Source organism: Numenius arquata, chromosome 7 (assembly GCF_964106895.1).
Source record: "Numenius arquata chromosome 7, bNumArq3.hap1.1, whole genome shotgun sequence".
In the NCBI taxonomy this organism is placed as follows: domain Eukaryota; kingdom Metazoa; phylum Chordata; class Aves; order Charadriiformes; family Scolopacidae; genus Numenius; species Numenius arquata.
In genome coordinates this window covers 9,999,999-10,072,087 of record NC_133582.1, presented here as the reverse complement: position 1 = coordinate 10,072,087, position 72,089 = coordinate 9,999,999, and positions in this window count along the sequence as shown.

Here is a 72,089-nt window from a genome sequence, read left to right as displayed (position 1 = left end):
AAAATTAAGAGAAATAAAGTCTAGGAAAAAAAAGGCATTTTTTAATGTTCATCTTATATCTTCTATATCTTACGCAGCTGACAGGCTCCGCCTTTCTTCATCTCTCCTTTCATTGGCATGGAAAAGAATTCGTCAGGACTCCACTGCCTGGGAGACTGGCAGTTTTGGGGGACATTGGTCAGTGGTTAATGGCCTGTTCAAGCCTGATATTCATTAGAAATCTCCCTAGATTATTTGTGCTCTGCCATTTCAGGGTATTGCTTTGGTTAAGAAAAAAATGTAATAGTGCTGTGGCCTCTGCTTTTAATCATATTATCAACTCATTGTTTCTGGGTACAAAACAATTTCTTTTAATTCTAAAAGAATGATTTATAAGATGATATGCATGTTAGCACATATTAACAATTACAACAAAGCATGAACTGAAATTGCTTGCCACAGAATCATTTATCTTTTTCTCACAGAGGAGTGTTTGTACATGGTTGTGTTGGATGGGGCCACTTTACATCCATATTTTCATTTTTAAGGAATGTGAAGCTGACATCTCTACAACTTGTGAGAAAGCAGTGTATAACTGAGCACTTAAAAATAGAACTACTGAAAAATTAGCTACTGCTTCTGAAAGTATTTGCCTTAATGATTCATATGAGAAAAAAACATATAGTCAAAACCCCTTTGACAAAAAAATCCCTAGTCAGATCTGCCTCTGTCTTGGCTTTTGCACTGCTGATACTCAGAGCATTAAACATCCTTACAGAGAATATCACTGTTCAAAAGGACTGTCAAGACTGTTAATTACTCAGGTGGAGTTAGCATACAGCTCATTAAACCATGTCAAAACTTTCAGTCCTTCTCCACCGTATCAGTCCCTTTAGGGGCTCTCACATCAGGATAATTTGATTCTTAAAAATACATTAATTCAGATCATACATTACACCAACAAATTATTCCACTTTCTTTGTAAAACAGGTCTGATCCAACCAGAAACATTATTGCAGCAAAGACAGTTTCTGTAATTAATATGTAGTGGGTGTGTCTGGTGCAGGCAAAGAGCGTTTGCAAGCTGTACTCTCCAGCTAGCACTTAAAGAATGGTTATTGGCAGACCTTTAGAAGAAATGTGTTTCTTGCAGTAGACATATTAAAATGTTCTCTTATTTGTATGGAAGGCTTATTACAATTGTACGAAGTACTCACAAATCTGCAGCCTGAACCTTGGTTGTGTAGGTTAAAGGTTTGCCTCAATTTTGCTCAGTAAGAGTAGAAGTTTTGTGAAAATGACCAAAGATCAGGTTCCCCCCATCCCAGTGCATGAGTTACCAAAACTTCTTCCTTCAGCAAAAAGAAGCCTCCAGAGCCATTTTGAAAAAAAAAGAGTTAAGTTAAATTTTCAGAATTTGCTTTGTGGTTTAGAATCCTACATCTCATTATCAGAGATGTTCCTGGTATTTACAAACCTAAACCACATTTAATCAGAACAGACTTTTCAAGAAGACCAGAAGGAGCTCCAGGTATTTGGTTGGAGTTTGCAGCCTGTGCAGATGTTTGGCACTCAGGATGCCAGCGTCCAAGTGACACAGAACCTCAGGGTTCAAGTTATTTCGGGAAAGATCTTCAAGAGCACTGGAAAAAACTACCCAGAAGAAAAGCTGCAAAGGTGTCCATGTGAGAAATGTTTGTCAGGGTTAGTTACAGGTTGGTTTTTTTTTAGTTCAAGCAAAGAATATTAGAACTGGTGAGTAAACTGGCTGAGACTGGTTTTCTTCTAATCTCTGCAAACCAAAGTACAAAATTTTGGTTTGAACCCAAGCCTCTTGGGTTCACAGTACTTTATAATTACATACATCCTCATCCAAAACAATCAGGACTTTTTTACAGGAATATGAGATTTTCCTTAGGAATATAATTGTATTTGGATACAGTTTGTGAAAACTTTGTTTTTAATTAGGTAACAAAAAATAAGTGTGCTTTTTTTTACTCCAATGTACTGAATAGAAACTAAGGAACCTGACAGTGGAAATATATTTTGCAGGGGTAGCTGGGCTACTTAGTATAAGAACAAGGACATGATTTTGCTCATTATGTTCAGTTACTCCAGCTGGTTTTCGCAGAAAATCTTTGCGTGGAACGTCTCGCTAGATCAGCCCAAAGTTTACAAGATATATGACTGAGGACTAATCATCTACTACTGAGGAAGACCTGACTCTGTTAAACACATTTCTAAAATGACAATTCTAAAGTGATTTTCAGCTCTTGATGAATGAAAGCCATCATCATAGTATTAAAGTCTAGTTTGTTGTTTTTAAAATGTGCGCTCCACAGGAGCCAAATGCTCATTCTTACCTTGCTTTGCTGGAGAAAAAAAAAAAATCTGAACAAAATGTAGCGGACAATTAAACATGCAGAACACTTTCTCCTCCAAAATCTTCACACTGGTAGAACGACAATAATCTTCAAATTTATCACACCAGACCTCCAAGTGTGATAATGCATCTTTAAAGTATGAACTTCAAGCTAAAATATTAAACATGTGCTTCCTCCTCCTATAGGATAAGTGCTGAAATGTCACACACTATTGGGGAAAATGACCCGTAAGTGTTTTTTTCCTCCTACTGGAGCAGTTAGTGTGGCGTGCAGTGAACCAAATCAACAATGTGATTCAAGCTGTCTCTGCAGCGTCATGGTGAAAGAAAGGATAAACTATAAAAACTACCCTCCTACAGCTCTTAGTTCTTGCTTCCCACACTTTAACATCTTCTGTCACCCCTGGCGCTGTTACTGACCCATGCTAAGCTAAACTAAAGGATGATAAGTTTGCTGCCTTTGCCCTTGTCCTAAGGGGCTGCACATTATCCTATCAAGCATCAGAAGCCATTTCTGTGGGATATTTGTCAACCTACGAAGTCCTTTTAGAACAAATGAAATGGGCAGCGAATTACAAAAATGTCATTCTCTAAAGGAAATGGATGAAGGCTTTTGTTCTCCTGTAATAAATAGATGCCATAGGCTTATAACACTATTTTTGTATTACATTTGACAGGGTTACTATTTCCAGTTCATTAAGGAAACAGCTTGAAAACTATTTTTTCACATGCTTTTAAAAATAATGTTTTCCCAGTAATAAATATAAGCAATAGCTCGCATAACGTTAACTTCAACAACAGGATTCATTTCAAGGTACTTGTATTAGTGATTGCTACATATAAAATGACAAGTTTTAAATATATATATTTTCAGCCTATATAGGTGCTTACTAAGCTGGCAGGTGATGAGGATATAAGCAATAATGTCTGTCACCAATTTTTAAAATATTTTAAGATTGTTTTTAACTTTATTTTTTGGTAGACCAATTTTCTTGTGCATGATGGTCTTATGGAACCCCATGATATATATACAATAGGCTAAGGTCAAGCAAAGGAATAATAACTCACTTCCTTAAATGAATGCTTCAAAGTAAATCTTCTATGTTTAATAGCAGTAAACAGAGGTCAGGACGACACTCTCCCAGGCTTGAGAATAAAGCCTGTGTGTTAATATTTTCCAAGAATTACAGCTGCATCTCTGGGTGACAAAATGTCTGCTAAAGTGTGTCCCCAACAAAATATTTTACAGTGCTATGAATGTCATACATTTGAATTTTTACAAAAAGCTAAACTGAGACAGACATGTGGAAATACAAATAATGGTACTTTGTTACTTTCCTTTGCCATTAAATATTGTGTTAAAAAGATTCATAGAGGATCGTTAACTTTTTTTACATACAGGAAGTTCTTTCTGAAGATGCTAACTGAATAAAAAATTAAGTGATATATGATATATTTGCATCAGTGAACTTATCTGCTATGTCAGTCATAGCATTTAATATGTAAGGTGTATTTCTCTCATCATCCACTAATCAATTATTAAGGGAATACTTTATTTACATCAAAGTGCTATAATATTTCTTATGTTTACAGCTTATTTTTGCCTGCAACAGTCTTTCAACTACTGTATTGCTGGCACTAGTTATTGTTCATTACAAGTGAACATTTTGTTAATAAGAAGAGCTCAAAATTGATTTTACAGGAAGATAAATCAGTAAACCAGACCATTAACTGGTCCCCTGCTTTGTAACTATTTCACTAATTCCAGACTAATTATATTCAGATCTTTATTAGTTAGATCTTTTCACAAAGTAAGCTGGACCTGGACCAAATGTAGGGTGAACAGTGAAGAATATATTGATAAATGCACTCCTTCCTTGTAGTGTATTTTTCAAGACACACACCAGTGCACATTTCAGATTAGACTCTGTCCCTTAGTTATCATTAGTCAGGCAGAGACAACTAAACTTTAGGATGAATAGCTCCCGGCAGCCCAGTACATTCCCTTGCTCCCCCTACACACCAGAGCCGTGTTCTTTCATGCGTGTCCTCCCACCCTCAGGTGAGCTCAGGCTCTTTGAGACCTGGAGTAGCAGGAACCTGCCAAGGTGTACTTCTGGGGGAGTTCAGCTCTCTCCTTTTTTTTTTTTTTTTTTTTGAGGCAACTGGAATCACTCCTGGTTTTAGGCTGAACTGCTGAATTTCTTCTGTTGAAACAGAAATGACAGAAGGCTTTTTAAAAATGATGAAATAATTAACTAGAAAAAAATGCTTCAAGTGGAAAGAAAAGTTTGATGTGACACTTCTAAACTGCCTAGCTTTTAGGCACTTTTAATGACAGTCCTGGAAATGAAGGTTAAACTTACAGAATGTTGTAATGGAAGGCGATGCTGTGGTGGAAGACCTTCACCTAGACAGAGAAGCTCCAGTATTAAATTTCTCCCTCTGCCTGATTGATAAAGTCAACAACTTCTCTCTCTCGGTGATTCAAAGCAGGACGTCATCAGTAGAGAGAAAATAACCTATCCCTATGGCTATGACATTTTGCTGGGACACTGGAGATTGCCTGTTCAAAATTGCTCAGGAATACCAGAGAACAAACCCATTCCTTCTGTGAGCTGAAAGCACGGTGTGACCGCGGGGCTTAACAGGTAACAGAGGAACCACCGGCTCTGGTGGGGACAGGTAGCAAACATGGATTTTTATTTCCTCATGGCGTATTGCATAACAATTTCAAACCAAATTAAATGCTGTTATTAGTCCCTAATGGGACTTCATCTGGGGAGAAAAATATTTTTTTCTTCCTCATCATCATTCTTCCCTTAAAGTGGGAGCCCTGTGAAACCATATTCCAAGGGGATTTTTGTTGCTCCTGTATTTTCTGAGGCAAATCTGCTTTCACTGTTAATAAGAGGCATGAAAGACCATGTTAACTTCACACAAAGGTTAAAACTTTCAGAATGTGTTATCTGAATTATCTTATGAAGAATATTATGTCATGTTAAAGGTTATTAGCAGTGTTGAGATCAGAATTTCAGGATGACCAGATTCTGTTTTTTTCTGAAATACGGAAGTTCCTGCAGCTCTTATGGATTTCGGGGTAGAAGCCAGCCCTCTTCACCTGTGAAAGCCAGGCCCACCTACTGGGATTTAGCTGCCAAAAAGGTATTTTAGCAGCTAACTTTAATACACCCAGTTTTGAAAAAAATCTGTCTTTGATTTTTTAGCATTCATCACTGCCTGCTCTAAAGAGTTTGGGGATATTACTGTACGCTGTCGAACAGCTGCTGCATTTCACTCCAGGCGTGTATGAAGTGATCACCGTACAGTTTTTCATACCAATTTGCGAGGTTTGCACAGCACTCTGGGATCCCCTAGATGAAAGGGACTCTATCGCGGTTAGATTACTGTTACAGCCAAACCCGCGTTAATAGGCACAAGCTAACCTTAATCACCTGTCCTAACACCCAGTAAAATTTCAGTCTCTGTGAAAGTTCCTTGATATTAGTTACGCTATATTATGTGACTACCTGTTATAACGGCCAAAATAATACCTTTGGTGGCTGATAAGAGGGTTTTACTTTTGATAGTGCGTAAACCCATGAAAAGATTCAGGAACAGGAAAAGACCATCTGGTGCAACAAGCTCGCCTTTGCAAGCACTCACAGCACAGCTTTGCCGAAAGTGGAGCTGCTATAATATTAGGCAAGGCTGAATTCTTTACAGGCAAAATTTAATGCGAACTCTCTAAGGAAAACACCCTGAATAGTAAACATGAAAAGGCCTTTAAAGAGATATACTTATTTTACTCTGCCGATCTTACAGTTTCTATCACAATGGGCCTTAAAAAGCTAGCTGTAATCTCGGAGTCAGCTTCAGCTCTAGGAAAGCTCTTCCATAAATAGGGAGGGTTCTGCCCGTGTTGCAGCACACCGTGTGCGTCTCGCAACCGGTGGCTCGTGTGGCGCTTTGATGGACAGGCTGTTGCACAGCACACAGGCACTCTCACAGCTGGTAAAAATCAACGATTTGGTGAGTTTAAATTAAAGAGGGCATTCACACCTACCCACGCACAGTGGTCACACTTACAAGTGTGGGAGATATTACAGGGTCCTGTGGTTTTTCCTTCTTTACCCGTAAACCCACAGTGCAGGGTAGTTTCTCCACATCACTAAAAAAAAAAAGTCCAGTTGCTGCGAATGCACACGTACACACACTCACACACTGTGTTTTTATACATAATAGACAGGGGCAAATAAAACCGGACATACACAGTAACTGTTGAGATGAATAAGTTCATCAGTTATTTTTCTAAAGGTCATAGCTAATTCAGAATAGCTGGTATCATTTGTAACAAGAGTGAAACAGAAATCAAAAGTGTCATCACATTTTAAAGCAAGAATTTACTTACAAAACCATGATCCATAAAACCACTAAAAACCTCCCAAATTAAGTCACAGTTAACTTTGTGAAACCATAATAATAGTAATAAGAATAATAATGAATTTGCAGTCATACTTTGCCTTCAAGTTTAAGGATTTCAATATGCTTGACAAACACTAAATATCTGAGACATGCAAGTCCTGCTGATAAATAAATTAAGGCCTGGACCACAAACCAGACCAAGGGCTAGGACTTAAAAACCCCGCTTGAGTCCCATGCAGTGATTATTGCACATTTTTCCCCAAACTGGGGTAACCCATTCATCTGCAAGCAAGGGCTCAAAAAGGCAAAGGATTAGATTATGGTAGTAGTTCATTTGAACAACAAAACATCTGCATATACACAAGAGCATCTGAAACCAATTGGTCCTCATCATGGCTGAGAGTTTTGAGTCTTTGTGACTTGTTTGGCAAAAGGGCTAAAGCCAATTAATTTATGTTAGGTATCACTTCAGCAGGCAAGTAGAAAAATGTTTTTCTTGGCTACAGATTCATGCATGCTGCAGCCGTGTAACATGTATAAAAGTGGGAAATATTTCCTTCCTCCCAAATCCTTTCACATCTCCAGATTACCAGAGGCTAATGACTATGCCATGAAATCAAGATCAGTTCTCATCAATTTCAATGAACACTTTTACAAAGAGTGAGCCTGGTTCAAGAACTGCAGTTTTCATTTACCAAGACACCTAAAAAGAGCTAATACTTTGAGGAACCTGTGAATTCCCTCTCTTATTTTCAGTATAAAATGAAACTTGACTGAAAGTGAGCATTTCACAGCATTTGTCATATGAGCCCAAAAGTGCAATTTTAATGCTACCAGACAAGAGGGAAACATCTACCACCTCACAGAAAGTGTAACTTAAAGAAATGGACATTATTCCAAGGATGACATAAATGACATTTCACTTACAGACTCAGTAGGTGAAAATATACTATTGGCATTTGATTATTCAAATATGTTATTGTATATGGGACAATCATCAGCAGCAAAATTAGCAAAAAACCCAAAGAAAAAAATAATAAGGGAAAACCCAACACACTAGAGGAAGTATTTATGTTCATCTGTGTTCTCCTAACGTTGTCACACGTTGTTTTTCTCACAGTAACTCAATGCCACAGGGCTGTTGGCATAGAAAGGTCTCAGTTTAATCAGCACAAAACATCCAAACAAGTCTTAATCATATACATTACATGAGATAAACATTTACAAAATTAATATTGATGTTGCCTATGCTAGTAAGCAAACCTGTCAATGTGGGAGGAACGTACCATTTTAATAACAGTAACAAATGCTCTAGAGCCGGTGCGTGACTGAACCACTGACCTTGCTACTACAACCGAGCGCTTCCGTGCCCTGTTTTTCCCCAGTGGCGTGCTCCTTATCTGTGCTGAACAAAGTTGCTTTCTCTTCAGTGGAGGAAATCAGGACTAATTTCTTAAAAAACTTGATTTTCCCATGTTCAGTGTTACTGAGTTGCCTTAAATATATATACTGACACAGACAATTCTTATTTATGCAGCTTTCATTGCTTTATCCTTATTTTGCATATTAGGACACCAAGGTGAAACCAAGACAGAAACTCATCTGTTCAGGACTGTGAATGGTTTTAATTCCTCCCCCAAAGTTTGTGCAGGGGTTCACCTACCCTTACGAGGGCAACCAAGCACAAACTGTTGACAAAGAAATCATACTCATGGACACAGAGGCCAGAGAGCATGACTTTTGCTGAAGGACAGTGAACATACTAAGGCCAACGGGGAACAGAGATCTTCATGTGTGGAGTACATCTGTACCGATGATTTAGTTCAGAGCAGGAATGTGCTTCTGAAGTGAATCTCCAAACTTCTCCCCTTCAGTTTGCATCATAGCGCGGTCTAAGAGTGCCTGTGCTCCTTTCCTTTCCAATGAAAGTAAATTGGCCGCACACAGCTATCTGCTCCAACTCTTGCTGGATGTTCAGTTCACAAGAGCAGGTCTAAAGCGGCACATAATAAAACCTTTGCAGGACACAGACTGTGGAAAGTCAGGTCTTCAGCAGCAACAGTTTTACTCTACAGATCTATTCCTACGTAGGGCTAGTAGCACTTGCTGGTGGCAGCACAGCTTCTCTGAGCCGCAGCCCCTCCTGCTGCTCATTCACTCCTCTGGTGTGCTTTATCCTGTTGTCTTAAATGAAAAAATTAATCATAAGTTTTAATTCATTATCATCTTTATTTTTTAGATACAATACGTCTAAAACACCTAGAGCCGACAACACAGAAATAGTATAAAAAAGCAGAAAATGAAAGGTGAATGGTGAGGAAATCTACAATCACATAGCCACTTTTTCTTGCATTGTTTTGCCCATCCACCCACTTTTCTATTACTGCTTTTTCACCAAATGGCATATCTCCAAACTCAATGGTCTTTGGGTCAACGCTATTGTAACCTTCACATCTACGAGGTTGCTGCAATTCTTCAGGAAAACACTCATGGTCTGCAAGATCCCAATGTCTTCCACCTCCAGTCCCTGCTCTGATTTTAGTTTCCTCCTGGCCCAGGTAATTAATCAGCTTTCATTCTGTACAAACTGGATTTAACCAACCACAGCTACTTCGCACCTCTAATTTAACCACTTCCGATCTCCCCTACGATGCAGAATGCGAGCGATGCATTGCAATGCGTACCCCTGCTATTCCTCAAAGACCACAAAGGTCCCACGGGACACATTCCTACAAAGGTAAAAATGGAGAAATATTACTTTTTCTGTCACAGTTCACACACTGCGAAAGAAATGCCATGTATGCTAGCATTCATTTTTCATACTAGACTAGTGTGATAGGTAACAACTCACATTAACTTTCATGGGCCTAAACTAATTTACACAGGACTAAATTTGGCCCATAGGAGCTATATTAACTGTGATCTTAAACTAATTTGTCCAGAATACATAAGTTAATATGTTTATATTTCAAACTGGTATTATAGCACTCAGCCCATTAAAAAGGTCACCGAAACATTAGAACCTGTTTATTAATATCAAACAACAGCACGTAAGTTTTTAAATTGATGAAAAAAACAGTGAGCATTGAAATTACTTCCAGCTACAGATGACCTATCAGGTCATTTTCTGTAGCAAAGAATGAGCAATGACCCTGTCACCCTGTAATGAACTACTTCTAATCTGCCTAAAACCATTTCAGGACCCCCTTGTGCATATTTGCTTGCAGAAGCCTAGTTCTGCCCATCTCCAAACACCTCTCCTTCCACACCCAGTCTTCAGACCACCCTCCTGATCTGTCTGCAATACTGTAATTTGTTCAGGCTTGCCAACAACATGCACTTTACTTATGTAATTTGAAGGGAAAGAGGGAAGAGGGAAAAGAGATGGCTGTTCCTGATGCAGAACAGCATTTTTTCGCCCTTTCTAGCGGATGGGCAATAAAAGACTTCTGAAGGCAGTCCAGGGGGCTCAGCAAAGTATCTGACCCTGGAAAAATACATCCAAGCAATACACTGTGATAAATAATAGGAGTGATGTTGGGCGAGGGGGGAGGAGGGAAGAGGACTGGAAAGGATTGTTTGGTTTGTGTTTTTTAGGAAACATTAACTCAGCACATAAATTAAAAATGTCCCTTTTACATAAGTGTATATGTTTATGTTATATGTATACATTATACATATATGAATATATGTTTACATGCAGACTGAGTGGCAGGTTTTTCTGATCCATCACGTTATCAAAGAAATCTATTACTATTAAAGATTCATAATCACATGCAGATATATACACATATCCAAATTAGTGCCTACACACACGCACTTACACATGCACATACAAACACTGCAATGTCATCTGTATATGGATATAGCCCTGAAAATACGCTGCAGGACTCACACAGACCATACAGTGCTAGCATCATGAAAAGCAGCAGAGGCCGGTCCAGCTCTTCTTCACGGATGTCTGAGGTAACAACCTCACTGAGCTTCATGGGAGCAGAGGGGTACCAGGGCATCTAATGAGGCATCCTGACCACATATAAAGGGCTTACCCGTAAAGCATATACATGCATAAACTATGTACTTATTGCATGCCAGAGGAATGCACATCTGCATATAGCTACATAAATCTTAAGCACAGAAAATATATGCTAAGGTTATAAAAATTGGCATGGTAGAACTCCATGGGATGCTCACATTAGAGGAGATGAGGTGGGTATTGTCTGAGCTTTTGTCTGCTTTTGGCTGTAACGCAGCCACAAGACTGACTGATCTTCCCTCTCAAGTTTTGTTTTTTATCTAAACAGGGTGGTGGGATGAGTGCTGAACCTCCAGCAAAGTGTGGAAAAAAACCCACTTCAATCAACAAGTTCAGTGTTTTCACAATTTTCACGTCATTGTGGGTGATAAAATATACACAGTGTTCGCTTTGGATCTGTAAAAGGCTTTTCCCCCTGCTACAGCTCTAAAGCTTATTTTACATTTTAATACTTCAGACAGTAGCTTGTCCGGCTTCTTTTCATCTCTACCTTTCCCCCCTCTTCTTTCTTTCTCTCTTTTTTAAGCATTGTATTACATGAAATTCAGCCCTTATTTGGCAGGATTTTATGCAGTCTGTGGTGAGAGCTGAATTCTGAAAATGTTCAGGAAACACTGGCTAAGTGGGGAAATTTATTTGCCTGAGCCAGAGATAACATCTTTCTTAGACTTCTTTTTAAAACACTGGCACTTGTCAAGCAGAATTCTCCTGTTCCCCCTTTCCCCTCTCTCTCGTAAACACACACGTGCACACTTATTAAGGATGCAGCAGAACTTAGCTGACACTGTAAGCTGGAGTTTTTATTCATTCTGTTTCTACACCCAGTAGAAAGAAAAAAAAAAAGAAGAAATCAGAGATGTTGCAAAAACCCAATTTCCCCCCCCCCCCCCCTTCCTTTTCCAGAACGTTCAGCCCTTCTCATCCTCTTGTTTTTAAAAAATGATCTATGCCTCCGGTGCCAGCCAGGCTTCTACATTTTTCTTCATTAGAAAATACATCTGTAAAGCAAAGTCAAAATTTTGGCATTTATTTTTATGGTCACAGGGTAATGTTTTTCGCGTAACATAATCTAAAACATAAACAGTGAGGGTGAAGCCATCATTTCTCATCCAGGGCACAAGACAAAATTGAAGAGCAGCAGCGTGCGTGCTGATTCAGAGTGCTCTGCCCGCCCAGCACAGCTGCCTGTTACGCATTCGGGGGTGGGGGGGGGTGGGGGGGACGGGGACAGCTGGGGGCAGAGCAGGTGATTTGGCAAAATCATTTGGGGGTAGCGAGGAGGGAGGCCGAGGCTGAAATTAAAGGCGCGAGTCTGTAAGGAGAGAAGTTTAATGCCTGAGCGCTCGTTTTGAACTGTGACCTGAGGTTTGGCTGGGCACTAACCACAGCATGCCTCATCAGCTCCTGTCACCGGGACCCCGGGGTGTTCCTCCAGCAGGGAGCCAGCTCCACAGCCGCAGCCTCCACCACCAGCTCGCTCACACACCACCGAGACCCTGCCGAGAAATCAGCATGCAACCCAAGAAAGCATCCTTTCCTCTGGAATAAAAATTAATATTACTTGTCATATTTCATGTCTGAGCTCTTTTCATGCTTTATCCTCTGGTAATGAGGGCTAAATTACCAATATTAGTAGATTTTCATGGCTAGCACAGAAAGAGCTGTTACCAGAATAAATGTTTGCATTGCTTCTGTTGGACACAGGCTTTGCTAATGCAGCTTTGCTAATTATTTCTAAATAGGCAATAATCTGCATCCCCTAGTGCTGGGTAGTGGATTGGCCACGTACCTGCTATTTCCCTTATTTACATGTTTTACAACTTTATCAACTACACTAATTACACTCTGAACACTGTTTAAAATTTTCTGTTAATAGAGATACAATGATGCACCAGAGGATGTGTATTTATGCCATAATTACGCCTCTGTTCCTGCGATGCAGTCTCCAATTAGCTGTCGACGGTGGCACAAGCAGCTGCCTGATATTCTAAAGCAGTGAAACATCTGCACGGCGGATGATACGCTCACATGGATTTTTTTTTTTTTAAGCCTAGAAATTTACACCCAAGGGAGTGCAGACAAATAGGAGCCTGTCATGTGTAGGGATGATTAGAAATCCTCACCATGGCAACATTGGAGCAGCCATGTCACAGAGTGAGGGGACACATGTCTAGATGAAGGCGCTAAAAACATTTGCCTTTTTTTTTTTTTTAAGCTCCAGCATTCCCAACTTCCCTCCCTCCCCCTCTCCTTTTCATATTCTTCTCTTTGCATCTAAAGCCAACCAAAACAGCAGGTGAAAAGGCCAAAATCTGCAGCCCATGCAAGGAATATGACACAGTAGATTTAGTGTCAGGAAAACAGCGAGCAATCAGAGGATGCTGCCAGGCATCCACTGGATATTTTCTTGCAGGTGGGGGAGGGAGAAGGTGCAAAAATAAAGGAGAGAAAAAATATGGGCATCATTCAAAATAAAGCTCCGAAGTCTTGATCCTAGAATGACATTTAATAGATAACTTCCATTTAACCCTCATTAACAATTTTTCTCTGACTAGTTGACCAGGCAGCATATACTGATGAGGGGAGGAGGGGAGGGAAAGGAAGGTGGCAGCCTGGTGTAAGCCTCTGCTCCCAGCATACCGTTTCAGCACCGAGCCATTGTATGTATAGAAAGTGTAACAGCCGACAGACTCGCTGTATTCTCATCTTTATACCAAAAATCTTAATTGTACAGACGAGGACATTAATTTTATCAGGCTCCTTCTAGGCCATTGCCATTTCCAAAGTAATATCAATTCGATATAATAAAATCATTATAATTAGTCAAGGATACCATTCAAGAGTACAGGTTTGCCTGAATTGCAGGGAGATGGCATTGGTTTGGATACAAACCTCTGGTTCTTACGCCATCTACCTACCCTTTCTGTGACTGGCCAAATAGATATTTCTACCAACATGTTCAGAAAAAGCTCCAGGGTGGTCCAGAAACCTTGCAAAGCCAGCTCATCTGGTAAGATTTCCTTCATTCTGTCGGATGGAGAATTTGAGAGACCGGCTGCACTTGCCTGAAAAGAGCTCACAGCATTTTGCTCTTACTGGATCTTGAGCCACAAACACCAACTCTAAGCTGCTGCTTCTACCTGTTTTTTAATAATGGTGTTTTAGTAAACATTTTACTTCTAAACCACTGGCTAACCTCTATGGTACCTAAAATATTTAGTGAGGCCTTTATTTTAAACACAAAATTCATGATTCTGAAAAGGATATATTTATGGTTTTAGCGCCTGGGGGTCTAATTGATCTCCTGAAAAAAAAAAATCAGCATAGGGCAGATAGCTTGTAAAAATTGAGTTATGGAGCTGTGGAGGAATACTTTGGTAACACAGAATCTCAAAAATGAAAGTGCCGTCTACACCCTCAGAGGCTGTCACACCTACAGACACCCCCCAGACCCCAGCGCCAGGCTTTGCTCCCGGTCCCTCTGCCTGTGCCGAGCAAGTCAGGCCCCTCGTGCTACTCCTAATTACATTCCAAGCAAAATAAGTAAATTAATTAACTGACTTCAGAGCATGTGCTCTAAATATCTTGAGAATGAGTAACTAAAACATTTTCGGGAGGTAAGTAGGAAGTTTCCCATTGTAATTAGTGAGCGGATGCGGAGAACCTCTGCCTGGCGTTATAGGGTACCTATGTCACCATGCCCTGTGCATAAATTTCACTTGTTATTCATTGCGCATACCCTGTTTTGCTCAGTTCTCATACAGGAGAGCATGATATTGAAGAGCCACTATGTGTCAGTGCAAGGACAGAGTTTATCTGATAAACAAGTCATTTTTGGAAACTGCAGATGCTCCTACTGTGAAGCATTAAACGTGGCCCCTCTTAGATACACAGAATGGGGTTCTGGTCGACTGAGCACAGGCTGATAAGCTCTGCACAGCTCTGAATGCTGTTTGCCCACATACTAATGTTAAACAAAAGAACTGCAGACTGCAGAGAAAGGATGCGGGTCAGACAACTAAATTGCTTAAACCCTTAGGCAGCCTTCTGAAAAGAAAAGGCATGAAAGAAGCTGATATGAGCTTTTATGCAGAATTGTTCTGTTTATTATCCCTGTTAAGAAAATGATGGCAAGTATCTTGTTAAACTATATATTCCCAAATAAGACAAGGGGACAGCCACCTACTAAACAAGATACAATATGCCATTGGTCATTACATGATCAGCCATATATCTGTTTTACATTATTTTCAGATTATGAATATAATAAAAAGACAATAATAAAGCTGTACAGATAATAACAAATGCTGTTAAATTAGATTTTTTTGCATTAAGTAATCTGATTTGTCATTGGAAGTTTGCAGATAATAACAGTCTGTCATTGTAGAAATCTATTTCATGTTAAAATTTCACCATCTTGTATTAAAACTTTGTTAGAGTACAATTGTTATAACTCTATTCTACTACATTATGCAACAACTTAATAATAAATCTATGACAAAGTATATCACTGTGATAACATCTAAACTTGCCTTGGATGAAACAGTGATATGATTTTATTACAAGATTTCTCCTGTTGCTAGCCCAATAAAATATTGAAAAATAACACTTGTCTGGAAAAACAGAGGGGGTGGGAATGCGTACATGCCTCTGTGGAACCTGCACTTTCCCTAAAGCCCGCTTAGGTTGCTCACCCCAAACGTCACAGTAGAGTCTTTGCCTTTCATTGCAGTCTGTTTCCCTCTCCATCTCTCTTGCACACACACGTGCGCACACGTGGCACAGACGAAGTGGAGCAGAAGGGTACCTAAGACTCGGGATGCTGAACTCCACCTATCAGTAGATGAGCCACTGGCAAAGCCGAAGGGTAGAGAGGTTGCATCCGAGATTGTGGTAGCCTGTATAATGCAGAGACTGTGAATCACCTGTTTATCAGGAAAAACAGAAGAATGCCTCACACTCAGAGACTCATAACAGTAACAAAATTAAACCCTTTGCTTTTTTATTAAAAACATATATAAGACATCACAGGATTCCATTGTCATCTTCCTGACATATGCCTCATCTGATTACACATGAAAACCATTCCTAAAGAGGCATTGCAAGAACACACTGTGATTATCGATTTGAATACATATGCACAATGCCACTCAGCGTTAATGCTCGCCGAACTGAAAACTCCCGCTTCGTAAATAAAGTAAGCAAATTTATTACAAGAAGTAGCATAGCCCTGGTCACCAGGAGAACAGCTTCACACCTGAAACAACTTTGATTCGTGGCACAAGCATCAACACCATGTCTTTCTGCAGGGTCCCGGTACAGCCCAGAACCCGTAAGGAGTCAAGAACCCACTCTGACTCCTTTTGTCCTTAAAAGCGTGCATCTCTCAGTGCAGCCCAGGATGAATTCCAGCAGCATTCCCAGCCCTTCTCATAGCACACCAGTGGTGGGGTAGGGTGCACAGCAGATCAATTCAAACAAGTGGAGACTTTGCTCAAGGGCAGACAGGAGATGTCACAGCTTAGTAGTAAAGAAGGAGTGAGACCATCCCAACAATCAGAAAAGGGTCACTGGACAGAGCCAGGGAGCGAGCCACTTACACACCTCTCTGGTGGAGGTAAAATACTGCATTTTTAAATATATTTATTAAAAAAAAACAAAAACCCAAAACCAAAACCCCACAAAGAAGGTAGCATTATTTATGCTATGCTCTGAAGTTGTTTAACTTCTAGATCCAGAAAGCAAAGTCAACCTATCAACTCAGATGTTGCAGCTGTTTCAGAGAAAGAAACAAAAGGTAGTATATTGCTTTTTGAAATATCTTATCTGGTACTCACCCTCTTGGTGAGAGATCCCGTTGCTACATGTGATGCATATATCCTAAATAATATTGATTTTTTTTTCAGTTTGGTGAATGGGGAAATTGTTTAGCTTGAGCCAAAGGGGGTCTGTTTACCCCCCCTAAACAGAAGAAAAACAATGCATATTGAACAGAATATTTAGCTCCACAATATTTTTTGTTTTGTTTTGTATGCTTAAACCTTGTAAATTTAACAGTATCGAAAACATCACTGCAAAATACAAAACAAAGTTTTAATTTCAAAAAGCACCTAATTAACTATCACAACATTAATATTTCTCACAGGGCTTTTTGATTGGAACAATTACTTATTTCAACTAGATTTTCAAATAATCTTGGTCAACCCAAAGTAGCCTGACAAGCGGTAAGAAATAGCCTGCTTTTATCCCACACCCCTGCCCAACAAAGTAAGGAAGCGTAGCTGTCAGTACTTTCAAAATGAGAAGCAGGATCAGAGAGATCAAGGTTGCCTCTGCATTGTAGTTTAGGTTGCTGGGCCAGAGAGCAAGTTATATCCTTGGACTCCTGATTCCCAACCTGTCACCCACATTATAGATTAATCTTGCACCTACAGTTTCTGGGTGCTAAGAGAGTTTGGATTTGAGCATGGGCTATTGTGGACGTGCCTTCAGTCATCTGAACCCACACAAGCAGCAGGAATTGAGCCCTGTGCCTGTATGTGCCTGAAAACACGCACATAGAAAATTCATACTTCATACACTACTATTTTTTGCTAATACTTAGCACTTCTGGCTCAAGTTGTTTTTATGGAGTCTTGTATACAGGTTCTATTCTGGAAGTGGATGATACCCATACGATCTGAGGACTATATATACCTCCTGCTGTTGCAGATTTATTGCAGAATAAATAGTCCGGTACAACCTGAAAGGAGCTCACAGGCACAGCATCTGGTACTGAACTGTCAGAATTAGTGCTACCTTTAAGTGACACAGTACATGTACACTCCCTTAGATTCAAATTATTTTTAACAGTAGGTGGTTTCATAATTCATTTGACGAAAAATTATACACAGCTAACTACCTTTCTCTGAGACTAAGACCTTTCTTGATTTTATTTGTTAGGGTGGGGAAGAAAAACAAAAAAAAGGACAAGCTTTATGAATGGCTATCTTACTTTATTCTTCTCTTTTGTCTTTCTTTCTCTTGGGGCATTATCCAGTAAAATGCTGAGCATCCTTGATATGTAATGTTTCCTGTGGGATGTACACCTTTCTGTATCAGGAACATTACTTACTTCGTCAGAGACAGACTTTATCATCCTGCAGAATAATATGTAGTTTATTGGATTTCGCAAATTTAGAGGTTTGCTGGGATGTAATGTATTTCAGTGTGTTTTCGCATATGTGAAACATTCTGTGCATTTCAATGGTAGCGCTGTAAATTAAGGAATCTACAAAAAAATTATTTTTTTTAAAGGCAGATACAGCCTATCCATTGCTGCATCATATGGACTTTATCCCTCTAGCAAGCCTACTCAGAAGAAAGCCTTGTATAGTAATTCCCAGATGGTGAAGAATTGTTTTTATATTTCCGTTAAGGACTGAAATTGGGAAATTTCTCTTTCACACCTCAATTTCTGTGTAGCTTGCACTATTATGCTCAGCTGTATTATAGAGCAAGAAGCCTTTAAAATATGTAAATTTCCAGATGAATTTCTGAACAGAGAATGGTCGTACAGACTCAACACATTCCAAAAACAGAGAATGTCAAAAGAAAGGAAACAGATCAAAACACTGTTTTTGACATTACTTTCAATTAAAGCTGCATCTGTGAGGTCCACATACGCTTGGTGAATTTTTAAGGAAAGAAAGAAAAGACATGAAGGAATTATTTTATATTGGATGGTGGAGGAATACCAAATAAATGGCAAGCACTATTTCAGTACATTAAAATCCCCTCTGGTACTGATTTCAGAAGATCGCTTTCACTGTGTTAATCCCAAAATTATGCTATTCTGAAAGGAAAATCTGACTTCCCAAATTTTAGAAAAAAACTTGGAAATATTATGAATTAGATGAAAGAGAATATTGCCTGCATTCTTATTGTACCTCAGAGTCTCATTATTTTTTATACTGTCTAAATCAATAAATCTACTAATTGATGGAGATTCTATTATTTCTTGTAGGATATTCCATGGCAATTCCAGATTTTAAATACCTGCTCTTTTCAGAGAAAAACTGAGTGCCAACACAACTGTACATTTATGTGAACAACTCCCTCAATACTGCATGCAAATGATGCATTTTAGCATTCAAATGAGCATTTAGGGTTTTAAGCAGAAGTTTACACACAAGTGTCTGACATATGTATTCCTTTATATATAGCTAGTATGAGAGAAGCCTATCAGCTCAAGTTAAAGACTATAAAAACAATACTGAAAGTAAGAGGAAAACAAGCCTTGTGGGCAGAAGTGTTTAAAGGTTGGTCTCCTTCACAGAATAAGAAATTTTCAACAGAAAAAAAACCCAACAACAAAAACCCGAAAAAGATCAACAAAAGCCCAACTTTAAAAATCCAGAGCAAAAGCTTATTTATTTCTGTGTGATTTACATTTTTGACACTTCTTCGTTCTTAGAGTAGCAGATTTTTCCATGTCTAGGTCTTTGGTGAGATGTTTTCCTGAGGGTCTGCCCCACTTGGCACAAAATTCCCATGCCCTGTGGGTGCAATATACACAGTTCTTGCCAAATGAGGCTAAGAGCATCAGTTCATGTGAGTGCCAGGAATTATCCTGGTTGGCTCTAAGATCACCTTGCCAACAAATCTGACCTGACATCCCCAACCGGAGTTGATATATGTGCAGTAGTTACTCAGGCTAAACTCCAGATCGATATGTCAGATTTTAAAAGTGATTGCAACAAAGTAGACCCAGGATTATGAGGCACCTGGATTCACAGAGGCTGTGGAAAGACATGCCTCAGACCCTTGTATTTTGCATGTCACGCTTGATGACGTGATGAAAGATCTGAGCATAAGGCCAACACTTCCACATCCAGTTTAGCTGTGACCCATTAAGGAGACCAAAAAAGTACAATATGCATAAAAAGCTGGCTAATAAAGCATGTACACACACACACACAGAGGCTTCAGCTACCCAGAACACCAACACTTTTTGAAAACCACATGAACCTCCCAAACTGCACCATAAACATCCATTAACATGATAATACCCATTAATCCAGCCAAACACAACTCATTTGTCATCTTTCTGTTGCAACCCATCTGTGAGCGTGCAGGAAGGGGAGGGGGGGAATTCACAGTCTTATCTGTCGAGGGATTAGCTTCACAAGAAGCCCTGATTTTAAGTAATTCTGTGGTAGGAAAAAGCTCATTTGTTTCCATTTATTGAAGGACCTTTTTAGTATTGTACTTTCATGATCTTACTTAAGTCTTAAGCAAAGTAGTTAGAATGGGAAAAAAAATAAAAATGTCATCCAGCATTCAAATTTTTTGATGTTTGCATCATAACTTCCTTATTTTTTACCTTATGACTTAAGAGGTGCATTTTAATGGCTATATTGATCTCTGATCTGGTGGGAAACATTTCTAACTTGAAAACTCTGTTTTTCCATATTCTGTTGTTTGCATAGATCTCTTCTCTTGGCTATGAAGAGGTAAATCCATAAGGCGGTAACCTAATGAAAGGCATCCTGACTATAGAAAGATTGTTCATGGCAAAGTATAGATCAACACAATACAATCTCTAAACAATGTAAATAACATGTAACAGCCTCTTTCTCTTACAAGTGTTGTTTCTATTCTACATTATCATAGATCTTCCTCTGTAGATCCCAGAGAGAGAAGCATCTTCTTTTTCAGTCTAGAAGAGGCAGAACATAAGCATTTGGTACAGTCTGAATGAGAGGTAATATTGGTTGAAACTATCTGAGAAAATAAAACCACCATAGAGGACAAAAAAACAGTATTTTTTTTTCTTGGGATTTCATTTTAAGCACATAAAATCAATGTAGGTGTAAATCTTGTTTGAGTCCCACGGAAGAATGTTGATGCTACAGAGACAGTCATTTTGTTCTGCTGCAACGAAAGAATTCATATGTAACTCCATGATAGTCAAGAACCTAGTAGCTTTGGAGGAGTATAAAAGTATGTTAGTGAAGGGTTGAATTTGGTGCTACATAAAAAGAAATGTAACTTCACACACAGAAATTTAGTAAAAGCAAAAGTTTATTTACCAGATCAATTTCAAAGGAGTTTGAAGTGGGGTTTTTTCCCCTCAATTCAAGAATAACAATTTTTGGCAAATATTTTGAAAGAACACAGTGTGAAACTGAAACAAAAAAGGGAACTTTTTTCATAAAGTTATGAATGAAGAAACAGACTGTAGAGTAAGACCTCAAATCTAATCTTATTAATGGAGTTCATGTACAAGAAGAACTAGAACTTTGTAAACGGTATCCCAAAACATGCTATGGAGATAGGGCTGGCCTTCAGGTGGGAGATTAATAAATGCAGCAATTAGCTGAAGTAGACAATCTATATTTGTCTTTTACTCATAGTAATACAGTTAGGAGTTTTGGAGACTTGCACCTTCTTTCTCTGTCGAGAACACTCAGAAAAACAATGTTAAGGTCTCTGCATGGCTACTCAGCTGTTTTTGCAAAGATCAAACTGTAGGTATTGCTCAAATGGATCTGAGGCAATTGTCTGATACAATCTTCAGAAGTTAATTATTTATTACAGAAAGTCTCTCCTTTATAACTGAAAACTTATGTGAAGTTAGTACCTTCTGTTGTTTGGGGAAAATAAAAAATGTATGTCTGTATGACTATGTATGTCCATGCGTAAACAGTATAACTAAAATGGTGCAAAAAGATCTGGTCAGTCTCTAACATTTAACTACTAAGAAGTAATACAAAGGATTTTTTTGTTTTCTTTCTTTAAACTCTTTTTTAAGAGTGGCAGTAGTATGTGGGCAGTAGAAACAAACTAAAAAAATTAAATAAATTCCTAATTATCATGTTTTCAGCAATCTCATTTAGTATTTCCGCTCGTCCTCCCCTGCATGATAAATTGAAATCTGACACAATTTGTCTAATTGATAAATACAACAAATTGTCCATACCAAAACCTATGTGTTCCAAATCAGAGAGTAAAATAACCAAATTTGGCAAATTATTTTTGTATTAGTGGTTTTGTATGTAGTAGGAAAATCAACTAAGGAGAGCAGGGTAGTATTTAAGAATGATTTTTTAGTGATTAGAAGTTCTAAGGGGAAGATTATAAATAAGAGAATGATGTGATGGAGGAAAGGGTCATTTGTTTCAGCATCAAATCTCCAATATCTGCTTTTCTCCCATACACACTTATACAATCCTGTCTTCACCAATGTCATTATATTTTGTAATCAGCAGCCATCTAATTCTTCAAAAACAGAAAATTCCTTAAAAACAGAAAATTTCCTCTAATTATGGGCCCAAATTCATTGTATAAGTAATTTTCAGATCTCTGTAGTGAATGTGAATGGAAATAAAATCTCCCTTTTATACAAAATTGTTACAATGATAAATTTACTTTGTATTCATACATGAATGCAGTCCCTGCTTACTTTCAGCGTACTACATGTATTTGTAATGGAATTGTTCCCATTTCAGTACTTGTGAACAATATCCTTTATATCGTTCGTTCGTATGAGAATAGACATTATGAGTCCATTAATGGGCAAGATTTGTCCATACAATACTCCAGGGAATTTTCATGTAAATTTGCATACTTTTTCCTAAATATGTATGCGAACTTGAAAGATGAGACTCTTAGACATAGAGCATGTATCATCAGAGATAGACAGACAAACTGATCTTTCATCCCTCACAGACCTGGTACTACACATGTGGTAAATTGCACTTGCTGTTTCTTTTCAAGATGACAATCCTAAATTACCAGACTTCTAAAGCTTACTCAAAATTGGTAGTGATCATGAAGGTTTTGTCTTTCCTCAATCAAATAAATACAAGCTCGTTTACGCGTTTAGGCGCCTCCACAAAAATAGTCTCTCTTTCAGGAGAGCTGAAGAGAAAAAAGGACAGAATAATGAACACTAATTATGAGACGTGGTCAACGTCTTTGAAAAGAATCACCTCTCTTTGGAAAAAAAATAATCCTCTTTTATTTGGAAGTTTAAAATTAGGCAAAATTAATCCAGGCCAATGAACTGAAGTTTAACTTCAATAGCCTACTTTTCTTTAACAGTTTCATTCAAGTATTCACTGTAAAAAACCCTTAGAAAGTATCCAGAAAAACATGCCTGAGCATTATATGTAAAAATGGTAAAATGGACATTTTCGCTTTTTTTCTTTGAGGTCCTTTCTGTCTGGGGTCTCCTCCTGTCTCTTTTCTCGCCCTTTGGCTGCTCTCAATTTTAGGTAGAGACCAGCCTTTCTGTTCATCTGACATCTATTGTAACTGTATCTTGGTCCCTGAACAGTGCTCTTAAAACACTATTGTAGCAGAAATAATGAGTGGTGTGGTTACATTACAGGTGAACAATGCTAAAACAATAGAGCGTTATCAGTGTCCACGTGTAAGAATGAATCGAAAAGTACACAGTAAGGAAATAAATGATGCTTTCAGTTACCAGGGCAGGGACAAAAGCTCTCAGCCTACACTCTAACTTCGCTAAATACATGAGGCGAGGGGTGACACAGTGGTAGAGGCAGGTTCACATCCCCACCACACAGTGCTGGGTTGCTCTGTGGCCAGCTAGTGGGCACACTACCATTGCTCTGCACTTGGCATTGGGACTCCTCTGTGCCTCAAGTGGCTCTTCCAGTGTTAAGAAATACAATTATTCTGTATGTCTGTTTTTTTCTGAGTTCACAGTATCTGGAAATAATGTGAAGGTTGTGTTGCAGCCCATCAAAGTGGTGCTTTCGTCTCATCAAAGCAAGTACATACGTTGCAAACCCTGGGATGTACTTTAAGGTGTGGGTTAAGGTTGAAGACGTTTCAATGATTGGGGAGAGGACTGTGGAGAATAGCAGGAACCAAAGATGGTGTTACCTGGCCTACTCTACATTTTGGGATTAGTTTCAGAACGAAGTATGCCCCAAAATATTCTTTCTCTTAAACATAGTAGGCTGCAGCAGTCCAGGCAGATACAGGCAGTAAACTACCAATTAAAGCCATGTGGCTGACCACAGCTGCAATGTCTGAGCATGCCTTCTTTTATTTAGCAACGTCGCTGTACCAGAACGATGGTTTTATCAGGATTATGCTAGATTAAACTGTTCGAGAGCTATTTGAAAAGACCTGATGCCTATAGAGAATTGATAACTACTCGAGAAGATCCTGTGTTTCTAGTGGATTGTGTATTACTGACATGTGACACATTTATTTTAGCTACAAGCTATTTTTACTACAGCCTGCCATATTTCAGAAAGAAAACAGATGTTTTCATTAAGAGTCACGCAGTAGAGAAGATGCAAGTATGTGCAAAATGCTATGGAGAACAAGGAAAGAAATAAAAGAAAGTATGAAGATCTGTAGACAGTTTGTGGTGAAATTTGAAAGTGATAGTAGAGAGGAGCAGGCACAAATCTCATTATTTATTAATTGGATTTGTGCCTGCACCTGTTGCACATGTATTTGAAAATACCTGCCTTTGCAAAAGGTAGATAATTTCTTCTTGATACTTTTACACTAAGAAACTGATGTATAATCTCTTTAAGTTTTGTATTTCTGTGCATTTGATAAATTGTTTCAAACATTCTTGAGTCACACATATATATCTCATTGCCTGGTTTTTCAAAATTGCCTGGTATGTTATTTACCATAGTCTGTGCAGGGCAACCCCAAGTTTTCTTCCTCTGGTCAAAGAATACTTATGAAAAACACAAAGGCACTGAGGTGATGCAGCAGGCAACATGGACATGCACGAATAGCTAGGGTAGCCCACATGAGGCAAGGGAAGTGGAATCTGTTTAATTGCTGAATTGGTTGAAAAGAAACCTGTCATGAAGCATTTGTTGATACTAAAATCTGGTCTATGATTAAGATCACCTTTGTACCTGAAGATAATGAAGTCAATGCTGTAGAAAGTTGAAATTTTAATGTGGATTAGTTAGTCTGCTGTCTGTGGCCAATTAAAAGCAGATACAAAAGTACACTTTGTTTAGAAGAATGATAGAGAAATAAAAAGTTGCCAATATGGAGAAAAGGAAAGGAGGACAGAAAAAGTAATTGCACAAGCTATTTACTGGAATGAAGAAAAATAACTTTACTACATGATATGAAATGGTTTCTTTTGTGCAGATTTATTATTCCATTTATTCTTAAAACAAACCAACCATAGACACTTTAGGAACAGAAAAGTTGCTTATTTCTATACCATAGACTTTAACAGAACTATGGACTGATGGTTTCACAAGGCATCAGTCACACTTCCACAACATTTGCTGATATAAATATAAAAGCTTCATTTTAAAGGATAAATAAAGCAACAGTATTATCTAAACAGGGTAAAATTTAACATCCTTGTGGTTTGTGGAAATTTTTGATGTGCCTGCTGGCTTTTCAATAAAAATCAATTATGCCTTAAATGCGAGCGGTAGTCAACATACTACAGACTATAAATTCAATTTCATACTCAGAAATATGGATTAGCTGAACTTGATGCCCTTCCATTGATTTCAGAAAGCAAAAGCTGATAAGGTAAATAATAGTAAGAAGCTCTCTGACACTCCACATCAAGTTCCGGATTTCCATATTATTTTTGTAAGAACTTTCCAGCCACCACAATATCCTCCTTGTGAAATATGTATGATGAATAGATATTATATGGATTGCTGATTCATCTCTATTTACAGAATGGATATTTGGCTTTTATAATGCAAGGTGGGAACTGGATAGGAAATGAATATACTTATTTCTTTTAGCTCCATGCGAGGTATATATCATCCAGGGTGAATAAAGCTGGTGAGTAATTACAGAGCAGTCTGATTAAGCTCATGTTCTCTAGACTGCAAACTTTTCTAAATAATGTTTCTAGACATAAGGTAAGCAAGAGGAAACCAGTCTCTAACATCCAAGAAAATTTAAAGCTGCTGTAAATTTAAAACAAAACCAGCTCTCTTCTCTCTGAGCAGAACATCCGACACTAACATGAATTACAGAAAATGTGTTGTAGTTCGAGAGGGAAAGAGGCAGTGATGTTAGAACTGGAAAATATAGGAGGGAAGATGGTTCATGAACTAAAACTTTGGATTATTTCTCAGAAAGATCCAGTCATATCTGAAAAAAATGTCTTCCCTTTCTGAAATTAAGGAACGCTTGGGCTGTAAAGCTTGTGTTCTTTGGCTTTCAAACAGGGCTCAGTCATTCTCCTTTTCAAAAAAAATCTGATTCATTCAGGTTAAATCCAAAAGGCAGCTTAAGTAGACTTAGCCTGCAAGGACTTGTTCTTACCTTCATTCAAAGGCTTGTCATTACTTTGACTCTCAGTTACAAACACTGCTTTCTTTTGTCACACATCTAGCATGTTGAAAGAGACACTGTCAACTTATATGGGCCTTTCTCAAGGAAAGCTGAATCCCAAGGAACATCTGTGATAGACATATGGATACTAAAACCTTTTTGAAAAACCCCAACCACTGCTTAGGACCTACTGACACGAATAATGCTTACAGCATTGCAGAACCATCAACATTTAAAATCTCAGCACTATGTAATTGAAAAGGAGCTTAAAATGCCTATGCCCTGTAATTTCAGGAGCTGTCTTAGAAAACCCAGAGCTTAATTCACTCCCAACACATGATTTGCATATTGTACTCTGTCAGCTCACTTCCACTGGTAGCCTCTGCCCTGGCCTGTCCCCAGTGGGACTGTGCTGAATCTGACTGAAGAATACAGTTTTTGATGGTTCACTACAGCAATCAGTGCCGTCTCCTGCTTTTACACCTCATGGGTAAAGCACCTAATTGAGATTTAGAAGATCTAAATGTTATTTCCATCTCTCCTGTTAGCTCTGGCATTGGCTTCCAGAATGGCACCACACCCCACCAAGCTGAGATGGCTCAGTTTAGGAAAGCACCAGCCATTTCAGCTATTTTATCCCCTTCTGCCATCCTTTGGTGTGTGTTGGGGTTGTACTGCCTTTGAGCTGGACAGGGAAACCAAATGGATGAAATGGCCCTGGGCCAACGGAGAGGACCTCATGCCAAGGCTGTGCTCAGAGCCATCTTCCCTTCACAAGATTTCAGATGTGCCACGCAGCTGCGAGTGGTGCCTGAGGAACCCCATCCAGAAGACAAGCAGCAGATGCGCAAACTGCAGGTGATGGGATGGGGACTGGGAAACAAAGACCCCCAAATCAATCCCATACTTCAAGGGTGAGAGACATGGTCCACAGGGGCACCTGCTAAAGTTGTTCATAGTGCTTAGTGCACTGGCTCCCTAATATTCGCTTACTTAATTCTAATTCTAATACTAATTTAATTCCTTCTTCAAATTCCTCTGCAGAACTTATTTCCAGCACAGGCCTCTGTGGATTCTGCTTTTTTATATTAACTGAATGAGTTAATTTATACACCAAACTACTTTAGAAATGATTGAAAGAAACTTGCATTATGCTTATCTACCAGAAGCATATCAACTTGTATTGTTATAGATCATTTGCTTTCCCATAATTTCCCATCTTTCCCTCTGGTCAGTCTTAATGCAAGCCCCAATCTTAAAAGTCACACCATACAACAGTTCCCTGACAGAACCAACTGAAACTTGATTTTCAGGCGTTTTGCTTTGGAGGACTTATTCTATAAAGCAATATATTCAACATGTGTACCCTGCTACAACACAAGCTTTTAATTTTCATTTAAATGGAGGTATAATTACATACAGTTCTTGCACTGTAACTGCTGCAAATCACATCCTAAATACGCAATTGTGTTAAATCCTGATTAATGAGATTTCTTTGTAAGCTAGACATTTGTTGTTAGATTTATACAACAAAGACAAATAAATCTAATAAAACAAAAAAAGCTCCTGATATTTCTTTATATTGTTCTGGAGTAACTAAAGTATATACAGGAAAAATATACAGCATTGTTTATGAAAATATAATTCTTGTAGATACACTCAGAAAACTGCAAACATTCATAAACATCTCTCTCTTTGGGGAAAGAGAAAAGTGCCATTTAACAGGTGTTAGAATGTAAATGACATCTCATTAGTGACTTCCTTTTGCAGCTCAGAGACAAATAAAACCTTCATTTAAAAGCATTAGTGTTGCTCCTAAGGGTTTCTGGTATCATAATGTTTTGGTTTATGACGATATTTAGCCTTCTCTAACATTCCCACTTATTTCTACAGAATAAACTAGCCTCTGTCTTTAAAATTAAGACTCAGAATAAAACAAGGGGTGAAAGAAGATGACTGTAGAACTATTCATACCTTTGTCCCTTGCAAGTAGGTTGCAGGGAATTATCATCTGCATTAACATGAGTGAAAAAGAGCATCTCATCTTCATTCTGGACACCAACCGGATTCTAATTTTCCTCTGCAAGGTGTGAAAACCTGTATATGTTTCTTATGTGGAGGTTTTTACGAAAGAGTTTCTCTTTCCCAAAACCCCCCACCCCTCACAAAACAGTTTTGGAGAGGTGTAAAATTACTTCAAGTGTTACTAGAATATTAATTCAGTCCTTCTGGATGAGGTGATTGCTACATAGCAGCTTCCATTTGTACTAAAAAAAATAAGAAATCAAGTACAAGAACTTCTGTAGTAGCAAGATGAACTTTTACCTGGCTTTCTAAGAACAACTGCAGTCAAACAGTGTATTAAAAATGTGTGTGACCCTTTGGCAATGAGGCTGTCAAATTCAAGTACCAGTGTGCACAAGGCTTTTGTGCACCAAGGGTGCAAGGTGGTGGTAGAATGTGAATGATGTCCTTCAGCAGACATGGGAAGGAGCAGGAGAACCCCTTGAGCTGATCCTCAAGGTCCATTTCTAGCCAGCCATCACCCTGAGAAGGTGTGCAACCTTCCAGTTCAACGCAGGACACAGCTTGGAGTCAGACCTACTCCCTTGCCCCAAGGCTGCTGAATAAGTCACTCAGCTGACACAGTTTTTACATTTTTTGCATTGTTTAACAGTTAGGTTTATTTGTTTACCAGAGGTTGTTGGCTTAACCGTTGGCTCATGTCACCTATCACTGCAATGATGTACCCATTTGGGATATTTTTCTGAAGATCTCAAAGATCATGGATGAAAATGTGTATTTTCCCACATTCTAAATTAGCTGTAGGCACTTAAGATAAAGCCTAAGGCATTATCTAAAAAGCTCAAGGTAAATGTATGTATAAGTGCAAAGACAGGAAATAACTGTGAAAATGGTAAATTAACAGTAATAATAATAATTAATAATGTGGGTGTTTTATAGCGTTTCACTGTTAATTTTCATTCTTATCCCATTTCATAAATCAGTTTACACCCTCAAGGGGAGTATTGTTTTTAGTCCCAACCATTCCTGGGCAAAGAACAGTGCAGTGAAGGGACTCGGGGCAGAGGGGGAGATATTCAGCGCTCTACAATAGAAAAGGGATGCAAAGACTGTGTGAAAAGACATGCAAGAATCTGACTCTTACTGGATGGGAACAGATTAAACTCGCAGAAAATTCTGAATGCTGCTGGGAAGGCAAATAGGGAACTTTATTTACACTTGTTCAGAATAAAAGAATGAACGGGACACTCAATGGCTCTGAAAAGCAAAAATTAACATGATGATTTTTCAGATACATCTACTTTTTGTAGTACTGTAATTTGCACCTTTAGAACTCATTATCACACAATATCATTATATTTTAAAGTAATGTCGTTTTGAGAATAATGTTGAGCACTTACATCTGTAATGAAAATGGCATTGCAGAATCTAATCATGGTCTACAAGCCTGTATGAACAGCTTATGCATAAAGGTAGACAGTTTTAGTCTTTTTTTTTTTAAATATTTTTATTTTAAAATTCTAGATTAAACCAGTCCATCTCATTTACTTAGTTCCTAAATTATTCAGTGAGTTTGTCGAATATAAAAAAATTGGGAAAATTTGGCAGTTTAAAAAAAATGTTTAAACTTACCAGAATAAATTCCACTTTTTAAAAGTTTTGGTTCAAACTTTCATTTTATAACACTCAATATATATTACTATCCCAAAACAAGAAAAATCCTTACATTTAACTATAATTTCCCTGTGGCCTTTGTTTACATAAACAAAGCACCTCATAAAACATGAGTTGTTTCAGTTAGAGCTTTACAAAGTATCAACATTTAATAAACACATAATTATCTTCTGAAAATCATAACACCTGACATCTAGAATTTAGCTAAATCCCCTAGTCAGATCTAATGGGAATATTTTATTCAGGAATCTTTTGACATCCTTCTCATTTTTTAATCAATGTGATTGTACGGAACATGCTACAGCTTGATAGAGAACAATAAAGTATTAGCTAGTGAAAAAGAATTCACTGGATATCAATCAATAATAAATTAGAACAAACGTTTTCTGAATAAGCGCACAATAATTGTGTGACCAATTCATTCCATATCAGTTTATTACTCAGCCAGTGTATCACCTACAATTAAGCTGTAAATAGTAGTGGGTAAAGGGACACTGGGTGAGGATTTTTTTGTATATGATGAGTGGAAAAATACTAAGTGGGTGTAGGAATTTAAAGTCTCAGACAGAGTTCTGAGAAAATACTCTATTTGAGTGAAGAATATTTATCAATAAAAATAAAGAATAAGAAAATATCTTTAAAACTCAAACCAAACCAAAAGAAACTCCTATCCCCTGGGTCCAAAAATATGGGACTGTGATGTTTCATGATTTGCTCACAGTCTCCATTTTTCCAGAAGCGGCTTGGTTTGCCCCAGAAGAAAGCAGCAGCAATTCCATGCAGTGAGAGAGGGAGGTGCAGAACACAAAGCTCTGGCATGATGTAAGGGTTTCTGCATTTTAATCTCTGTTCTCTTGTAATCTCCCTCTGTGGTTCAAGTCAAACCACTTACTCCTTTTCTGCCACTGTTTCAATTTCAATACAATTTACTTATTTCCCAGGAGAAATGGTATGCTCATTTGTTATATGTAAAGCTGACTATAAAGCAAATACCACTCTCTAACACCCACTCCCCATTACTTTTGGAAATGTCTTTTAAAATATTGGCAACTGCGGGGGAAAAAAATTAAAACAAAAAAAAAAAAAGAAGAAAAACATTTGGGCTCTGCTAGTTATCCTGCTGCATCAGGGGTTGTAGAGGTTTGCAGACTAAAGCCATCTCTCTCATCCCAACAAACTCTTAGTGACTTTCCCCGTCATCCCACACCAGGACTGCTGACACCTTTGTGATTACTGAGGGAAGAGGTCTGTGGCTGATAACCATAAGATCCTTAATCTTGTCATCCCTTGTGGTCCCCCAGACTTCCTCTTGCGTGTCACTGACTTCAGTCAGCCTTTTGGTGACACCTTCAGCACCTGTGACAAAATGCCCCAGGTCAGGTACTGTCGGCCCTCTCTTCTGCCTTTTGCCTAAGGTAAGAAGTTTGTTTCCCTTGTCCCCAGGACCAGACTGTAGTAAATATTCCCCCAAACAGCCTTAAGATCCAAAAGTGCCTTCAATAAATCAATGTTTATTTGAAAAACAAGAAAATACCATGGCAAAATCAAAGCTAAACTGTTCAAAAACACCTATCCAGACTCCCCAGTGGCAGAGAGAGGTCCAAACAATTGAAGTCACTGAAAGAAAATCGGAAAATATGATGCTCACATTTCCAGAGTCCTGCATCTCTCTCAGACTGTCAAAGTCCTTGTACGACCCTCAGTACTCGGATGCCTCTGAGTCCCCAAGTGTCACTGCGCTCGGTCTCTTGAAGCTGGATAGATATCTGTCAATTATACTCTTCAGGCTACTTTGATGTGGCCAGATATGACCTTACTCATTACCATACCAGGCATGAAAGCATCTTTTGTATTGACAATAAGATTTGTTCATGTCATATGCATCCTCCTTGCTTTGGCCTGGCTTATACCATATCATCCGGCTCGGTTTAATATTATATTTGCAGTTTCTATAATTGGTACGGTACTTTGTTGTAATTGCTGCTTTACTCCTGCATCAGAAGCAAGTGGTACGTCTTTCTCTGGTCTTAGAGTGAATTAATATGCTTGTACCAGCTTTTCAAATATGGAGAATATCCGTCTTCAAATGCAGTTATTTAATGCTAGGTAGATTTTTATTGACATGGCACAGCATGTTACCTGAAGCTACGTCAATCAGAAATGTGGAGGGATCGTATTTCATAACAATTCTCAATTACATACTTCTATAACAAACGTAATCCTGCCACTATCCAAAATTAAAATTACTTAAATTAAAACAAAAATGCATGAGTCTTTCCCTCATGCAATACCTTTGCAGGCAAAGTTATATATACAGTCTCTCCACACACACACACCCTCCTCCCCTCACAGCCCCCGAGTAGTATATTCTTTAAAAGAGAGACTTGGTATTCATGGGAAGCTGGTTATTTTAGTGTCATCTTATTTCTGAGACACTAAGCAGAGCCTATATGGAGACTGGTTCTCCAACACAGCAGCTTGTTAAGGGGAGTTGAGTGACATCCCAGCATACATCTAGCTTCCTACTGAGTCTCCAACATCTGTTACTGCCTAACTGCCTGAAATACGTGGTGCTTTCTAAGAAAAAAAGTAAGGTTTGTTTTTGTTTTTACACATATGCTCAGCTGAAAAGTGTGTGAGCTGATCCCTATCACATCCTTGGACATCTATGTCATCTGCTCACATACTGCAAGATATAGACTGATTTAGCATAAGATTTGCTCTGTTAGTATTTTCTTAAAGACACAGGAAAAGGTAAATAAAGCTGGAAAAATGTCCATATATACTGTGAGCATTATTATACAGGCAGAAAGTATGTTGAGTTGACCAAAACTTTGGGTGTTTTTTCGACTAAACTTAGTGATGGAAGCTTAACATAGCTGTAGTGGGTGGTAAATCTTGAGGGCAGATCCCACTTCTGGAAATGGGCACAAAGTTTAGGCTGAAATCCAAGCATACTGCATTAAACCTAAATATTTTAAGTCTGGTATATATCAGACAGCTAATTTGTTGGATCAAGTCATCATCCCTATAAAAACCCTGGAACTGCCAACTTCAAGTTCAGAATTTAGCAGGGAGATGTCTGGCTGCTGTTCAAAAATACGGCGCAGAAGTGCCTGCGCTCCCAGAATCAGTCCCTCGTGTGTGACCACCTTCAGGTAGAAGCAGACAGACGGGAACAAACAGTGCTCTGCATTGCAAGCCCTGGAAATATTCCAGGTGAATGACGGGTAGGAAACAACAGTAAAATTTAAGGATTGAATGCCACTAAAACATACATAATGTAAGAAATTATTGAATCAAAACTAAATCCTTCACATAAAACTCAAGGTCAGCTTTATAAGTAAAATCTGCTAACCTGTAAAACCGGGGTTCAGCTGATCTCAAATAGAAAAAAACCAGTAAATTTCACAGTGCATTCCAGTAGACAAATAATTTTGGAAGTTTGCTTAGGAATAGTTCTAGCACTAAGAATAAAATCCAGCAAACAAAAGTCAGATTAAAGAAGCACAGGATACAGAAAGCAACTGGCTAATCATACTGTGTCTGATCCAAACAACAAAAGATCTAGTAGGTGAGTTTTAACTGTGTTATGTAAACAAAGTTCAGAAAAGATTTTATTGAATGATACAGATGTGTTTAGGTAAATCTAACATTATTTCTTGTAATAATTTAATTAGTTACTTGAAAGATCACCAAATATCACTACCAAAGGAAAGAGAAAGGTATTTGCTCAGTCTATTCCATTACTTCTTAGGGCCACAATATAAACTTAAACAATCAGGTTCAAAAGGTAACAGAGTTTATTGAGGTAAAGTGTGCTCAAAGAGGAGTTTGATTCTGAAGCAGTATGATGCCAGTAAAATTTCGGTAGCAAAAGTATGCTCAGAATGAGGCATTTCTTAGCAGAAAACTGAGTCACCAACAGCAAGTCACTTCTGGATTCAGTTTTTTTTCTGGATTTTTCTAAAGTTTTTAATTGTTATCTCGTGCCAATCCACGTATTTGGGGCTTATCTTAAAAGGAGGCATAAATTAGGGCTTTACATACATCACTGACAGTCTGTCCCAGCAGAGTGTTACTCCCTGGCAAGGCAGGTAGCAGAGACAAGGGCAAAGGTTGTAAAAGAAGCAAAGCATAGCCAAGGGAAGGGGCAGAGCTACAAAGGAAATGTGACATTAATGCTGTAGGAAAAAGATGTCAGAGTGGGAGGAGAGGCAAGAACTAGTGCAAAAAAAAAAAAGCTAATGCAATAATTCAGTTAATGGTATGCAAGCAGATTTGTCCCATTCACAACTCCAGGCATCTCTGTTTATTGGTATGACTAGTTACCAAAAAGAGATCAAATTACACACAAATTTGACTGATGAGAAGGCAGACTCAGAAAAACTTATTTGTTTGCTTCAGCTTTCCCATAGGTGATATTCCAAATATTCCCACAAAACCATAAACAAAGGAAAAACAACAGCAAAAAGAACCTGAGAAATGTAAATTCAGAAGACTCCAAAACTCCTGTGATACAGCTGGAATATACCTACTCACTGCTTATAATAGCAAAGAAAAAAATACAAGACCTGAGCATTTTTAAAATCTGTTCTCAAAATACACCCAGCTTTTCTTTGTTTTCCAGAAGAGCTACACTATCTGAAGTGGCCTGGTACACAAGCCTCTAAGAATTAATGAGAAGGATTAATACATATTGTTATGACTCAAAGCATTTTATGATTAAAAAAGAGCCCATTTAACCATAATGATTCAAATTCAGCTGCAGCAGTAGCAGGCGAAATTCCCATTGATTTAAGCGAGACTGAATTCAGTCCTCATCTCTTATGCCTTAATAACACTGTGGGCCTGAATATGACAGTGACTCTTACTTTGTGTTTAACCAAAACAAATGTCTTAAAGGCCATCATTCATCTTTAACCCTCAATAGAGTGCTGTTTCATCATTTTCTCTCTACAAGGTGTATCTCTTAATTCAAATGTATGCAATAAAAAGCATTCCCAAAGTATATCATATCCAGTTAACCACATTAAGTATTCCCTAAATGGAAAGGTCATTGATATTGGATGGATTTCTCAATTGAAACAGAAGATTATATCTCAGAGGAATTTTTATAGATGATATTCATATGTCTTAATTCTGGATTGTATAATATGGAGTACTTTTTGATAGGTATATTAAACAGCATTAAAAGGCAAAAAACAAATAAAGAATTAAAAATTACAGTCTCTGTCGTCATTTGTTTTATCTTTATTTTAGATTTTGCTCGGTCAGACAGTCCAAAGTAAATAAATAAATAAATAAATAAAAATATTAGGTGATCTGTGATAGAATTTCAAGAACATACATGCAAATGTCTTGAAATTTGAATGTGCTGTGCACTATCTGTGTAAAAAAACAAACCTTTAAATAAAACATGCCAAACCAATTAATTAAAATTCATGATGTCTGGCTGAAGCTAAAAAGACATTTGTAAGACTTTATATGGGCACTGATTTTGAACTTGTTGCACTATTATGTGCAACAGAATATTCAAAAATTTCCTGAAGTATCAAGGTGGTTTCCAAATTACTCACTTTTCCTTCCCAGAGATATTTATTTCAGGGAATGTGAAACCAAAAACATCTTCTCCTGAGAAGTGTCAGATCCCACTTAAGGCACCTATTATCAAAATGCTTTCTCCTGTCATGTCCTGATCCTGTATCTCAAATTCCTCCAAAGTGCTAGTCCTGCCTCGTTCTCCTTCGGCATAGCTTTTATATCTGCTTACCTTTATAGGGAGAGCCCTGAGGACAGGCTTTGGTGGCCTTTTGCTGTCCCAAGGAGGAAGGAAGAAGCAATAGCACAAGGCAAGGAAACTGGTGGGGGGGAAGGGGAAGAGCAGAAAATATGTGGGTGTTTAATTCAAAGTACTGGCAACCTTGTAATGGAGATGCTGGACAACTTCAGCAAGGGCTTGAATAGCCTTTCCTTCATGCTTCTTGAAAAGACTGACCTGGCTGAAATGAATGGTGCATTTGTACAAAACCAGACTGCCAAGGATAATTTAAAAAAAGAAAAGGACTTCAGTAAATTGGGTCATGTTTAATCTTAAAATGCTTTTTCAGATGCGACTGTAGCTGCAGTTTGAGAAAAATGCATGGGAAAATGCACTGGATAAGTGGTGGTCTTGTGTTTCAGGTAGAAAAGAGTTTATGCACAGTTTAGCATCCATCTTAGGCTGTAATAGCAAACTTTGATTGGCAATCCCTTTTTCCTGCCTTCTGTTTAAACAAAGGAGGAAAGAGACTATCACAGTGCTCCTTAACATGTACAAATCATTTCTTCTTCTCCCGAGTTTGCTTTGCATCTCCGTTGATTCTGCTGATGAGAATTCTGCTGCTGCTGCAGAATCACACAAGGGTACCTTCCCCCGCCCAAGGGTAGTGGCAACAGCTTCCTCCAAGCGAGACCTTTCCCGCTTCACCTTTCGGGTCATGCTGCCTCACTGATATTTAAATTTTTTTAAATGGCTTAGCATGCATTTCTGAGTCCTAATCTTTAGACAAACTCTTGGTTCACCTTCTAGCCCTAGAATCCTCCAAGATCAGCCTTACATAAATATTGTTAGTTACAGCTACTCAGATCAGCAGAGACCTATTCCATTCAGCCTTTTTTTTTTCCCCTTCCTTTTTTAAAAAAAGGGCAAACTGTTTTATATCGACAACCATCTGTGAGCCTGTCTTTTAGGCCATCAAACTCTTCCATCCATTACAGAGAGCCTTCCTCACCTCCGCTGCATGACAGCGCAATAAAGATGACATACTAATTCAATGACTTGTAATTTCAGCTAAACAAAGACAAGTGCTGCAGCTTCTCCTTTTGTGTTTCGGTGCCATATCGGTGAAGCCAGCTATGCAAACATAGCACTGGGAGGGTTTTATGACAGCAGTTGAATGGGGAGAGTAGCTTGGTGTTGCTTTTTTATGGGTTTTGGCTCCATGATATTTGGCTCGGTGCTGCTGGCCATTGCCATTGTGTCTGGATTCTATGTCAGTAGCAGCTAATTGTTCCAATAATGTTTATCATAGGGATCCACCAGGGAGCTGTATATGTGGAGATAAGCTACAGGGCAATGATACTCACTATCTTACTGATCTCTATACACAGTGCTTTTGCTTCATGCCAAAAAGCTCTTTAGGTTTCCAGTTTAAAAAAGAAAGAAAAAAAAAAAAAAAGAAAAAAATAACAGCTTAATCATTGTGCCAACAATAGTGTCTAAGGGGATGTAATCAGGTTCCTCTGATAATCTTAGCAACACATGAAAGTCATGCGCAAAAGCAGTAATTGAAGCAGTTGGTTCTTTCTACCACCTGCTGTTGAAGTCACAGGTTAATCTAAATGAGGTCCCCTTCCTATGAAGAAGGATGCAGGGCACTTTTTAAACCATAAAACCGTCTTATGCAGGCTTTGCAAAATAATAAAGAAACAGTTCATTAAACGAAAAGTATTAAGTATCTGGTGCTTGCTCAACATTTCATGCTGCTATCGGGTGCCATATCCAAGTGGCAAAGCCATTCTAATGTCTAAACCCCAATGCACACTCCAGTTTGCATGTGGAAGTAGACAAAAGGAGTTCGTCAGGCAGATGTCCCCAAATAACTAGACATTAGGGAGTCAGTGTAACAGGTTGTATGAAAGTGACTGTTTTTTAAGGTTTATTTTTGATCCCTATGAATAACAACAACAACAACAAAAGTCTAAGCTCTCAATGACACTCTTTTATGTGGATACTGGTAGATAATTTGTGGTCTTATTTCTCTGACAAGTTCTTCACATTAGTTCAAGGACTACAAAAAAATAGTTGAAGATTTGAACTCTGAACTGGACAGTTTACAATGTTTTCCTACTGGTTTCTGTTCTGAAACCCAAATATGGGACAAAAGGAATAAAATGAAAATGTCTTTGTGGGTAAGAATCACTATCATCACAAGCAGTCTTTGTACATTTTACCATAATAAATGATTTATAATTAAAGGCTCAATGCTGTGGCTGTATTACTAGCTAACTATTATTCTTACTGGCCCTGTGAAGTTGCCCCAAGATCTCTGCCACACACATTATTAATCTGCTTAAGTATTAGGTGCATAAACTCAGCAGAGTTAATAAAATGCTATAGCTTCATCTCCCAAGTACTGAAATCCCTCCCTTATGGAAAAGTCCTGAAGGATTTAATAAGGATACCACCAGTTATTTCCTATAGAAATTACTCTGAAATAATTTACATAATTTGAGAAAATGATATACTTCCTACAGGCTTTTGAACCATCCTAAGGGATTCTATAGCAAAGATAGCTCACTTTCTGAAATTCTATTGGATATTATAATATTTTACTATATTCTAGAGAAATCTTCCATAAAGAGCTGTTGGAATCCTTCTCTGAAATTAAACCGATCCTGATCCTGGAAACAGCAGGTTTTTGAGTATTTTCTCCCTTTCTCTTTTCATACACAGGGACTATATCTACATCATCAATTAGAACTGCACAGTGGGAGTGGATCTGCAGGGCCAAACAATCGGGGCTGAGGACATTTTCGAGTGGTGGATAAAATGTGCTCGTTTCAGCCTGGTCCCATTGACCAGCTGCAGTGGACTAGGTGTGCTCCTAGAGAACGTCTTCTGCTTTACGTTTACATAAAATTGCAATATGTGGATATAAATCATTCCACCTATTACACAAACTAGTAGATGAATGCAGACATACCAGTGTACCATATAAACTATACACTATTATTACACCATTGAAAGAAATTATTTCTGTAAGAAATTGGCAAAGCTCAAGCCAGAATATGACACACTAGGAATATTTCAAATATAAAGTAAGAGACACGTCTTCAAATGTAACTACCACCTACCACAATGACAGAATACTTAACAAAGAAATAAAGCAACAAAGTTCAGAGAAATGTGCTTAGAAATGGAAATCCTCATCCATAAAACCCAAGCAAAATTTCTGTAGTAAGTCCTAAGTAGCGAAAGAAGTGAACTGACCATTCACTTGCATTTGTTGGCTCTTCTAAGATTGTTCTCACGAAGACAATACAGCTAGAAAAAATATGACTGTGTAACAGTTTCAGAAGATTTTTTTAAAAATACAAAACTTAAAGGTAAAGTTTTAAATGTGTTTCAAGAATCTAGCTTTTACCAACTTTCTTAGAAATTTTGGGACACCCAGCTTTCCCTGTGTTACAAAAAACCTAAGCTAACTCAATGATTTTGCAACCATCAAAAATAATAGTAATTGGAAGCAGGATATACCACAGACTGGCAGTTAATATGGAATATGCTGATCAATTGACTTGTGCAGCCTACACGGACTTCTGAGGTTCCCTTGCTGCATAGCCCAGTTGATATATTTTCATCTTTCACATTCATCTTATTTTCTGTTTTAGAAAGCAAGGTCTGATTCTGCTATCGTTAGTCACACTGAGTAGTACCTGACTCTGCAAGTAATCCCTATTGATTTCAGTATTAATTCTTGTCAAATGCTGTTCATACAGAAGAAAAGGTGCTACTAAAGGGAAGTTGGAAGGATTCATGTACTGTTTCATCTTATTTGTAGCCCTCTTTTTTCTCCTCCATTTTAATGTGTGTGCATTCTCCTATCGCTCTGACTATTTCAGCCCTCCTGGTTTTGTCTACAGTCTTTTGCAGATCTTGTTATTCTCTCCCCTCCTGTCCCTTCCTCTCTTTCAGTCTCCCATGAATCTCAAACTTCATCACTTACATTCCAATTACCAGCAAAGAAAGAAGACAGAGTGGATCCAAGTCTACCATGCTTTTTACTGCCCATTGCCAAACTGTCCAAAAACATTGCTGGAGCTCTGTCTATACTAGCCAAGTTCCAGTATCCCTCATCCCTACATGGCTTTAAACTAAAAGAGGGTAGATTTAGACTAGATAGAAGGAAGAAATTTTTTACAATGAGAGTGGTGACACACAAGAACAGGTTGCCCAGAGAGATGGTAGATGCCCCATCCCTGGAAACATTCAAGGTCAGGTTGGACGGGGCTCTGAGCAACCTGATCTAGTTGAAGATGTCACTGCTCATTGCAGGGGGTTTGGACTAAATGATCTTTCAAGGTCCCTTCCAATCCAAATTATTCTATGATTCTATGAAATGGGCTTGGAATGGCAAAAATAAGTGCAGGAGTTTCAGAGATTTCCAGAAGTAACATTCCCAAATCTACCTCTGGATGTAGGAGCAAAATTTGCCTCATTACTCTGCCTGCCTGTTTCCACACTCAATGCAGGGTTAATTCCCATGACCTTGCTTTCTTAACACATATAGGAATATGAAAATTGAAAATAAACGCAAAAAATCTTCCAAAACAAAATGCTCATTCATGTTCCCTCGGGGAATGGTGGGAGAGCACACTGTATTTGATGGCTAAGTCAAGTTACAGCAATGCAGGAATGGATATACGATAGCCTTATCGTCCTGCTTTTACTGTTCCATTATAAATGAAAACAGATTACATCCACCCACTGTATTATGTTTAGAGGAAAAGGAAAATAATGTAAAAAGGCAGGAAATTATCAGAAAGACCCATCCTATTCAGACTGCACAGAAGAGGATCTATATGATGTATTTCAGAAATCTATTCTCTAGGACCCCGCTGCCTTATGCTGTACATTTAATGTGCTATCCAGTGGTTTCTAAGAGAAGCAGCAACCAGGTTTGGAAGTGTAACTCAGATCCCAGCTCTTCCATATTCTTGACTGCTGAGTTAACTTTTTTTAAGATTACTACTATTAGGAATAATTCAAAATATATTGGCATCTCCTATTTTTTGTACTAGGCCTGAGTTCACTCTTCTCCTTTGGGAGATGAATCTTTCAAACTTCATTTTTCCATTTCACTGCTCTGGTAGCTCTCTACAACATTCACAGATCCAGGATGGTGGATTTGCAACTTCTGAATGAACTATAACTGTTTATACCATCGTCAGAATATCAATCTTCAGGACCTCTCCTATTTACTAGTTTATTCCTAAAATAAACTTTGCTTTTAAGCATCAGATGGCTATTCCACAGCAAGATGGCTCAGAGTACTACCCATTTTTAACCCATGTTCTCAGGGAAATTTCTGTTTGAATCCTGCATAAAGTAGGTGATGAATTCTATTGAATACATGGTTTTAACTTCCTCCTGTTTAACAGTTTACTGTAATATGGCATTTAAATACTACCAAACTTCTAAATGTCAGATACAGATAATATTTATTAAATAAACTGTAAGTCTACCCTTACCTATGGGCAAAATGAATGGAATACATGCTCGATTTAGAATAAATGAGAAAAAGTCATGTGTAACCACTGTGCAAATTATTTTTATAAGAGGAAAAGAAAACATAACAAATGCTAGGGAGCATTTATATTAGATTCTAGAAGTGCATCTTCCTGAAGAAACAAATGGTAGATGTTTAAAACAAGTCATTTGTGAGTAGACAAATAAATGCATTTTTAAGGAGTTTTTAAAGTGAACAACGAATGTTATAGGAAAGAGCAGCTGTTGGCCCCTTCTACTTTGGAAACCAAAGAACCCTACAAACCACTTAAGCATGATTATGACAGTAATTGTAGGGGAAGAAAAAAAGAGAGGGAGCCTTAAAAGCAGTCCCAACAGTGCCTGAGAAATTTGAGTAAAATATTTTTAAAGCCCTTAAAGAGTCCTTATGCATACCTGTTTAAGAACTGCTGTTTCCCATTCTATTTTCTGCACCATTAACACATTTGCCAGCTAAGCTCTGACGCCAACGTTTTTATTGTTAAATGACAATGTGTAAATCTAGGAGTACACAACCTGGATTTCAGAGCTCAGAGCTGTTAGCAATTCTGGAAGCTGGAGAAAGGAAGAAGGAAAGGTTTTGGTTTGGGCTTTATGTTGGCTGTTCTATCCAGAACATACAGTGAAAAAGAGGTAACAAAAGTATAGCTGTTAATTGTTTAAATTTTAAATCTATGACCACACCATTTATGTTACAACAGATACAGCTGTTAGCCAGAGTGGATTATCACTCCCTAAAGAATTAACTTTTTCTTTTTTAAAAACTACGATACATCCACTTATTATCATGGCAATAAAGTTTGGCCTCACCATAGCCTTTTCATTAAATGCTTTCCATTGTTCATGTCTGATTAAATTCCTCATGACATTAGTACCTCTGAATAATGATTACTGCAATTTTTTTTTAACTAGATTTAAGATTCCTATCTGCAAAGTCTTGCTTTTAATGGGCTATGTAACTAAAATATTTATGCCAGAAGTTTCACACATTTGCCAAGTATGTTAAAAAAATAATTTAAACATCTTGTAGGTACAACCTGCATCAAAACAAGCATTCCTTGTGAACTTCAGAGTAAGCATGTAGCAAAATAGCTCTATTTTGATGATACAATTAGCTCTTAGCTCCTGCCAAGTTAATTTTAATTCATTTTGAACAGTTAGCTTGTTACCTCAGACAAATATGGTCAACTATTACAACAAAACTTGATCAAGAACCTGGCAAGCTTTGTAGCCTCTAGCTCTAAACTCAAAGTAACTAACTTGCTAGTCAAAAAGGATTAGCAGAGGCAACAGTTCTTTCCTTACTTCCCATTACTACAAGATGTATAGTATTATTTTTGTTCATCAGAAAGCTCAGGGGTGAAATCACAGCTCCTTAATCATTTCTAAGAAATGGTAAATGCTTAAAGCAATTAGCATTTAAGCTTACCAAAGTGGTGTACAAATTTTGTCACTGGGCCAGATTTTGTCACTAACCACATCTAAATCTAGTTATTAAAGCATTTCCGCAGTCAGGTAGTCATCTTTTTTCATGAGTTCACCACTGGTAAATAAGTTTCCTCTAAGTTCTTTGCTTACCAAGTAAGAGATGGCTTTGGATTTTCCAACACTATTTTCATTTCATGTCTTTTGCTTTACATGTGTTGTTCAAATGTGCACTGTTTTCATAGCAGACTTCTGGCTTTTTTTTTTTTTCTTTCTTTTTTTTTTTTTTTTTTTTAATGAGCATTAACAGCAGCTTTTTACCTACCCATAAATAGTGTTATGAAAAAATGTGAAGTTGAAACCACAGACAACAAACAATCCTGAAAATCCACTTGCCAAAGTAATTAATGAATGCATACATTTTGAGATTGGGAAACTCAGTAATCTTTCAGAGAACTCTGTCAAGAAATCCCTGAGAATTCAATTTTACTATAGTCTTCAATTCTGCTTCAATGACTAATGTTTTTGTCTTCATATCACTATTCATACCTAGGAAAACTGTAGGTGCTATTGCAAATAAATACTTATTTCTCAAGCGGTATTCTGGGGTGAGGCATATTTCATTTCAGAAATGCATGTAAGAAAATTCTTACCCATCTTAACAGCACTGAAATGCTAAACTACAGGATTATTCTCTGATTTCACACAGTATTGGTCTACCTCTAGAATTACACCTAGGAATTACACCTAGTCACAGCAAATATTAGACTTCCATCTCTTATAGAACTTTCTAAGAGCACTTTTTTTCAATTCTGATAACATTTTACCAAAACAAACAGCAGATTCAGAAAATAATAAATAGTGGGAAAGGTTCAGTATAGAATGGTAATGACTTAATGTCTAATGCAGGTCAGCATCATGTGTAAAGTAGCTTTAAAGTCATCACAGAGCTTCTTAGTCAGGTGTAGGTCTCAGCAGGACTGGGTCCCCTACCTGCTCTAATTTATTCCACCTGAAAATGGTCCCCCAGGTTATCAGCTCTAAATAGATGCCGCCTTAGTGCTAGGACAAACTGAGGTGTAAGTGACAGCTCAATCAGCTTTATATTAGAGTGGTCTTCTCTTAACAAGAGAAGCCAGACTACAGTCAAGACACCATGACCAGATTGTAGTGAAAGAGGGATTTACATATAACCTCATGTTACGCATCCACCCTGTTCAGTGTAAGTTAGGTGATGTATTCATAGGGGGGGTGGGAAGTGAGAAAAAAGAGCTGCTACTTGGACCTTTAAAAACTTGCAGAAAATGGAAACATCTGTATTAACTCCAGTTTGTATTCATCTGGAAGAAATAGGAGCCATAAAATAGTTCTATAGAAATTATAAATAAAATCTTCAACGCAATGTCTAAATCAAATTAGAAAAAAATGGAAGAGTTGCAGCACTTCACTAATTTCAGCTGCTCCATTTTGGTAAAATCCTGCTAGCACAGAAGAAAAGAGATATGAATTAATTTCTTCAGTATAAGCAATTCCTATTAATTTCTGTGAAAGCTGCATGAATCAAGGGTAATAGACCACCATTAAGATGTATGAAACTGAAAAGCTGTTGACTTTCAGAAATCAGTAAAACTAGGCTGTCTGAAAGACAAGTTAATATATTTTTAATTAGATCTCCATTTGCTCAAGATAAAGATTGCAATCTCAGTGTGAAATGGATCTCAAAATATCGAGCCAAATGTGTGGTCTGAGAAAAGCTATTTCTTAATGTGCTAAACATCTACACCTGGACTAAGGGATCTGACTAAACAAGAAATCTTTGCAAGACTGATTACCTAGATGGTACGATATCTAGGCAATGTGTGCCTATTTAGATCTATGTGATGTCTAGCACGGAAATAACATAAACAGTAATAACTATAAATAGTCTAAAATTACCTCGCAAAGCAGAACTCCTTGCTATTGGTTAAGAGAGAAATCCTTTGACTGGTAAATAATTTTAAACATTAGATACATTAACTACACCATTAAATTTTAGTTGTTGCTAATAAGCGTTCCAAAGCATGTTATTCACACAAATGCAACTTGATATGTTGTGATTTTAAGCAAGTAGAAACTAAGGAACTATTGGCCCTAGTTCAGCAAAACTGTCAAAAGCCAGTGATGAGGCAAAGGCAACTCTTTCTCACTCTGAAGACTGAAACACCTCCTCTTTGAGACGTGTTAGGAACAGCAGGCTATCTGCAAAAGTCACATTGTCACGGTGAGAACAGAAACCTGGTGATATGTGATATCCATATATTTTCATCCCCCAAAGAGGCTAGAAAATCCATCTGATATACCTACAATGCATCTGGAAATGGGAAGACAGATCTCCAGTTCCTGTGGGACCGCATCCCTACCTCATGGAGCAAGCCAATAGAAGGTTGACCAGTTTCAGGGCGTGCAGACAGCGAGTGCACTCTTCCACGATGACTTAGGAGGGTCTAAAAAAAAATATCTTTTTATACCTTACCTCTTGGAAGAATGCTCCGTGTACAGTCAGGGTGGACCAGAACCTAACTCCTCAGCCGCTAGTTGGATTCCCAAAAGCTCAAGGACTGTGTGAGATTACACAACTGGCAAAATAAAACTGATGCAGATTCTTGGATTAGCTGGCTGTGAGGCAAGGAAGTAATGATTTATAGTGTTCATGCTTCTCATTTTAGCTTGGATTTTTCATGAATTTTAAAACTGTCATTGGCTTCATTTGGCATTTGCTCTTTTCTCACTACATACACTCTACCACATACATAATTTAGAATTCCGCAACCACAATTTAAGTAAAAAAAAAAAAAAGAAGAGAGATTCATTTTCTTAGATCCTTAAAAAAAAGCTATTTTCTGAGTTTTTAAAAATCTAAATAAAGAAAAAATGAAGTGTTTTAAAGAAAAAGAACAGTATGAATCAAGCTATACAAAAGAAAATACATTGTCTCCCCTTTTTCAATATGCACTCTGTTTTAAATAGGTGCAACCAAAATATCTATAACTAAAATTGGCTGCAAACCCAGCCAGTCTGCATTTATTGTGTATTGATTGACCACTAAACCTCTCGTCTTATTCTTGAACCTTGGTACATTGAAGACAGATAAGTCCACTGAAAATCTGCCTGGTCTTCACTGCAGTAATTCTTCTGCCCTCAAAAATGATGTAGAAAACCAGAAACATGCTGGTACCAATACTACAGTGAAGATCCCTGGAGCTAGGTGTTTTAGATAAGCTCCTCAGCCTTGAATTTATCCAACTTTTGTAGTGATACTCTGCAGCACATTTTCAGCTTCTGTTGTCCGTTAAGGACGGCAGGGATATTGAGTCACGGGGAACGCTGTAGGTGGGGTTCAGGGGCAGAAAGTGAGAGATGGTCTACAGGCCACTGAAACAGCTACCAGATTTGTCACTTGCCTACATAGCAGGAAGTTTAAGAAATCCCCCTTGCACATGCTAGAAAAGATGTGCACATGCCAAGCTTATTGGATTTAAAGGAGAAAAGGTTTTACTCCCTGAAGACTGAGGGCAAAAGACCAAAGTAGTTGAATTGTGTCTGTAGGTTACAGAGGAAGTATATTTTATCAGAAGATTATATTTGAAAGTCTGACCTTTATGAGGAGAAATACAGGCCTGGCGCTGACAAATTATTATGAGTAGTAGCAGTCCTGATATCATTATTAGACGGCCCTTTGAAGCCCACCTTGAAAGACTCAGTTCTTCACACTGTCAGTCTGTTCTCCGGTAGCGTAGTTCAGCCTGGGATACACGTAAATATAATTGATCACATTTCTGAGTCACAGAATCCTCATTATTATCACTGACTTATAGCACCAGCTATGCAGAATTTGCATCTCCAATGAATATTTGGGATACCATGTGGTGAGCCTTGGGCAGAATGATCAAAAGCTGGAGGTATTTTTCACACGATTTCTATATCCTTGTGATGGATTTTTCTGGCATTTTCATGTGAGATTTGGAGACATTTTTCTGACTAGACGACAGGACCATGTATTTAAGAATTCTGCCCAAAAGTGACAGTTGGCAATCTACTTGTAACAAACATCCCACTGGTTTGGGCAAGAAATTAAAGATACTTTTCCAGTAGTAGTGTTAGTTTGAGAGAAATTAAGATAACCCAGTGAGAAGGAATCAAGATGGAAATAGTAAAGCTTGCTCTTTAGATGACCTTTTCTAAATAGTATATAAGATTTCTCCCATTAAATTAACATATTTACATAAATATCAAGCTTTCATACTGAGCAATAATCAGTTATCTTCCTCTGAAGCAGACAAAAGGAGTTATTAAAAATACATCAACAGATTGGGAGAAACAGGAAGGATCAGTTTCCTCTTTCTACAGCACTGAAGCCTCTTCCTTGCTGTGTACTACCCAAAACAGAAGCATAGCACAGAGTCCGAGCATGGAATCCAGCGACCCCAGAAGGCAAGGTCCTTATCAAGGAATTTGCAGGGCAGTTCCCCCCACACACTGAATCTACTTATTTATTCTGTTTAAATAGGAAACAATTTTAAAAAAAAAGGTACATTTTGTACTAAAATGCACTTCCAAACATGTCACCACACTTTATGCTCAGTTCTGACTAATAAGATTAAACATCTAGTACAATAATTAATTAGACTCACTTAACAGCACCACTTAAATTCAAAGTCCTTCCTCTGTCCAGAGAGTATAAAATACGATGTAGCAAGTTGTCTGCTAAATTTCCTGATTATTAATCCTCTTAGTATGTAATATGAGAGAATATTTACTACAAGATCAAGCTAAAAGTCCAAAAAGCTGTTCCCTTTCGCTTGCCACTGTAAAAGTATCTTTTTGTCTACAAAGGCTCAGACAGCCACTGGGGCCAAGCCAGGATTCCTGTAGTGAAACAATCGACTTGGCATCATGTTGACACATATAAACAACAGTCTGTCAACAGGCCTCACATTAGTGACAGAACATTTTTGGCAAAACAGTAGCATCCTTCTGGGCACTATGGCAATAACAGCCAGTAGCATCCATTCATGCCTTCACTCCACAACACAATATTAATTAAAAGATTATAACAGTGACACTTATCCAAGAAGCTAAAAACCCACAGAAATATCCATGCAGAAGAGGAGAATGTTTATTGAATGAGAACATGCCTCTAGCTGCTTTTTCATACAGTAATTTTAGACTTACACACTGTATGTAACCTCTGTCAGTTCACAATTAGCGGATAAATGTAACTGCTTGCTTGCAAATGGCTATATGAAGTGTATATACACACACATGTGCCATCAACTTATGCAAATTAACTTCTCTCTAGCCTGAACAATAAAAGGCAAAAAACAAATAGCATTGTTTATGAAAATAAGCAGTGCTGTAGGCTTTTTTCTTTCTTATTTTTTTTTTAAAGGCCGAAATTAAAAGAAAATTACTTCTTTAGATTTTTTTGTATATTTTACCTTTTCTACATCCTCTTTAACACCTAAAAATGTAGGTAAGGACTTTATATATATGCAAAATATCTGTCAATCGGTTAAAAGGAGGTGTAAAAAACATTTAAGCTAGTTAATGTTTTTACCATAACCGCTCCGCTTTTCACATTTTTCTAAGTCCTTAAAATATGACTTATGCTTATTAATAGTCCCTCAGAGTCAATGGACCAAAATTAGAGGTAATGTATAGAAGTATACTTGGAAGGGTAGAGAAACATCAATTACCTGCTGGCAACTGGATGGAAGTTTAAATACGAAGAAAATATAAAGTATAGAGGAAAGTGGATGGCATCCAACAATCCCAGCAGAAGCACAACATCAGTTCTGGAAGCTGTATAGGCAAATTAGTACGGTAGTTTGTCTGGGCTAATTATCCTTACTAAGATACCCCATACTGTGTTGCAAAGAAATGCTCTAATCTCACGTGACAAGAGGCGTAAAGTGTACGACATTCACAGGCCCAGCAAAGGAACCTAAAGAAACAGGGGGGGAAAAAAGGTCAGGAGAGATCTTTAGAGGTCATATAATCCCTCTGACATAATATTTTATACCCAAGCCATCCTAGATGGATATTTGTCCTTGCCTAAGCATTCGGTGGTGCAGATTCTGTAACTTTTTCATCCATTTTAGTTCAGTCCCTAAAAACTTTCTGAGTAATATCTCATTCTCACCCTAGTCCCATGGAACAATGGACTTGACTTTCTCATTGCACTAATTTATTAAGTATCTGAAGGATACTCTGGCCTTCCTCAGCGTAAATCAAAACACTTATTCTAAGCTTATGGTGTTCACAGCAACAAATATGTGAATGTAAGGATACCTATTGCTAACAGCAACCAGGGAGTTGAGCTCTCTCTGAGATATGATCCCTCTCCTTTTTCAAGGCTGGATGGCAATTTGAGCTTTCCCATTGAGTTAGACACATAAATCCTCCCCTTTGGAAGGAAGAAAGAGTTAATTTTCTCTTTTAAAACAGCTGGTGATAAACTTACAGTTAGAACATACACTTCAAAGTGTGTCCCAACTGTCAGACTACAGGTTAGACAGGGTCTCTGAGGCAAAATAAAGAGAAAGCAAGCAAGAGGATGTGATGTTTCACACAGGAGCATTCATTAAAAAAGCCATCATCTGATTTTCAGTTTCTGCTTGGAGGCTTCTTTATGAATTGCATCCTCTGATTTTTTTGAAGTAAAATGCAAAATCTGAAAAAGAGCCTTTTCTCTCAGGTCACATCCCTAACTATCAATCTTCGTGTGCTCTCCTTTTCCCTCCTGTGCAGCCTTTGCATTTGGAGCTGCCTAGCAGCCTGGTTTCTAGAGAGGTGGCAGAGGGTAGATAGCCAAACCCGGTCTCAGCCTGGTACTGGAGAGGTCTTCTGAGAGGAGCTGGCTGTGAGAGGGTTTCAGTCTCTCTGGTCAGAGGGTGGCTGGAGGCTGGAACACATCTGTCCCATTTTCAGAGGCAAGTCTTCTAACTGCTGGAAATACCATGTTCGTTGTTTTTCTGAATATCTCTCTTCCAGAGTGAGGACTTAATTTTTAGCAACAATGGGAGGAACATAGCCAAACACTTCTCTGAAGTTCTCAATTAAGAGTCATAAAATTAACTATTTTTGGCCAGATTCTTCATCTCCTCCATGTGCATCTTCTTACTGAGTCCATTACATACATGCCAGGAATGCCTGGTGATATCTAAAATAATGCTTAATTGAAAGAGAATGCTCTTTTGTGTGTGGGAGATGACCTACCTACAGATCAGCACAAATAACCTCACCAATGCACTTGAGATGCTTCAAATGACAGATTAGGTTCCTTTTTTTGCCAGCATGCTGTATCGTAACACACTTCAATGTGCTCAAATGAAAGCAAAGAATATATTTATTAACTTAATGAGGGATTGTAAGACTTTCCTCTGCAGCCCCTTTTAGCTATCTTTATACAGTTTAAAACAAAGAATGAATATTTAGGAAATAATAACATAATCATTAATGTACAAGAAATAATTATATCCTTAGCAAATTTAAGCAGTAAAGATGATACTAATTGAAATCTAGAATTTTTGGCCTGCAGGAAACTTCAACATTTCTGGAACTCTGATTTCAAGCTGAGATTTTGAAATTCCAATATTTTGACTTTAAAATGTCAAAATCAAATATGTATCTTTTTTTTGGATCAACAGAAAAACTCTTTGCATTACTACGTTAGAATATTTAATTTTGGTATATTAAAAAAGTCTAAAAAGCTTTGCTTCAAGTAAATTCTCAGTTGAATAGAATTTTCTTATTAATACCTGTTTGCCTATATCTTATAGTTATTACTGAGCCAATGATTTTCTATACTGGGTTCCCAGACTGCACATTGCTTTGATGGTTTAAGTTACATGGTGTTTTGGGTTTGCTTGGCAAGGTTTTGGTAACAGAGGTCTACAAGGATGGCTGCTGTGAGGAGCTGTTAGAAGCTTCCCCCATGTCCGATAAAGCCAATGCCAGCCGGCCCCAAGATGGACTCATTGCTGGCCAACACTGAGCCCATCAGTGACGGTGGCAGCAACTCTGGGATAACATATTTAAGAAGGAGGGGGAAAAAACCAACTGTGCGATTGCAGCCAGAGGAAAGAGTGAGAATGTGTGAGAAAAACAACTCTGAAGACACCATGGTCACTGAAGAAGGGAGGGGAGGAGGTGCTCCAGGCGCCAGAGCAGAGATTCCCCTGCAGCCCGTGGTGAAGACCATGGTGAGGCAGCCTGTCCCTCTGCAGCCCATGGAGGTTAATGGTGGTAAACGGAGGTTAATGGAGGTTCGCAGATATCCATCTATAGACCATGGAGGACCCCACATTGGAGCAGGTGGATACACTTGAAGGAAGTTGTGACCCTGTGGAGAGCCCGCACTGGAGCAGGCTCCTGGCAGGACCTGTGGCCCCATGGAGAGAAGAGCCCAAGCTAGAGCAGGTTTGTGGCAGCACTTGTGACCCTGTAGGGGGGACACACTGGAGCAGTCTGTTCCTGAAGAACTGCAGCCCATGGGAAAGACTCATGTTGGAGAAGTTTGTAGAGAACTGTCTCCTGTGGCAGGGACCCCAAGCTGAAGCAGGGGAAGAGTGTGAGGAGTCCTCTGCCTGAGGAGGAGGGAGCAGCAGAGACAACGTGTGATGAACTGACCACAACCCCCATTCCCTGTCCCAGTGTGCCACTTGGTGGGAGGAGGTAGAGAATTCAGGAGTGAAGCTGAGCCGTCGAAGAAGGGTGGGATGTGGGGAAGCTGTTTTAAGATTTAGCTTCTATTTCTCATTATCCTCCTCTGATTTGATTAATAATAAATTGAGTTAACTTTCCCCACATCAAGTCTCTTTTGCCCATGATGGTAATTGCTGAATGATCTCTCCTTGTCCTTATCTCTACCCACAAGCCTTTCATTGTACTTTCTCTACCCTGTCCAGCTGAGGAGGGGAGTGATAGAGTGGCTTTGGTGGGCACCTGGTGTCCAACCAGGGTCAGCTCACCACACATGGTGTCCCTAAATTTGATTAGCTCAAAAATTATGTATTTTTCTGTCAGTAATGTAATCAGCTGGAAATCTTTACCCATCAAGGTATAACAGCAGTCTGGCCTACAGCTGACGTATTGCAATAAATTACTATGGGAAAGCACCAATTAAGCTCTATTCAACAGATTGGAACTTCACATTTTAGCACCTGACCTTTGACCTAAAATGAGATATCTTGATTTTTCAAGTCGAAAATTCAGTCAGGAAAATGTTCTAGAAAAAAAACCCAAAACAAAACCATATGACTTGTAGAAACTTCATTTCCATGAAAAAGAAATCATGAGTCAACTGGCTTTCAGAGATAGATGAAGTCTGGAGTCTTGCAATAGTTCATTCTTCCACTATTCAGTGGGGAAGGGGATGGGAAGGGAAGTGCTAATTAGCAAAATACACAATCTAGGATTTTTCAAAGATACATGTCTAAAGGTACATGGACCTCTCTAAAATTCAGCTTCTGGTCTTTCATGCGTAGTGCTCTCGAGGTCTGCAAAGTTACTCTCACAGTAAAAGGAAGAAAAATATTGAGTAGCTCAAGTTTAGGCAGGTATTTTCTGGGCTTGCAACTCTTACAAATAGAATGCTGTTTATATTTTATTTTTTTTAGGTTTTTTATCCACTTCCCTCTAAAAACCAAAAGAATATAAACATGCTTTTTTGTTATAGGGTTTCAAGTTTACTCTCCTGCTTCTGGGTCTCAAAGGAAAACGTCACAAGAAAGGAATTAAAATGACTCTTCAGGGGCTCAGAAAACATGAAATAAAAAGGCTTCAAATGATGAAATGTGTAGAGTGATTTGTGGTGGTTTGTGAAAGTTTTATTGAACGTTAACTAGCAGAGTGATATTGTAGCATTCAGTCTCGATTCCCCCCCTCCCAGCCTTTTCTCTCCCCTGTTGTTCAAATGTCATAAGCTTTTTACATTTCAGCTGAGTTTCTTCTGACATTGAACAGAAGTGAGAAGGCTGAGAGAAAAACTTCTAAAATTATCATTTTCTCGTCTCACTGTCCCTTTATTATATGTGGATGGTTCTTATCCACAGTAAATTAGATTAGAAATATAGCTCCAAATTCTGGATCTTGAAATTACTCGATGCAGAGCACTGTTGGGAATGCCCAGCAGTTTTTTTGTCTGTATTTCTCTTTAGGTATTTAGATACTCAATACTCATTGATTTTACTAGGGCCTGTACATGCCTATATCAAAAACAAAACTAGTTAGTGAGAATAACCTTAATGTGGTTACTTTTTTTTTTTTTTTTATAATAAAGGAAAAATAAAAACAATGCCAATTCTGTGAAAAATCAATCCCAAATTCCCTTGCTTAGCATCCCTAAAATGAATTGTAGATATGGTCCAGTTGACTAACAAACTCTTGTTTACAACTAGCCTGACAAAAGCTACAGCTACTATTCCAATAATCTGTATGAAATAGAATAATTTATTTATCAAGTTTCAGACTTTCAAACACAAATGTTCAGGATTTCAGAGACAAATTTTCATAGCAGCAGGCATAACAGTGTTGTACATATGTAACTCTGGGACATATTATGCACATGATTCAGCACATTTCTTGTTTGTTCTGTGGCATCCAAAAGCACACCACCTACAGTTCTCAAAAATTAGTTTCAAATGTCTTAAAAAGCTGTTAGCTAGTACCTTTCATCCAAAACAAGTGACCTTCCCACTTTTGTGCACAACTTAGAAAGTTCTGGCAAGCTCTTCCATTTAACCTTTAGTTCTAAACTGTAGTGGTTGTTTGTAAAATCTAAAATACTATGAGGAAAGCTTGTCATATTCCGTGTCCTGACAAACAAACAATACCATATTAACATACTTTAAATTCCTATGTATAATAGCTCAGAAAAGCATTTGTAAAGATTTTGGTGAAAGCTACTGAATAAAAAACAATTAGTGTGGTTTACTAGTAAAGTACAGTTAAAGACAATTGTTCTGGAAATAAATTACATCACTGTCCTGGTGTTTGTCACATTCTGACTGTCTTTAACATAGTCAGTAAGTAAGCCCGGTGTGCACTAATTCATTAAAATCAGCTTTGCTTATCGATATCTTGGCCAGTTCTGACCTCTCTACAATTTCTCCTGTCTTTCAAGAGTGCACCACTTGAAGTTTTTAAAAATCAGTTTCAAATATGCCCTAAGAAACACTTACTATGACATTTATTATCTAAAATGAGTCACTTTCAGACTCCTCCATGCCTTTGACAGGAACCTGTGTCAGGGAAGATACCTAGCAAAGACACATAGCCATTGAATTCCAAAATCTTTTCTCATTAAACTCATTTTAGCTACCTATAAATGGAATATATTTTGGCCTGTGATCGTGACTCTGAAAATATATGGTTGTGCTCAGTCTCCATTCAGTATGTTTCATCATTTATATTTAATCATTGGGAAAATCTTTCTATGTAAAAATAAACAATAACTGAAAAAAAAATTTTGGTCTGCAAAAGTTTTCTCATAAACTTTATTTAGAAAGGTATATTTGAAAAGTTAGAGAGCATCCTAAAATCTGTTTATTTTGAAGGAACTCCAGGGAAAAGTGGAACTCACTTTCTTTTGATGTTCATATGACACACACAGCATGCTAAATGCATATTCACAATATGTGCCATTAAATAATAACTGTTATTTCATCAACAGTGTCTTCTAAACGAGGATGAGAAAGGACTAAAAAACCAGTGATTTAGGCTGGGTTTTTCAGAAACACCCAAGGCATCTAGGCAGCAAATTCCCATTTAAATTCAGCGGAAGTGAGGACTCTGACTCCCCTGAGCTCTATTAAAAGTCTCCCCTCCCCCTTGATTCACAAATGCAGTTGCTCCATTAGTTTGATTTTGATTAATTACCAGTGCTTTTAGGCTTTCCTTGCATGAATTTATCAAATGTTACCAAACTGAAATACATCAGTTATTTCCTCTTTTAAGCATAAAGGAACTCGGCGGTATTTCAAAGTGTTTGTAAATGATGGCTTAATAGCTCCTAATGCATCATGGCCCAGTTTTTACAAGTTGATTATGAATACTCATGCAGTTTAGAAAATCAAATGGCAGCCCTTACAACCATGGCTCGTGTTAACTGAATAGGTAAATTACGCTCTTTATAGCAGGGTAATACATATGACAATAAAATGCTAACAATTTACCTCTCCATAGTTGGGGCCAATGTGGCAACCTGTGGCTGGGGAGAAGCAGGGGCAGAAACACAGGGTGTCAATGAACGCGCTCTGGTACAACTCGACAGCAGTGCACCAGCCCTGGCTGCCTCCGACGGACAGATGTTGGTCATCAAGGCACATCATAGGGTTACTGATCAGGAAGAAAAAAGGGTATGTGACTACTATCCTTTAGGAACAGGGGCAAATCTGATAGTGCATAAGCATATGGAAACAAAAGCATGAGGAAATGGAAGGCTGCAACTTTACTAACAAATACCAAGGTAGGTTTTAACCAAAATCCACCCTGTTCCTCAACTGGTCCCAAGACAGCTGAAATATGAAAGGCCGATTAAGATGGATTCCCATTACGCCTTGCAATTTAAAATACTTCTCAGGGTTATAGTACATTCTCATAATACAAAAACTAAGTGTTCGCTAATAATAGCCCAGCAGTTCTGGGCCTAGCATGCCAAAAAGAAAACAAACTCATTGTTTTCTGTATGCAGTCAAATGTAAGGGCGAGAATGACAGTAAATGCAGACCCCATGATCAATATTCCAAATTCTACATTTTATTTTCTATAAACAGTGTGAGTGGGAAAAATTCTGATTCTAATTCACTAATAAAAAATTCTGCCAAGAAAGGTGTATGTGTTTAGTCAGTCTGGCATTAAGGCTGTGTTGCAAGAGAGTCTGCGTGGCAAAGACGAATCGGTCATAGGTCTGAGACCCTTAGGTATTTTCAGCAGTTCAGTGATTACCTGTTCTGCAAGTCCTACCACCACCGAGTCAGAGGACATCAGCTGGAACTTCTGAAAGGCTTAGATCACTCTGGAATTACAGTCTTTTTGCTTTTGAAGGGCATGCAGTCCATTGGAGTACTTAATATTTTCTATCTGAACTTGCATTGAGTCATGTTAACGGTTTTTTTGCCTCATCGGTGAGGAAGCAATACTATTATGTTGTGTGACACCAACATCAAGTAAATAGAAAAGCACTTTTCTTTTATCTTAGTTCATTTCCTGGGCTGCAGATAAATTAATATGTATAACTGTTCAAAACAAATAACTTTCAGGCAGACTGGTACATTTTTCAATATCTCTGTTTCAATATTTCATTATGTTGTATGAACGGCTGACACACCCATTAAACAAAATGTTATTAGCAAAAGCAAAAAGTGGGAACACATCTCTTCTTTTTATTAATTATTTCTAAAACACTATTGGGGTGAGCAGTGTTCAGAAGCAGAGAAAAATAAATCAATTGGTGCCAATATACATCTAGCCAACAAAAAGCTTAAAACATTCCACAGGATTTCTGCCTTGTGTTGTTTTCACTGAAGAAAAGAAAAAATTACTTTTCCCCATTCTGTCATTGGAACGGAGTCACAACAGGAGTATAAAGATTTAACAAATATACACCAAAAATACAAATATATAACAAAATACAAGACAGAGTGACTCTGAGGCATCAACTCAAACAAACAACTGAAAGGACTGCTTGACTAGGTTTCAAGGGCAGGCTGTGAGGTGTGTTTGTGCACGTCTGTGTGTGTACATGTGTATAAACATCTACGGAGGCATGTGACAAATACAAACATACGTGGAAGTATGCCCCTTGAGCGCAATACCTTTCTGTATCCCAAACGCTCTACGGAATGAAAGAGGCTGGAGACTACTCAACATATGAAAAACCAAAGGGGTCTGTTTCTTTTCCCTGAATGCCCTAAATCTCCGTAGCCTGTACCTAACCCACCCAGGGTGAAAGGGCTGCCTGGGACGCAGCCTCTCTTCTCCCCTTCTCTCACACCCTCCCAGCTAAGCACCTCCAGTCCTTGCCCTGGAAATCTGGGAGCAAAGTTCTTCTCTACCAATGCAAAACTTTCACATTATTTATGATACCGCTTTGATATGGTTCAGTATGCTCTGCAGCCTACACTGGTGGAGTTGTCTGAGAAACAACATTTTTAATTTCTCAAGACTGTAAGATTTTTTAAATGGCATTGAAAGTAAATTCTGGTTTGGGAATCCAAAAAGATTTCTATTTTATTAGAAGGTACAGTTATTTTCCTTATTGCTTTTCATCAGATTGAGCAGTCTCAGAAAAGTTTTTAATGTTTTATTAATGGAAAATTCAAATGATGTTTTAAAAGGTGTTTTACAGGTATGTGTTATTCAGGAATGTGATATCACTACAGCCTGTAAGTGGAAGTGCTAAAACAGTCAAATCTCTGAAATGGTCTTCTAGCACACAATCTTCTATATTTTCAATGCATTGGATAAACGTAAACTCTCAGAACCTGATATGTTTTATATTTTAAACACTATAAAAATCATTTTTTTCATAGTCAGATCAGATGGCTTCATGGAACTCCAATCTAGAGAATAATACAATGAATCTAAAACAAATATTACTATCTGACCAAGGTCTTATTTATTCTATCCATCCAATTACTGAAAGTGGAAACACTAGAGTTATTTTTGTGTGGTATGATTGGGACTTCCTTAAAGATAAAAAGCTCAAGGGAGATGGGATAAGATATGCTTTGATTTTGAAGGAGGAAAAATGAATTTACCATAACTAATTTGAAAAAAAATTCTAACAACTTGTAGAATCAATTGGTATGCTTCAGCTAAAATGTAATAATATCAAATTTACAGAGGAAAGCATCTTATCTTAATACTTTTGTAAATGACCTCATAATAGCTGTTTGTGCCTAAAAAAGGGGTACTTTAACTACATTTGAAAAAGTATTCCATTTTTCATTACTGATCAATTTCTATTCTTTTTTCAATTATTCTGTTTAATTTGATTTCTCTTTATAGTTTAGCTGATATGTTTTACACCTATTTTTTGAAAAGTTTTAGAAGACTAATTAAAAAATACAGACCTGAAACTGCAAAGGGAAGTAAGAAGTAAGGAACAAGGTTCAAGACAATTTATAATAATGACATATATAGATTGTCATGACAAAGGGTCATTTTATTTATCCTTTTTTTTGAATATGTATATATTTACAACAGCAGAATTGCATACATTTTTCAAGTAAGGAATTTAGTCTGTTATCTTTTTTTTCCTGAAGAGCAAAATTGACATCTCTTTGTACATCCTGTAGGAAAAGACCTCAAGTATTAAGGCTTGTAGTTGATTTAAATAAGAGCAGCAACTCATGTTAACAAACCCAGATATGACAATTAACAATGAGTTAGAAATACCAGTGTACCAAGGAATTTTCTAGTTGAATCTCCTATACTTGCAATCATACATTAAGCAGCAGGGAAGACCTAGTTAAAGGAAAATGATATCTTGTCAGTATTCATCTTTTATATAAACATACAAATACCAAATGTCTTTGGTGAAAACTGTGGTTGACTGTTTTGTTCTCTGCCTCAATGAGCCCAACTGCTTTACTGCAAGAAGAGTAAGGCTTGTTTTGTGAAGATAGGCACAAGACCATAAAATAAACCCCTTGGGAAGCGAGGGCTGTTATCTTTTTTTTTTTTCAGTGCAAAGCAGGTATACTACGCAGTGATAAAGAATCCAAGAGATCTCTAGCTTAGTTATTCCAATGTAAATTGACTTTTCTCTTGTAATATTTGTCTGAACGTGTATAGCTTTGAGTTTTCAAACACAGAATCTCATTACACTTTATTCTACTGGATTACAGAACCTGCTACAACCAGAAATATCTTCCTTTCCTTACACAGATATTCATAGATCACAGTCAAATCGTTCCCACCTTCTCTCAGATAAAATAAATTATTTTAGCTTGTTAGTCTCATTATTAAATGGGCTTTCAAGGCCTTGAAACATAGTGCATCTTATTCTTCAATTACTGACTGGAAAACAGAAATTACTTCTCTCAGCTGGATACACAGCAAACTTTTTATGCACTCTATCACAGGACTAATGTTGAGTTTCATTTATGTCTTCTCCAATGCCGCTAACATTTGGTGTATTTATATCAGAGGCATAATAATCAGACAGTGGGGTTAAACGCCACTGTGAATGGAGATGAAGTCTGATCTACAAAGTGGTTCTAATGTACAAAATGAAAAAAAAAAAAAAGCCTGCTTTATTCCCAAAAGGCTACAGTGTGTATTTATTGCATTATTTCACCATGATCCATCACTCATTAACTCCGCAGAAATCCATTTCTGAAAATTATTTAGGTTTTATTTTTCATTTAGAAATAACTAAACCTGATAGTCCTGCTAAAATGTTGTAAGAGAAGGAGTATTGACTACCACAGAAATTTCTAAAAATATTTACTTTAGATATATCTAAATTACACATTATAAATATGTATCACATACAGAGCATTTATATGTGTGTTTACATATAGGCTGAAATTCAGAAAGGCTTATCTCATTTTTGAAGCCAGACAATACGTCCTATTTCTTAAATTTCTATTAATGCTTGAGTTTGTACTAAAAAAAAAAAAAAAATGAAACAACTTTGTAAAATCAATGCTTGTTATAGAAGAAAAAAAATGACATACAGAAAGAAGAAAATGTGGTGGGAACCTTGGGAAAAAATCTAGTACAATAATAAATGAAAATAGTTTTATCATCTGCTATAGATATTAGAAATATTTTTCTGCAGATGATAAGTGTGACTAGAATAGCATCCATTTAAAAGAAATTACATTACTGGTTCATCTCTGATGGCTATTGTAGGACTGATATTAGAGTAGCGCTATCTGCAATTTACCTTTTTTAACTAATAGGTCTTTGTTTTCTGCATGGATCCTTTTAAAATCTCTCATATGCTTTTAAGATAACACTTACCATTTAATCACTTTTCACTTATTCTTCACTCTCCAGGCTCTTCAATCTTTAGATACATTATGATTTTCTGCGTATATATATTCGAGCATGTACACAGACCTGGTTTCTTACCAGATCTGTCTGTCTTGACAGATATATAATATTTTACTTTAATATTCAGTGTATTGAAGAAAGATCAGGTTATTTGTGGGGCCTTTAATCTGTGGAGTCCGACAGCAAAGGCAGCCACAGAACCTCCTGAGACTTGCGACATGATCAAAACGGAGAGCTGGGGCAAAGAGTGCCTGGAGAGAAGGGATGGTAAAGTCAGAGGGCAAAAGAATGGAGATCTCACAAGATTCCGGTTTAAATCCTCTGTTTGGTTGTCTAATTCTACCTTTTTTTGTGAGGTACAACTGTGCAGTGGTGGGCAGCAAACTCTGTGGTGTGGTGTGGTCTCTTAAAATAACCGACAGAGAAGCTGTGCAAGCCTATGTGCAACTTCCTTCAGGTCTGTAAGCCACACCTGGCCACCCTTGTGATGGTCAAACTACCATAGCATAGGGCTGACTCCAAACCAAAGAGTTCTGTATTTCAAACTATTCCAGGACAGTATCTAACCAACTTTAAAACAGTGGACATCCTCCAAAGAGGTATGTGGGTCACTGTTTAAAAGGCTGACTGGTACTTTTGCCCCATCATTTGCTGTAAGTGTGTGCTTAAATGCTGTCTTAAACTGGGATCTTAAAAGCTATGACTGCTGTAAACCTCTCAATTGTATTGCCAAAACCAGTTTCTTTTGCAACGCTATTATTACTGCTAATATAAAAGCAGATGAAACTATTAGCCACTTTGCAGAGAGATATTATTCACACAAAGATATAAAATCCTTTTGAATATCCAAGGAAAAAAAAGGTAGTTTACTGAGTCTTTAGTGTATGGATTTTGGATTAAGGTATAGCAAAAATCTTTGTTATGATGAAAGCGAAAGGTTCAATTAAATTCCAGGGATAAACTCAGGAGCAAAATTTGCAAATCCAGTGCTTCTCTGAGGCATGAGGCGATGTCTGTAAAGAACCAGCAGGCTGGCTGTGGAGGAACTGAGTTAAAGCAACACTGAAGAGCTCATTTTCCCCTATCACTACAATCACAATTACACCAGTGCTGTTAGGAGACTCATTCACAACAGAGTTCAGGAAAGCAGGAGTATTCACAGTGGCTCAGAGTCCTTTTTGCCCCCTCCCCCACTCAAGATACACTCTCTTAGGCATAAAATGATCAGACCATATAAACCTTTTCCCAAAGCACAAACAAAAGCCCAGCCCAAACAGTTGAGCATTTCTCAGGATTCTGCCCCATCCTCCTATATTTTGCAGTTTGGGTGGGAAGGAGCTGTGGCAAAAAACCCCACATTTATTTCAATTAACTCTTCTTCCATCAATCAGTATATTCTATTGCTTAATACAAAGGACTGCAGAGATCAGAAACCACTGCCTTACACATCTTTGAAAACTGGAAGTCATGCACACCTGAAAATCCAAAAAAAAACCCCCGTGACATTGTGAGCCTTTATTATGACCTTGTTTGGCAAGGTGCTATGCAATAGCTGGAATACATGAAGTCTCCCTATTCCAAATGCTTATATATGTATCAATTAATAGCATGAAAATGCTTTTCTGTCCATATCGTGTTTTAAAATGCATTTCAGAACAATTTGAACAGAAGTATACGTAGGAGAAGTAAAATGTCTTTCTGCAGTGACGCTATTGCTAAGAAAATAAGAAATTATATTGTACTTTAGAAAGATAAAAGCTGTTACATGCATCCAAACGTACGAATACGCACACACACAGACACAGAAATAAAAAAACCAACTGCTGCATACATTTTCTCTTGGATTGAGCACAAGAAAAATAATGTTTGAGCCTCTTCATATTTTCAAGTTACTCTCACTATTTAATTTTTATGTACTAGCCAGCCCAGCCCCATAGCTTCACAGTTCTCCATGGTATAAATTGGTGAGTGAATGTAGAGAGACCGTGTGCCAGCTTCTGTGATACTGGGCTTCGTTAGCACACTGATCACAGGATACGTTTCTTGGTTGGGCTTATCGAAGTATTGTTGAATATTTATCAATGTTCTTTTCTCTTCCTTCCTTTCTCTCCTTGTTGTCTTCCTTCCTTATGACTTCCATTATGATCAGATGACTCCTACAGCTGGTTCATTGTACATAACCAGGTCCTACTGCAGTAGCCCAGCAGTCCAGCACAGGCTGGCAAGCAGGGGCACAAGGACCCACTTAGCAAGCCTTCAGCAAAGCCTTTAGTATCCAGGGGCATAGCTGGGGGAAGCGAGTTGGGGGAGCATAGATTCATAGAATCACAGAACGGTTTGAGTTGGAAGGGACCTTAAAGATCATCGAGTTCCAACCCCCTGCCATGGGCAGAGACACCTCCACTAGAGCAGGTTGCTCAAAGCCCCATCCAGCCTGGCCTTGAACACCTCCAGGGGTGGGGCATTCACAACTTCTCTGGGCAACCTGTTCCAGTGCCTCACAACCCTCACAGTAAAGAATTTCTTCCTAAGATCTGATCTAAATCTTCCTTCTTTCAGTTTAAAACTGTTACCCCTCATCCTACCACTACACTCCCTGATAAAGAGTCCCCCCCCATTGCTCCTGTAGGCTCCCTTTAGGAACTGCAAGGCTGCTATTAGGTCTCCCCATGGGGAAGGAGTTTGCCTCTTCCTCACTTCCGCAGCCCAATGGGGCCTTGCAGGGCTCAAGCATCTTGCAAGCTCCACTGGAGAGTTTGCTGGAGACAGGGGACCCACTGCTGCCTGGTTTCCAGAAGGTTCAGGCCAAAATGGTCAAAAAGCTCAGGCAAGGCCTGCTTGATGTGCTGAGGAGGGAGGTGAGGTGGTGTTAGGGGAGGGTGGGCAGCGCTCTCTCCATGGTGATGCTAGACTGCAGTGTTCGAAAACTGTGCTCAGCCAGACAGACCTCCTCCTCCGCGGTCTGCCAGAGATGGCAGAGGACTTGCACAAGATGCATTGGTGTGCAACCTATTTGTCTTTACTGAGGAATACCCAAGGAAGTTAATGTTAATTATAATATAAGCTACGCCCATAAAGTCTTTGATACCAAGATATCTATTTCTTTTGCAAAAAGTTTGGAAGGTGAATGTTGCCTGCAAACTCAGAAAGAGAAGGAAATCTACAGGAAAGTCCAGCCAGCAATAACTACATATTTGGACTTCTACACAAACAAAAGAAAACAAGATCATTATTTTAAAAAGCACAGATGCCATATCAAAAGTGTACATGCAGGTACATGGTACTTGAGACTTAGGAGTTGACATTTAGGGTAATCTTCCCTTGGGGAAACTTGGGCAAAGACTTTCAGTCAAATACCACTCCATGTACTTATACATAGTCATCAGTACCAGAGACTAATTACTCTAGTGAGTTTTTAAAAGGAGATTTTTGGCATTAGCAGCACATTTTTATCTCTTTTGCACACACAAGCACACATATAAGACCCAAGGAGCCATAGAGGAAACACAACGCCTCGACTTTAAGCCTGTTGAGGAGACACCGTAAGACCTGCACGATTTCACAGAAGCTGAGAAGAATAAATGCTGCCAGAAAAAGCCACATTTCCAAGAAAATTAGAAACATTTGTAAGAGTTACTAAAACATATTCACGGAAATATGTGTTTAGAACTGATTTTGGATCACGTGATGATCACAGTGATTTCATGTATGAAGAGCTAAACTGAAATTTGTTAAAATGCTGATGAATAGCTGAGGATAGAAGCCAGCCACAGTTAACAGTTAAAATTATTGGGCCTTTTTAAGATTACCTGTGACAATAAAACTAATTGCCTACACTCCAGCCTCTTTGAGTTGGTTCCTTTAACAGGAAAAGGGAAATATCCAGCCATTTATCTCACCCACCATGTAAATGTCCTATGTAAATTAAAATATTGATCCTTACTCTTGGTTGGTTCAGCATTCCCCATTCCGCCTAAAATTTCACAGAGAAGTAGAAGTGGCCTCGGTAAATGAATGCACTAAGATAGTTATTAAATTCACATTTTATTTCTTCCCAGACATTTAAAAGGTTTTAATGCATTAGGTTTCAGGTTTGAAGCCTATTTATTATCAGGTTTCTTAATATTATTCTCTGCTTTCAAAAGTTCAGAATGGACAGGAATCAGGGAAGGCATTTACCAGACTGTTCAACGTCTCTATTACCAGATTTGAAACAGGTAAGAATTTAATATTAACCTCAGATAAAAGAACGGTTAACATTGAAGCTGACCTCTTTGGGGTAAGAACGGTGCACAGGATGTCCTCTCTCACAACTGCTCAAAGAAAACTTCCGTAAACTTAGGACATAAATATTTAAAACAGATGTGTTAGGAAACTACATTTTAGCTGCAATTTTAAGTAACCTAAGAACACACACATTTAAAGCATATAAGATACTTGCTTCATGTGAGCTTTTTATGACATTTTGGGTACCAGAAAAGTCATCACTGAATTACAATTTATCAGAGAATCAATTTTAGCATATATTATCAAGACACAGATGAACTTAGCAACAATATTATTTATTTTTACCTTTCCTCCCAAATATTGGTGAGTTACTCTTCAGATTAAAAAAATCAAGAAAAAAATAAATTAATTTGCAGTATAGCCAGCAAACAGAGTGTACATTGTCTGTTAACCGATAGTCTGTCTATAAAGCCAGCCTGGTTGCTAATACTAATGAAGGCATTTGTTGTGCTCTTTTAAAAACTAATTTTGTTTGTCGTACACATTTCTGCCATACACAACAGCTTTTCTGACGATCCATTGGGTTGGTGATAGCACTGTCCTGCATACCATGCTACAGCAAAAGGAACATTTCCTGACACGCTTTACAGCTATCTTGTAGTTTAAAGAGCAGCAGGAAAATTTAGTGCAGAGACACCAAGAAAGCCTACTGGGGTAAGGCCAGAAAGAGTGACAACTGGAAGACTTACTAAGGTCATTCTGAATGCTGGTAGTATGGTGTTTGTGTGCAAGTGTAGCAGATACGCTGAGATGGATCCGTTTAGGGATGGTGGAATCTGCCAAAGGTGTATGTCAGCATTCAACTGACACGGGGGTTCAGCTGGGAAGAAAACAAACACTAGAGCATGTAAGTATGGCATACAATGGAGCTAATTGCTTGTGATATTAATGGGGTGTGCTGGTAAAGACAACAACTAAGAGATAAAGGCTAGAAGGGATTTGGTAGGTAAAGTCTGCTCCTGGGGGCTGAGGGGAGTTCTGAAGAGGTTCCTCGTCACATCATTCATCTATTCAACCTGGCTGGGAAAGTTCATGGTGCAGGAATGAGCGGAGTTGTCAGAGTGGGCCAGAGTTACAACTTTCATTTGATTCCTCTTATGGCACACTACGCTTCAAATGTAAAAATGGGGGGAGTAGGCCTATAGGCTACTCATCTGTGCTAGTAAATTGAACAGTCCCTGGAAAGCTATTGAGAAGTGGCTCGCAGCTCTTCAAACTCTAACCCGTGAGAATGGCTCATGTCAACCCGTGCTCTCTCAAGGACTCCATGGGTGCCACGCAGAGGCTGGACTTTCCAATGGCCATAGCTCTCAGGCAGCTTGGGGGCAGTCAGTCTGTTGTGGAGGACCGCAGTATTTGTACACTGAGTTTATTAGCATAGATATATATAGTTATAGTGCCCCTGTAATTAAAACATTCTGGACTGCCTCTTACTTGTACCTCTCTACCATGCTGAGTCTCTGACACAGCATTTTATCCTTGTGCGTTGACAAGGGGCATGAAATATTGCTTTGAAATTTCATCAAGATTTACGTATTGTATTTAGAAACCATGCTTATTTCTGTCTCCTTTTTTAGGTTTATTACAGGAAAGCAGGTCTTGTGCATAATCTGTTTAACACATCAGTTCTTCACAGCTGGAAGAGAAAGTTTTGTGGATATTACTTAGTATATACAGGATAATAACTTTAGCAGCTTTTTATGTTTTCAGTGCAGGATCCTGGGAATCTGAGACACAGCTGAGGATACACTAAAGGAGACAAAAAGGATTATAATAAAGAGAACAATCTGAACAACTTTTGCAGTTCTTGGAAACAGTCTGGTATGCACATTGATTAGATATATTAAAGGCATCCCTGAATAACTCCTGTTAAGGACTTGGTATTTCACCGCCTCAGGACTCCTACGTATTTCACGCACTAATTGGCAATTATTTTCAGAACTCCAAGACATTACAGGTAATTACAAAAAAAGAAAAAAAAAGACAAAAATCAAAACTTTTACTAGGAAGGAGTAAAGCCCACTTAGTGGTATCTATAAAGTGTTCCACTCTGAAGCTAGTCCCTAATCCTCACATATGATTTTAAGATATCTCACAACAGAGTGGCTGTGTTTTGGGTGGCAAAACACCTAGGCAGGTGTCCTGTTCACTCAGAAGACCAAGGTTTGGTATAAATCACGGCTCCAAGATGAAGGGTCTACAGTTCCAAGATAACAGTGATCCCAAGACTGCCTCAAAAGAGAAAAAAATACCCAACGTGTAGGCATAGTAACAAATGGTTATTGGACCCCTAACACCTCCTGTTACACAGGTCCTTTAAAAATCACAGTCCCCATTCCCCGCTGAGTCTGCCCTCATGTCTGGGCAGATGAAATTGTCCTCGGACAGAAGAAACAATTGTTACATTTTCTAAGCAAGTAAAAGAGGAACAAAATTAGAAGGCTCATGTGGATAAACTTGCTTCGTTACAGAGAAAATTCAATGTCAATTCATGTTACAAGTACGTCAGAAGTGAGCTGATGAAAACTGTCTTCACCTAATCATTCACCTCATGTTGGCTTTTCCGTAGTCCTGATATTCGACAGGTTGTATTACCTGAAAATCACCCTTTATGTAAGGAAACTAGGAAAGCAATGTGATTCATAGCTTCCAACACGTAATGTACTTTGTCATTGCTTAGCTGATGTTCTGGTATTTCAGGTCTGTTTAGAAAGGTGACCATTTAATTGCCACTAGCCTTTTCAAACACGGGTGTTCAAGATCTTGAGGACTAGCTGTGTTCTTAAAAATGACTTGAGCGTCTAGAGTAACAGCATAAAACCGTAATTCATCTATTTGAAAGAGCTTGATTTTGTACTAACTAGTATTCAGGCAATTCAACTGCATTTATTCAGAACAGTTTAAAAGAAGGTGGAGGGGATGATTCATAAAGGATTTGCTTTGCCTTTCTAATTGAAAATTTCAATGCAGGTAATACTTTTCACTTCTCCTTGTCCACTCTAATCTTATTTATTGTGCCTCTGACACCTTCCATTATCCTTCCCCTGACTCGTTGTTTTAGACGAAACATTTCTACTGCTTTAACACTGAAAATGATATTATTTCTGTGCTATCAGTGGCAACTTCCTGTGCCTTTATATATACAAATTAAAGAGTGGATTATCATTAATTATGCACTACAATTTTTCCTGGCAACAGTCTGAAAGTGACAAAACATTTGCTTTTGTCATAGTTCTACTAAGTGAACCCAAATTGAGCTGCTGAAATTTATGACACTTTACTGTGTTTTTAATTTGCAACACAGGGTCAGGATCATGACAGTGATTTTATTTTATTTTGCACTTTATTTTCAGTGATCCTTGTAAGGATGTTAATTAAATTGTTTGAACTAAACTGTTTTTATCATTCGAAATTTCTTGTTAACATTACTTAATTTTCTAACAGTTCAGTATAATAATGGAAAAAGCCTCTGCTGGGAAAGACAACTGCTTTAACCATAGTGATAGTAAGTCAATTTTTCCTTAGAAAAGAAAATGAAATTTACAGCACCTTCAAAAGATAGTTAGGGGAAATTGTCATGTATATGAACTTTTTGCATATGCATATCAGTTCTGGACATGGAAAATATTTTTCCATTTATCAGGAAGGTGACTGAGGATTTTCCATCCCAACAGGCAGCTGTCACGAACCCTGTCCCTACTCTGGGAAAAAATAAATTAAACTATAATAAACAACCAACAAGTACATTGATTTGTACAAAAGAAATGGTGAAATTAGTGGCTTATCTCTAGCGTATGACCAGAGTGACCAACAGAATCTGAGTGATGAGTTCTGGTCCTGCACTGGACTGCGCTTGTGAAGCTTTGGTCACTTAGATGGGAGCACATTTCAGTGCCACTTGTGGAAGGGAGCACAACCCAGCCTAAACATTGTGGACGCTGGACCACTGTGAATGAGGACTTGCAAAATTATCCACAGTGCTGTGGATAATGGGAGGTGAAGCACAGACAGTGCTTCACCCCCCGCCCCAGGCAGTCTGGCAGGGGTAGCCAGGATTCCCCACAGCATGCAGATTCCCCTACTCCCTCTACATAAATATTTTTAGAAGGAGAGAGGCAAAACCAAGGGCATTTTAAACGTATTCTCCATGCTAATTCTTACGCTAGCACGAGTTTTGCAAGGAGGACTTGGGTGAGCTGACGAATGCTACGTTAACGAGAGCTTGAATTATTTATACGGACATTATACATTGTGTAGCTGTATTAATACATATATATATTTAAGCAATGCAATTACTGATGTGTTTATATACATATATAATTAAGTTAAAATATAACTGTGTTATTATGCATTTATTAATATAATTATGCAAACAATGAAAATGTGTATAATATTTTAGCCAATAGAAGTCTACAAAAATATCAGAAAATCTCAGGTTTTCTATTTTTATACATGACTGCATGGAAAGAAATTTAAATCTCATTCAGAAAAATCCAAAATTCCAACAGAAAAATAAATATTTTTTTCCTGAGGAAAATATCTTCAATGACATGCTTGAAGGTTTAGCATGTGAGTTAGTGGTTTGCCCAATATGACAAAATACTGCATGCCCTTCTTTCTGACCTGTGACTGCTTATGAGCTCCAGTGGCTGTAATGCTTTATCCATAATTAGATGGACAAGAGAAGTTAATTAAGAGTAAATTAAGAAAAGAAAAAAATATTAAAAAACAAGAAGGTAAAATACATAAGACCAGAGATAGAATATTTGTGTTCATGTGTGCTCTACAGGAATCAGAGATCAATTAACTTCTATAATATAAAAGAGGAAAACAACATTAAATCATGTTCGTGTTTTCCTTTATGTGGTGCTTATAGATGTCAGAATAAAATATATTTAATATATTTTTAATTTGGTATTCAAAAATCAATAAGCATCTCTGGATCATCTGACCTCTCACCTCAGACTCCTATTTCTGAACACTGACAAAATAAATGAAAAAAATTCTGGTTGGTAAACATTAACAGTCCTTAAAAAACCTAACGGTTAGGGTTGCAGCTCCTACAAAGCAGTAGGAGCTGTCCAGTATCTACAAGTGTGTTTAACAAATTCTTTACCCTCTCCGTACTCCCTAGTATCTTAATTTCATATTTTCTATTGGCACTTTCAAGTTATTCTGTCATTTTAACTTTCAGCACTTGAGGCTAGAAATAGAATAATACATTAAAAAAGTGCATAAGGGTTTCATGAAATGGTCAATGGTCTTTGGCACTGCACACTCCTTTTTCCACTGAGCTACAGAATTCTACCTAGATTCTGTTTATAGAAATGTAATGCAGTTTCTTTTTTTTTTTTTTTTCTCCCACAGCAATAGTAATTTTACTTTGATCTCATAGCAGCCAAACTATTAAATGTAAGCATGCTCATAAGCAAGGTACAAGGCAGGCACAGCCTATGATTTCTAGTAGAAGGTCATAACCCAGATTTTTTTTTAAATAACTATTACAATGAGGAACAGAGTATAGCCACAAAAGGAATAGTTATAATTTATGCCTGACTTACTTCAGCAGAATATAGTTTATTTATAAACTGCTTATGGCAAACTCTGTATGCCCCTGTTCTATGCATGTGCTGAACTGTCTTCTGGTAAATTATTTAAATTACACCTAGCAGTAATTCCTGAGGACTTTCATACTTCATTTTCTCTATTAATGTAACAGGGAAAAGCTGCTTTGCAAGGATTGCTCTAAATTCCCAGAGTGTGAGTTCCAAACTCTGTATGTGTTGCATTATGCCTGTCAAAAAACTTGTCTTCTCCTGAAATTTATTACTGAAGTCTCTCCACTAGAACTACTCATTGAAGCCTTACGGAAAGCTCATACATGATTTAAGAAGCTAACAGCACTGAAAGAAATAGGTCAGGTAAAAAAAACCCTGAATTTAAGCTACCTTCACTTATTACTTATGCAAGATTATGCATAATTTAGCACACTGCTGAATATGCAAGGGCAGAATAATTGTTTACCAAAATATTTACTCTGTGTTCGTACCTGTGTTTTAGTGAGATAAGGTGATTTCTCAGCCCTTGCTAATCACTTTAGAATTAGAAAAGGATTAAATAAGTTTTTGATTATGCTGATAACTGCATGACATTATATGTAAACAAAACTCATGTTTAACAACCTTTTTCAAAGAGGATACCTCATACATTAGACATATCAGGTTGTTGAGAGTGGGAAGTTTAACCTAAGTCCTAAGAGGACTTCTTCCCTTTTGTATTACCCATTTAACCCTTTCCAAATACAGGTGTGAAGGAATATAACAGTGAATGTAATGTCTCAGTCCTACCAGCAGCACCACAACCAAGTGACCTCCCCTGATTTTCTAAAGAAAAGACGGGGATTCAAGGAAATTTGGCGGGGGCATAGTTTTCAAAACTGAAGCATACAGAAAAGTGCAGATCTTACACCACCTGACATAAAAGTGTTTAACAACTTAAGTGTCAAAAGAATCCTTGAAAAGAAACCTGAGGTTGTTATTTTTTAAAATGATACTTTTAGCTTTATGCTTCAGAAAAAAATGATGTTCTTCAAAAATAATGTACAGTATGTGAATATGGATAATCATGACAAAAGTGATAGCTTATTAAAGTCTCTATAGGACTTCCCTTCTTGTGAAAGTAAGATTAGGAAGGATAGACACTCATGTGAAAATAATTATTTTATGGATAATGTACATTGCAAATGTAATAGCTTTGTAGTTTTAAAGTTGAGGAAACATTCTATTAATCCCATTCACACATGCAATCCTCCATAATTACTTTTCTAACAACACATATTATACATGCCGTCTTTAAATCAAACCACAGGTAGGATTCTCTCATCTACCAAACTCATGACACCTAGAGTACGGCTTTGAAAACTGACGCTCTTTCTGTGATCAGAAAGCAAAATGGTACAAGAGTCAGCAAGTAGCTGGAAAGAATGGCAACAGAAAGGATTTCCATTCAAGAAAGAGCACCCTGATAGGATATATTTTGTACTACTACAGAAAAAGACATTGTTGTTCACAGGAGAATGAAATAACTGGGTCCACTCGTGTATTCAAGGCTACTTGTTTCTTCAGTGTAGACATAGCTTTATGTTAAAGTTTACTTGAAAAGCTTAAGGCAAACCATAGGATTTATCACTTCAAACAATCTTCTTGTTCAGATAGTTCCAAAAAGGAACATGAGCTTTTTGCTTAAATCTTTGCATTTTCTACTTCAAAGCTTCAAAATGACTAATTAGTCCCAAATACAAAACTAAGAGAGAAGTCCCTTTCTGGATTTAAACATCAGAATAAATGTGTGAGCCAAATAAATATTATAGCAAAACCCAACAAATATATTCACCTCATGTGTGCATGCAGTCAGGAAGTCTATTCATGTTATGTCCCTTTAAATTCTTCAGAGATGAATTACATATATAGGGTAGCTTTCATTGCTGCATTACCACTGTCAGTATTTAAAACTAAAGTCTATGCAGAAATTAAAATCCATCCAATTAGGAAAGTTCATTTTTCCTCTTTGGCTAGAAAGAAGACTGTTTCCATAACAGTGTCTCAAAGTCAGACCTGTTTAAGGCAAGAAATTTTGCAAGTTAGAGATCTAACCAAATATGTGTTTTGAGGTTGAAAGTCAGCAAAAGAAATTGAACCTCAAAAGAACAAAAACATTGCTTTGAGCCATAGTAGATATAAACAGCCTAGGTGCAAGGCAAAATCCACCTTAGGTATTGAGAATTCAGTAAGAATTCTCCCTTTCCTTCAAATGGTCTTATTTTTGTTATGTCTTAGCTTATATTGTTGTGGAAAGACTGCCTTCACTCTTAACTCTGAGATGACCGGCAAAGAATAAAAATCAAAAAACCCTCATCATCTTACCTAAAAAATAATTCCACTGCAAATAACGTTGATTATTCATCCCAGAGACAAACCTCTAAAATGCATTCATAGCTGTTCTCCTTTAGTCTTCACAGACAGCTTTATTCTGCTCTGTCATTCAGCTTTTCTTTTCTCAGATGTACACGAGACCTGCCTGTAATGTTTGGTTGGATCACAAGACACCGTTAAGCTTTGTAACGTCATTCAGCTTCGAAGTAGCGCTTGCACACACACCTATCCTAC